Below are 72,089 nucleotides of genomic sequence, written 5' to 3'. Positions count from 1 at the left end.
CATAGGTACATACAAAGAATTTTAGAAGATGTAGGTATTGTGAGGCAAGCCACTGATAGAATTGAGGACAGTAACATAACCATCGCCTATCACTTCAACATGCTAGGGATTGTGCCTCCAGATCAGTACCAAGGTGGAGTGCAGGAGCACTACGAGCAGGGGTATCACCAGTACCAACAGCAATGAGACGCGTCGCAGCGAGAGCCACATTATGACCTGCCGCAAGATGACCTGGATTAGAGACCGGAGGGGACGAATAAAAACACAGATGTGTGGTTTGAGTTTTCTTTTTTTTATTTATTTTAGCATGTGTGTAGGGTGTGCATAGTATTTTCTTTTTTACTTTTTTGTTTTATTTTCTCTTTATTTTGAGTTTGTGTGTTTCATCATGCCATGCTTAATAAAATATGCATCACCTGAACAGAATAATATGTGATTAATTGTGATGGTTTAAGTTCTTGTCATGTTGAAAGATGATGATCGTTGCCTCTTTGTTAAATTTTTGTGCTTGGTTATTGCACCATTGAACTAATGCCCTCTCTAACACAAACTGAAATTGACATAAATACCAGCTTATCTTTTTGTGGAGGTTATGATAATTTGGACCCATATATTTGTTTAATGCTCGCTCTTTCAAATGGATCAAAGGCTCTACCCATATATTTTTTATTTTTTGTTACAACTCATGCTGACCTTGTCAATAATACTTTTTGCAATTGCTCTACCCATCCAAAGCTAAATATTTATGAGCTATAGATTACAAAATTTATTTTTGGATGAATTAATTTAGGATCTAATTCTCTGGTATGAGACTTAGAAACTAGTCATTCCTTTTTGTGTAACCTCTTGTTGCTAGCCTTTCTATCCATGCATTTTGAATTTCTACACTGGAAATTTCGCAAACTTCGCTGGGCACCAAACTTAAATCCAAATATCATTTTTGTGACTACCTCCTTGACCACAACCCAATTTGAGTATGGAAAATATTTTGACGGAAGATTGTTCAGTGCCTTTTCATGAAAATCAAGACGTGGAGGCAACCGCCAGCGCGTGGAATAAAAAGTGGAGGAAACAGAGGCCAGAAGGGGCAAGGCTAATCGGCCTGACCACCCTCAGGTCAATCGGCCTGGGGTGTTTCCCCTTTTGTTACCTCTAAAATTTGATGTGGACGTCCCTCCGGTGGAGTAAGATAATTTTTTCTAGAAGATTGAAGATCTTGGTCGTTACATCAGCAGTTTATCTTTCTTCCTTTTCATGCTCGAGGATGAGCATCGTCTACGCATGGGGGGAGAGTCATCGCATTATCTCTGACTACTGCTGAGTAAGTAATATGCTGCAAAGAGTTCTGAGGAGTAAAAATAATATATTTATATATATTCTTTTGTGGAAAAAGAAAGAAAGAAAGAAAAAGGAAAAAGAAAAAAAATGATGATGAGAAAAAAATAAAATACTCCTCAGTTCTTTGAGCTTCATAAAGATCCCAAGTGCTTTCAAGATTAAAGGATTACTCCATACTCATTATTCCAACCATGTGCAGTCTGATTACGAGGACTTCATTTGTGCCTCACGACCACTCTTTGTCCTTGCACATGTCCACTATCTAAATATGTGTGTTTATTCTCTCCCTCTCCATAAATAACTATTTTCCATGACCTTTTCAATAAGTCTCAGTAAGATCCACCAGAAGTCTTTCTTGTTTTGATAATATCCTAATTATAATATTTTGCTAGGACTAACCTTCCCAAAGATCCAGATAAAGCCTTACACATATTTTATGAGTGATGACAGGTTGGAGAAGTTCTAGCATAGGTTTGAGAGACTTGATGAGTTGAGAGAATAAGAGCAATTGCAATGAAGTCTAAATTGTTGATCTTGGTTTAGTTTCTTTTTCAAAAAAGTTTTTATTGAAAATCTTCTGAGGTTTGTTTCAAATTTAGAGCAAAAGGATTAATTTATTGTGGGATGTGCTTAAATGATATCTATCCTCCATATTAGAGAAGGTTGGTTGCAACTTTAATATTAATTGAAAAATTCTATATGAGCATTATGTTTTCTTGTGTGTGATCAAGTGCAAGATTGAACACCAAAAGGCAACGATGATTTCTATTGAATATTTACTCGAGGACGAGCAAGGTTTAAGCATGGGGGGATTGTTGATGCTTATTAGTGTTTATCTTCAATAATGACATGAATTTAATACCTAAACTATTAATTACACCTAATAAACCGATCATTTTCACATATGCAACATATTTTGGAGAATGTTCTATTTGTAGGGAATTGGATCTAAAAGTATTTTTTTGGATAAAGTACTGAACGAGCATCAAAGCGGATGAAGACGGAGGCCAATGGGCCCAGGAAGAGCCAAGGCCGATCGGCCTGGGGTCTTCTGGAGCCTTCCGACACCCATCTATGGAAAGCAATCCTCCAAGATGACTTAAGGGCTAAGTTTGTGAAGATATGGCAAGGATCACTTTGGGATCAAAGAGGAATCAAACAAGATCAAGCGGAGATTTGGAAAGTCATTGAAGATCAATCTCATCCCAAAGCAACCGACGTGCCAGGCCCAGATGCAAGTGAAAATAGGACTTCAAAGCACTAGGGGAGACTTGGAGATGAAACAGGACGTGAGGGGCTAAAAGGAAGGCCTAGGCCGATTGGCCTGAATCCTCCCATGTCGATCGGCCTAGGGGTTTGCTTTGCCTCCTCACCTTCCAATTTTTGCCACGCGCTCTTTGGACTATAAATACCCCAAAAAATCCACCGAGCCTCATATCCAAGATGACGTACTCGATGTCAAGCAGCAGAGAAGCAGAAGGATCTTGAGGGACACCTCTCCATAGAGCCGAGGGCTGTGCAATTGTCAAGGGCTAGCATAAGCGAACCTCTTCCAGCGTGATCATCCTGCGAGGAAGATCATGCTGCAGTTTTGGAGCTAGAAGTCATCAAGTCAAGGTAGGATCCCAATGGTGATCTTGTGATGTGCAATCATTCATGATGAAGTAATAGATGTGTTCATGTTCTTAGCGATCTAAGTATCTCCTTTGATGGTTTTATACTTCATCGAGTTTGCTTGCTTTTCAATCTATGAATCGATGATAGATTGCCTAGGGTGTTCTTGTGGTCGTGGTGACTAGTTTTGCATGCCTGATCCCCTGATGAGTATGACATGTTCTTATGATCATGCCCTAAACCTGCTTGCGCTGATAGAGGTGATTGTGATAGGATCTTTCTTGTGTGAGGTGGGGGTTTCGGGATCCGAACCATAGGTGTAAATTTAAAGATGCTTTTTACTAAGATCATATATGTGTTATTTTGCTATCCATGCTCAGAATTACAACATATGCATAGTCTAGGTTGCTCTAGATTGGTTACCTTTACTCTATCTATTATCTGTCTGTACATGCTTAGTAGATTGGATCTAAATCTCTCATAAACACCAAGTTCATACCAACAATGCTAGTTGAAATAGATCTTGTGCTATAAGTTCTATGGATTGATAAACCTAGGGAAAATACTCTAAGGGAAGAGCTACAACTAATACGTACGCTTGTGGTTCACAAATTGGCATGCTAACAGCTGTCAACAATGTTCACATAAATATGTAAGGGAACACGATGCACTAATTCAGTGGATGGTTTCTGATTGGGTCCGTTCGGTTAGGAAGATGATCGATCCTTGGGCTAAGGATACCCAATGGCAAGATGTCAGGAAACAAAGGGCACCGCACGGATTGTGAGGCGATGAAGGTGGGCACGGAGGGGCGATTAAAGAATCGAAGGGAAGATAATCTATGTTGGCCAGGTGCCCCACGTATGGAGGGCTCAAAATTGATCTTTGGCAGGGTGAAAAGACAAGAGCGCTCTTAAAACATGACCTTTTTCATCCTCATAGTCATAGTACGCTTAGTCTGGAGTAGAGGCCAATACGTTCGCCCAAATAGATGATATTCCTTTTGTTGTAGAGGTAGCTGATGTGAACCCGTGGGGTTGATTCCCGTTCTTTCAATGAGAGAAGGTGGATATGAACCACCGATTGCGGTCCCAAAGAACCAGACCGGGAGGTTACGATGATTGATGTGGATTGGAGAACACCATTTATCGACTATATCGAAGAGCACAAAATACCCTCGGACAAAACGCAAGCAGAATAGGTCTTACGGTGAAGCAAAAGCTACATACTCGTTGGAGACAAGCTATACAAAAGAGGCGCATCTTCAGGAGTACTCATGAAATGCATCACAAAAGAGGATGGCAAGGACATATTGGAGGTGTTGACGCTAGATTTTGACACGTTTAGATCGGCGTCAAGAGAAGGAAGAATTGGCCGATGCGGTGGATCTAAAGGCTACAATTGGGAATCGGCCAATTGGTGTTACAGTTGGGAATCGGCTGATTGGCGCTACAGTTGGGAATCGGCCAATTGGCAGACGGAGTTGGTGGAGGTCGGCCGATTTGAAGGCGGGAGCGATTGGGCCAATATGGGCTTAAGTGAGCCAGGGAAAGAAGATAGAGAGAATTTGGCCCGTGGGAGTATAATAACCAACTCCGATACGAGTTGTGTTTGTAAATATTCATTTTCGTTTAAAATTAGAGATAGATCCTAGTCGGTTAGGAAATTAGTTGTAACAGGCTATAAATAGCCATCTTTAGAGATTTGTAAAACAACACATCAATCAATACAAACAATCTACTTTTTCATCGTACTTTACTTTCAAGTCGACAACTTCGCCAATACATCTTTTTCTTTCACGAGTTCATACGGGTTGGCAGGGCTGCATCAACACGATCTCCAGCCAATTCTGTGAGTTCCGTTTATCGAGTAATATCTAAGCTTTAACTTCGGGCGCATCGCTATTGTTTCGTTTAGATTTATTCACAAGTTATCGATATTAACTAGGATTATAAGTTTTATCTATTATTCTAGTTTTATCACCAGTTATCCAGCTTGAGATTTGAACTGTCAGCTTTATCATCGCTATTCCTGTTTATCATTATACATCCGATTAGATCTATTTCAAGTGTTGCTTCGTAGCATTGTCTAGTCTGCTCCGGTAGATTCCCTACAATCACTGCGTGATTGTCGTCTGTTCTATAGCCGGTCGTCTTCATAGCAAATCGGCCGATTCGCTGATACGCTTTTCGAGATAGATCAAAATTTTAGCCGATCGAGATCCCTGGAATTTAATACGTTTCTTTCCTTGTCAATCAACAGGTCAGATTGACTGGCACGCCACGCGAACCGTACTAGGGCGATCACCTGAACAGGAGTTAAGAAGATTCTCCTAGGTCGTGTGTCCGACGCTGAAGGTCATCGGCCGATTTTTAGCGCCAACACACTTTGGCACGCCCGGTGGGACTATTTCAACGATCAACATGTCAAAAGCCGCCGAAATCTCCGAAGACAATGTCATCGAGATTACAGAAGCAGATCTCAAGGATGACCAGAAAGAAGAATTGGCAAGACACATGGAAGAATACAAGAAGACATGCTTGCAATCTTTCAGTCGTACCAGAAAGCGGGGAGACCCTCAAGAAAGCTCCTCTTCCAACTCCCTGCCAGATTACCGTTGCTGAGGACTTCCGCAAGATGTCCGATATGATTCAACAGTCCATTTATCAGGCCTTCATCGACCAATCCTCAATGATGACCAACACGGTATACAATGCCGTCATCTGTTCCCTGTTCAGCGGAGTAGCTCAAGGATATCAGGGGCCAACGTACGCCCTGCCTATTATAACTTCAGTTAGTAGCTTACCAGGCATATCTCACTCGGCTCCTCAGCCGATACCGACACAACATGGAGGATACAACACCTCAATGCCACGAGGATACAATGATGCGCCATGCTTTCAAACGGAAGTGCCGTCTCAGTCTGCTCAGCTTTCCTCTGTGCAATCTCTACCCTCGAACTCAGTGCCTTGGGGAGCACCAGCAGCGGCAGCTGTTCTGGACCAATCAGCCGGTTATGGAGGCTCTCCGATCCAAGCACCATTCCAATCGGCTATCCGGCCGACAACCCCACAGTATCAGCCAGCCACGTCGGAAATTGGCAGGGGGGAAGATGCTGTAGAAGCACTCAGAAGTGCGGCGCCGATGATGCTGTACGATGGGATGGCAGATTCGCTGCGCCACCAACTATCAACCGCTCAGCCGGCCACGTGGCCGCAAAATCCATCGCACGCTTTGATCCATCACCTAGCCATCCCACCGTCGATCCATCAACATGTGCGGATCCCTCAACCAGTCGTTCATCAGCAGCAAGTGGATTGGACAGCAAGGATAGCAGAGGTGATTCAAGATTAATTCAGGTTGAAGTCGAAGGTACAGACATATACGTACAAAACGCCGTACCCACCTGCCTACGACTTATTGTCATTTCCCATCGATATAAGGTTCCCGACTTCACCAAGTTTTTGGGGCTGGATGGCACCTCAACTGTGGAGCATGTAAACAGATTCATCATCTAGTGCGGGGAGGCCGCCACACAAGATGCTCTGCGGGTACGACTGTTCTCGTCATCTCTGTCCGGGTTGGCTTTCTAGTGGTTCACTACGCTACCGCCCAATTCCATTGTTACTTGGGCCGATCTGGAGAAACAATTCCACAAGTACTTCTATGCGGGAGTCCACGAGATGAAGCTCTCAGATTTGACTAGCCTCAGGCAGAGGAGCGACGAGCCAGTGACCAATTATGTGCAGATGTTCAGAGAGGTCAGAAACAAATGCTACACCCTAGTCCTGATCGACACGCAGCTGGCTGATATCGCCTTCCAAGGTCTCCTGCCACACATCAAAGAGAGGTACACTTCCCAGGAGTTTGAAAGCCTGAGTTAGATCGTTCACCGATTGGCCTATCAAGAAGTACGCCCTTTTGATCAGCGGAGAAATTTTCAGAAAAAGGTGGCATACTTGGAGGGATCTGAATCCGAGGAGGAAGCGGAAATCGTCCTAGTAGAATGGGTCAAAGGGAAGAAGCCGATATCATGTCCTTTCGGGAAGAAAGAGCCAGAAGCGTTCGGTTTTGACACGTTAAAGGCTGACAAAATTTTTGACTTACTTCTCCAAGAGGGGCAGATCAAGCACTCACCCTACCACACCATTCCATCGGCCGAGCAGCTCAAAAAGATGAAATACTGCAAGTGGCACAATGCCACATCTCACGACACAAATGAATGCAAAATCATCCGTCAGCAGATACAGTCAGCCATTGAGCAAGGTAGACTCAAATTTGAAGTCCTGGCAAAGCCAGTAAAGCCGATGAAGATTGATCAGCATCCTTTCCCTACTAACATGGTTGATATGGGAAGAAACACGCTTCAAACCAAGGTGCTGACTTCGGAATCAGCTAAGAGAAGCGGCGCCGTGGACCCTAGAAATCAGGCCACGGTTGAAGATGTCAAAGGGAAAAGACAGGTTGAAGATGAGGGTGAAGGATCGGAGAGACCGCGTAGACCTATCACCTCCCAATTCTTGCTCAACAAATATCAGCGGTAGCAAGAAAGTTCGAGACACCACGAAGAGATGATGCGCCGACATAAAGATCATTAGCGATGCCCGTTCTTCATCCACTACTGGGAAAATAACCTCAGGTTACCATCGGCCGATAATTGCCCTGAGTGCAGTGGTCCATATCATGACAATCGCCCGTTCAAGAGGTCATGCTCCAGAGACAGAGGATCAGAGCTGATCAGCAGAAACTGGCATGAGCAAGAGGATGGGCGCCTTTCAGTGCATGATCGGCTGGGGGGCAGAGTTGACTGGTATGATCGGACAAGGGGCAGACTTGAACAGTATGATTGGCCAAGGGGCAGGATTGACCAACACAAGCGACTGGGGGGCAGAGCCAGCGCACACGATCGGCTAGAAGAGATGGCCGACGCTAAGGTGTCAGATGAAAATCCCCTAGGGCGAGAACCAGACTGGGAGCATGCCAAACCACCAGCCAAATTGGTGAACCCCAGGTGGTGCCCTGATAGGTTGACCAAATCCCAAAAATGAAGGATCCAACGTCTACGCCAGTGGGAACAACAAGAAGAAGAGCAGAGGCTGATGGTGGATAAAAAAGATGACAGGTCTCGAGTCTGGCGTCCCAAAAGAAACAACAATGAGGAAGGTGACAATCAGGAATCAGCAGCTGACATCAGCATGGTGTTCATCTTACCAATGGAGTTCATGGCTCCCGCCGATCGGGACGACACGATAAAGATGGAGGAGCTGATGGCACAATTTGCTTTGGAGCCAATGACAACCACTTTTGAAAAACCAGAAGACGAAAAATGACAACATCTCAAGGCTCTGTTCCTCAAAGGACACATCAATGGAAGACCTGTCACTAGGCTACTGGTAGATGGAGGCGCTGTAGTCAACATCATGCCGTATGCCATGTTCTGGAAACTAGGCAAAAGCGACGAAGATCTGACCAAGACGGACATGATGCTCAAAGACTTCGAGGGCAATGTATCTCCCGCTCACGGAGCGCTCTGCGTCAACCTTACCATTGGCAGTAAGACCCTTCCCACTACTTTCTTTATTATTAATGGCAAAGGGTCCTACAATATGTTGCTCGGTCGCAATTGGATACACGCGAATTGTTGTGTCCCGTCTACAATGCACCAATACCTCGTACAGTGGGTTGGCGCAACATCGAGATAGTCACCGCCGATTCCGCCTACAGTGTCGCTGCGGCCGACGTGTACTAGTGGAGCTACGAACACGTCAAGTGCATATTCGGTAGAACCTGGGACACTGATTTCCTGAAAGTGTCCGATTTTGGCCTACAGCCGATCCGAGCAGTCGGCTCTGAAGATTCAGATTAGATGGATCAGTTTGTTCGAGAAGACGGGAAGCTTGGGCATGGGTTTACATCGGCTGATTCATTGGAGATGGTGGATTTAGGGGATGGTAGCAAGCCAAGGCCGACATATATTACTGCTAACTTGGATCCCGAGTACAAATGTAAATTGATGAATTTACTGAAAGAATTTAAAGATTGTTTTGCTTGGGAATATAATGAGATGCCTGGTCTAGACCGGTCCATTGTCGAACACTGGTTGCCTATAAAACCAGGATATCGGCCGTATCAGCAGCCCGCACGACGATGCAACCCTAAAATTCTACCTGATATAAAGGCCAAAATTACAAGATTGATTGAAGCAAGATTTATTCGGCAGTGCCATTATGCCGAGTGGATTTCTAATATCGTACCCGTATACAAGAAAAATGGAAAGTTGCGCGTGTGCATTAACTTCAAGAACCTTAATCAGGCTACGCCGATGGACGGGTATCCAATGCTGACAGCCGATGTTTTGATAGATGCCGCTGCAGGACATAAAGTCATCAGTTTCATGGACGGTAATGCTGGGTATAATCAAACATTGATGGCTGAAGAAAATATTTCAAAAACGGCTTTCCGGTGTCCAGGCCACCTCGGTTTATTCGAGTGGGTAGTAATGACCTTTGGATTAAAAAACGTCGGCGCTACATATCAACGGGCTATGAATTATATTTTTCACAAGCTTATTGGTGCATTGGTGGAGATCTACATCGATGATGTCGTAGTCAAGTCCAAAGGACATCAGGAACATCTAGCTGATTTGCGAGAAGTGTTGGAGTGCACGAGGAAGCATGGTTTGAAAATGAACCCGAACAAGAGTGCATTCGGCATGTCGGCCGGACAATTCCTAGGATTCATGGTCCATGAGCGCGGAATAGAAGTCAACCAAAAGATCATAGCTGCCATAAACAAGGTTGTAGCCCCACAGAATTCAGCCTGGGCAAAAATTAACCGAAACGAACCGAACCGATTTAATCGAAATAGTCGGTTAAATCGGTTTTCGGTGTTCGGTTCAGTTAAAAAACTGGCGCTATTCGGTGTCAGTGATTGGGTCGGTTTTGGGTTTCCGTTAACCGAACTAGAGCTTTAACCGATGGACTGGCGGTACGCGGCTAGGCGCCCAAGCCACTCCATCCGGCCCATAAACTGTCGGCCCATGAGTCCACAACAATATAGTGAGTTAGCGACCCCGACCCTAGCGTCCGACTCCCCGACTCCCGTCCACTTCAGTGCTTCACCCGTCACTCTAGAGCCGCCACCGGCTGCCGCCTCGTGACTCCCGTCCGCCGCCTGCCCGCGTCTAGCGTCCCCATCCGTGGACGGCAGATCCGCCTGGCGCCCATCATCCGCTAGTCACCAAAGCCACTGCCGACCGTCGTCCGCACGTTGCCGCGTCCCCATCCGCCTCCTGCCTCTAGGCTCCAGCAACCAGGGCACCAGGCTTCGCGGGGAACCGGAAGGGGCAAGTAATTAGCGCTCGGACTAGTAGTACAATGGTGCCACCAACCGAGCACTCCTCCAATGTAAGTTCGAGATCCCTTCCCCCCTCGATTTGTTGTCCGTTTCGGTGATTATTTGAGCCCATATGATTTGTTGTTGTTGAATCCATTTGCTTTGCTTGATTTGTAGATGGAGGATTCGGATGTTGAAGTTGTGAGATCTGAAGCTGAAGGTGAAAAGAAGAATGAGGAGTAGAACAAGAATGAGGAGCAGGAGAACGACCAGAAGAAGGAAGTCAAGAAGAGGAAGGCTATGGCACCAAGATCAGATGTGTGGGACAACTACCACAAGATCCTTGTTGGAGGCGTACTGAAGAAGGCAAAGTGCAAGTATTGCAGCCGTGAGGTCAACTGTCACTCCAAAAGAAATGGTACAACTTCTCTAAAATATCATCTACGAATATGCAAGAGAAATCCTAATAAAAATCCTGATGACCAAGGCACTTTGCAATTGCAACCATCACATGGGTGTAGTAGTGTAGGCACTGTTTCTACCTGGAAGTTTGATCCTAATGAAATTCGAAACAACTTTGCTGAAATGCTAATTGAAGATGAGTTGCCTTTTGTTTTTGCTGAACGATCTGGCTTTAGGAAGTTTATGACCAAAGCATGCCCCCGTTTTACTGTGCCATCTAGAAGAACAGCCACTAGAGATTGTGTTAGTATCTATGATGTGTAGAAAGATAAGCTGAAAGAATTTTTTAAGCAATCCTGTGAAAGAGTTTGCCTCACAACTAACACATGGACTGCAAACACTCAGCAAAACTACATGTGTGTCACAGCCCATTTTATTGATAGTGATTGGAACCTACACAAGAAGATTATTGGATTTTTCTTGGTAAAGGACCATAGAGGGGATGACATTGGGAAATCCTTAGAGGGTTGCTTGGCTGAATGGGGCATAGATAAAGTTTTTACCATAACTGTTGATAATGCTAGCTCAAATAATGGTGCTATCAAGTATATGAGGAGGGTCTTGAATGAGTCAAACTGCAGCATTGCTAATGGAGAGTATCTTCATATGAGATGTGTTGCACACATTATCAACTTGATAGTAACTAAAGGGCTAAAAGAGATTGATGTTTCAATTTCTCGTGTTCGTGCTGCTGTTAAGTTTGTCAAGAGTTCTCCCTCTAGGCTAGCTAAATTTAAGAAGTGTGCTGAATTAGCAAAGGTGGACAGCAAAGCTTTTTTATCTTTGGATGTTTGCACAAGATGGAACTCCACTTACCTTATGTTAGCTAATGCAATACCATATGAGAAAGCATTTGAAAGATATAAGGATGATGATGCCTACTACCAACTTGATCTAGAAGGACAGAATATGCCAGGTGTTCCTATAAAATCAGATTGGGAAAAGGCTAAGAAGATGGCTGAGTTTCTTGAACACTTCTATGAGCTCACCCTCCGTGTCTCAGCCACTCAACATGTTACTTCTCACACTTATTTTCATGAGATTGCTGATGTTTTGATTTTGTTGCGTGAGTGGTGTCAAAGTTGTGATAGCATACGCAAGGACATGGGTAAAAGAATGCTAACAAAGTACTACAAGTACTGGGGAGACAAGAAGGAGGACATGCTAAACTTGGTCATTTTTTTCTGTGTTGCTATTGATCCAAGGTACAAACTATCTGATTACACAAAAATGGCTACCTTGGAAATGTTTGGTCATGAAATAGGACAAGAATTGTAGGCTGTAGTAAACAAATCTTTCCATGCTTTGTTTGAAGAGTACAAAAACTTGTATGCTCCAAGTGACAAGTCACAGCATACTACTGATTCTGAACAAGGTCAAGAAAAGAGCAAGAGATTGATGAGGTCTGTCATTGCTCAGAAGATGAGGCTTGATGGTGGTGGAAATGGCACCGCAAAGTCTGAACTTGAGAAATACTTTGCTGAAGAGAATGAGGAGGATAAGAAAGACTTTGAAATTCTTGAATGGTGGAAGGACAATGCTCACAGGTTCCCAATATTGTCTCACATGGCTCGTGATTTGTTGGCCATTCCTATTTCAACAGTGGCATCCGAGTCGGCTTTCAGCACAGGTGGACGTGTTCTTGATGACTTTAGAAGCTCTCTCACACCAATTATGGTCGAGCGCTTGATTTGTACAAAAGATTGGCTTCGTCGATCCACTAGTCTTAGTGTTGAAGAAGATCCCAAAGAATTGGCTAAAATAGAAGAAGGTAATCAATTTAAATTCTAGCTATTTGTTTCATGTTCCTCATTATTTATTCATGTATTCACACTACCTTTTTTGACTATTTGAAGCCCTTACTCATGTTGAAGAGGACATTGGTGGCTTGAGCCTGACGATTTCACCCAAGTCTACTACTGACGCCAAGTCAACCAAGCCCTCTCCTGCATCGAACAAGGAATCAAGGACGCTACTGTCTGCTTATGTGTTATGGTGTTCACTGTTCAAGGACTCTTATTATGTGTTGTAATGCTATTTGACACTATGTTGGTTACTTGGTTTAGACTTTAGACTATCAGACTATGTGTTGTACTGTTCAACAATTGAAGTACTCCTATTATGTGTTGTAATGTTGTTTGCCTGTTTGAATTTCTGGTGATAGGCAGAGGGTCAGCCGGTCAGGAATACTTTATGGCGCTGTATTTCTGTTAACCGATTAACCGAACCAATTTCATCGAAAACAAATAAGGCCGGTTATTTGTTTTCTGGGAGCAAGTTCGGTGACCAAAGTTCAATAACTGAAATTATTGTTCACCGAATTAACCGAACTGAATTAACCGTATTAACCGAACGCCTAGGGCTACACAGAATAAAACTGAGCTGCAGTCCCTAATCGGCAAGGTCAACTTTATCAGAAGATTCATATCCAACTTGTCTGGGCGTATTGAGGCTTTCACTCCTTTGTTGAAATTGAAACCCAATCAAGAATTCGTGTGGGGGGAAGAACAGCGAAAAGCGTTGGAAGACATTAAGCAATATCTGGTTTCACCACCTATATTAGTCCCACCACATGCTGACAAGCCTTTCAGACTATACTTGTTGGCCGATGAACGGGCTATCGGATCGGCGCTGGTACAGGAGTTCGAAGGAAAAGAACGAGTAATATATTATGTCAGCAGAAGACTCCTGAACGCCGAAACAAGATATTCCCCGGTACAGCGGCTGTGCCTGTGTCTGTATTTCTCATGTACCAAACTCAGGCACTATCTGTTATCGGCAGAGTGCATAGTCATGTGCAAGGATGATGTAGTAAAATACATGCTATCGCTGCCAATTTTGAAAGGAAGGATTGGGAAATGGATCCTAGCTCGGTCAGAGTTTGACCTAAGGTACGAATCGGCCAAAGCTGTCAAGTGACCAGTCATGGCCGATTTCGTGGCCCAGCATTGAGGACCGGAAATCACTGTCATTGAACCAGTTCCATGGACTCTATACTTTGCTGGTTCTTCGTGTGGGGCTGGGTCAGGAATTGGCATCGTCCTTATATCACCTCAGGGGGCAAGTTACGATTTCTCTCTGCCGATAGAAGTATCCGCGACCAATAATCAAGCGGAATACCGAGCTGTCCTAAAGGGCATCCAATTGTTGAGAGAGATCAAAGCCGATGCTATGGAATTTTTTGGGGATTCCATGCTCATCGTAGATCAATTGACGGGGAGATCTGAATGCAAAGATGACGTTTTGAGAATTTACTACGAAGATTGCCTCCAACTTTTAAAAGAATTCAAGTCCACGGTTATTGAGCATATTCCCAAAAACTACAATGAGGAGGCCAATAGGCTTGCCCAACACGTGTCCGGGTATTGGCCGATTCAAGGAGCCATGACTCTCGAACTTGTGGCCGACTATTGGCGAAAGGAGATCACCGATTACTTGAAGTATCCCTCCAAGAAAGTCGATCGGCGAGTGCGTTTTCAAGCCACGAAATATGTGCTTCTCAAAGATGATTTGTTTTACCGAACGATTGATGGAGTTCTGCTCAAATGGCTGGGAACGGAAGAAGCAAAGGTCCTGATGGGAGAAATTCATGAGGGCGTATGCGGACCTCACCAATCGGCTCACAAAATGAAGTGGATGATTAGAAATAATGGGTATTATTGGCTGACGATACTCGAAGATTGCTTTAAATATTATAAAGGGTGTCAAGACTGTCAGAAGTTTGGCAACGTGCAGCGTGCACCAGCCTCGACTATGAACCCAATAATCAAGCCATGGCCATTCAAAGGTTGGGAAATAGACCTTATTGGACAGATTTATCCTCCATCAAGCAAAGGACATAAGTTTATATTAGTAGCCACTGACTATTTTACTAAATGGGTGGAGGCAGTCCCATTGAAGGCCGTGACATCGGCCGCTATGGTCGATTTCGTAAGGGACCACATTGTTTATCGGTTCGGTATCCCTCAAACCATCACAATTGATCAAGGGATGATGTTCACTTCAGGAGAGTTCGAGGAGTTCACCGCCGATATGGGAATTAAGTTGTTGAATGCTTCTCCGTATTATGCTCAAGCTAACGGTCAAGCCGAATCGTCCAATAAGGGGATAATCAAGTTGATCAAGAGGAACATAGAAGAAAAACCTAAGAAGTGGCACCTATGTTTGACTGAGTCTTTATGGGCTTACAGGATGGCCTGCCACGGGGCCACTAAAATATCTCCTTATCAATTCGTATATGGTCATGAGGCAGTATTGCCTTGGGAATTAAGGACGGGGTCAAGACGCACATTGCTTCAGAATCAGTTGATGGCCGATGACTATTCCCTCCTCATGAAGGGAGAGCTCGATGATTTGGCAGGTCAGCGATTAAGGGCCCTGATCAGCATTGAAGAAAACAAGAAAAGGGTGGCCAGGTGGTACGATAAGAAGGTCAAGGTCAAACAATACTCCCAAGGAGATTTGGTATGGAAGTTGGTGCTGCCGATAGGGTCTAAGGATCCCAAATTCGGTAAATGGTTGCCCACTTGTGAAGGGCCGTATAAAATCGGCCGATGCGCTCTGGGAAATGCATATATACTAGAAATGATCGAAGGAGAGGAATTCACAAGGGCCTTGAACGGAAGATATCTGAAGAGATACTATCCTAGTATATGGGTGGATGCATAACTGATCATAGGGTGCATCAAGATGACATGGCAAACTCCTATTGGCTCTTGTTGGTGTAGCCGATGTAAAGATAACATCGCCTTAAGGACGAAACATTCGACTAATCTGCCGATTTATTTTTCAGTACAAATGACAGGGTACATGGCCGACACGGTACAAGTCGACCTTAGAACAAAAAGTACCAACACATTTATTGACCATGCTTTTTCTTAATCTCCCTCTCAATCCGACCTAATTCTATCAAGAGACGGATGCTCTTTTCCTCCACGTCCTCCATGGCGGCTTCAACCTCAACTTGATGAGGAAGGGGATGGCTCCTGTCAAGAGGTGGTTGGGATGTTCCCGTCGCGGCATCCTCGAGAGCGACCGGGTGAGGGAGCAAATGACTCCTTTCAGTTGGCGGCCACCTGGAGCAGTTGGCGTCCATATGGTTCAGGATCTTCTGAACGTCAGTGGGGATATGATCTTTGAGTTCTTTGTGATGAGCCCTAATCAGATCTCTATCCTCCTGTGATAGCGGTTCATCAGAATGCATGACCTCGATCGCTCGTTCCAATTCAGGACTAAGGTGCCTCGGCTGAAAAAGGGTAGCAGGTAGCTGCCTGGCGTCAGATCGATTGAAATATCAGACGGAAGAACAAAAAAGATCTCATACCTGATTGACGGAAAAGGAAGAAGAGGAAGAAGACATCTCGGCGAGTAGTCTGAGGGTATGGAGATCAAACTACTAGAGTAAAAGAGGACGAGCAATGTGAATATCTTTGGAAATGATACGGGGCCTCATACTTATAAAAGAAATAGGGTGAGAGGTTGGTAAGACGCGTCCCATTGGAGTAAAAGGGTTAATAAATGAAAGGCTGCACAAAGGACAGTTCAGGTTTGAATCCACACGTCAACAGCCAAAGGACATTAATGTTTTTACAGAGCATTCAGTGCTTTTACAATTTACCCGAGAAGGGCATTAATAGCCGCAATCGCTCGCTACCTAACCCGATCGGCCGAGTCTAGAGTTCGCTGGTCGTCATCGGCCGATCCAGGGACTTCTGGCATATGCCGATGGAGCTTGATTGCTTCATGGGCCAGACTCTGCCTCTCTTGCTTCAACTCGACGATGACAGAGGGGAGGTCTTGGAGTCTTTTCTCTTCAACGGCTATGGCTTTAGTCACCTGCTCCATCTCCTTGGCAAGCTCTGCCCTTCGACGTTTGAGGCGGTCTATGGCACCAACGATATCTGGGCGGGAGCTTTCAAGGAAGCTGATTTGTTGATGCACCTCTTGAGTTCGATGCTTCTAGGAGTCTTCCTCCTCGCGGGCTTTTGCTAGTTTGGCATGATCGGCCATGTGGTGCAAGGCCCTCAACACTAGAATCCGCATTGATTCGATGTATGCAGTAGGTGCCAGAGCCTCTTCCGCCTCTTCTGGAACTCGGCCTCTGATTTCACTGAGAAGTTGCCAAATCGGCGAGGTGTCTTCCACCAGTCGGCCGATGTCGTCTTGGAGGAGGGTCCGTATGCTCTCAAGCTTGGCACGGACGTCATCAGGGATCGAGCTCAGTGTGATTTGGCATGAGGCAACCTCTTCATTGTTAGAAAGTGCAACTGCGACGGAAAAAAGACTGTTGTTGGGAGTATCCTACTCCTGCGAAAGAATAAAAAAACAATAAAAAAATTACAGATTAGCCGACGATAATGGGAAATCGGCCGATTTGGGTAACAGGTTTCTTACCTCTTTGAAGCGGATTTCTTCTGCTTGCGCCAGCGGGAGTGCTACCCTCATCTCGGGAACTGGCGTGATTGGTTCATCAGAGGAAGAAGATTCAATGATTATCGACACCCTGCTTGGGCCAGCCTCCTGGAAAGGTACGGGAAGCGAATCTTTATAAGTATAATGCAAATGATTAAGTCTGATGATATATAATGACTGCCATACCTCCGTGAGTCGCCCGGCCGATGGTTGTTGGAAAGGTACAATCGATGTGCCCAGAGTGGCCTGCATTAGCTTTTGGTTACGTATCAAAAATTGAGTTAAAAGACTCTCTACCTTGATGGGAGGAATTGCTTGCGTTCCGGTTTCCACCTGGAATGTAGCCGATTGCTACGGAGATTGCACTGGGGCGATTTGCGCAGCCTGACAGAAATAAGAAGTTAATATTGATAGAATACTTAGAGGGATATGAGGTATACGAAGTTACCTGAACGGCTTCTACCAGCAGTGATGCAGCAGCCGCTCCAGCTTCTGTAGCAGCTTGGGGATCGACTTCCTCAATAGTCGGCAGAATCGGCGCAGCTAAAGATTCAGCCGATGCTGCCGCCGATTGATCGGCCGGTTCTATACGAGCGTGCACTCGGCGACTCGTCTTCTTTGAAGAGACTTTCTTCGGCGTTTGTTTCGATCGGCCGGTGGTGATGTCTTTGATGGTTGGGGCATGATAGCCGATGAGTGGGAATGATGTGTATGGGTGGCGATTCTCTATCGGCCTGCCACTCCAGCTGCGCGTTGGAGGAAGTCGACTTTTAGACTGCAAAAGAAAAATAAGAATTAGTGGAAAATTTGTAACATAAAAGGAAATGATATTGAAATCGGCTGAGAACAGAGCATGTACCGCTGCGTTTGGGTCGATGTTGTCAGGGTCCATATCATTGCAATATGTTGCAGGGGATGCACAAAAGAGGTGTTGCTTCCATTGTTTCCACCATAGTTTGAATTGTTGGATAGCAAAAGGAGCCACTATCCAATTATTTAGATCAATGGTACTGGAGTCTAGCACTAGATTACACAGCCGATTGTAATCGAGACCCTTGGTGAGCTCGTCCTGGAATTTTGCACGGCCGGCAAAGTAAACTTGAATCAGCAGCTGGCCGAGGTCGAACTTCCATGCTGCAACTGATGGGTTGTAAAACTCATAAGTTGGGGAATCCTTCCCGGAGAAGAAGTTCACTGGTAAGATCCCTGGCTTGATCAAGGCATCCGTAAGATCGTTGTCAAAGGTGTTGGACATCGAGTCATAATAGAAGGGAAGCTCAAAAAGTGGCTCTGTTCTCTGGTACGGGTACCAACTGGTAGTTTCTTTGCTAAAGCCGTTGTAAAAACATCTGAAATACTCAGCTGTCTGGGTGGTGGTGAACTGGCAACCAGGGAAAGCTGATGCCGCTTCGCCGAAAGAGGTGCACCGACATCGTACGGTGGGATTTTCCTCTGACTCAATGTTGGGGAATGTCTTGGTCTCTATCTGCTACTGGGAGACCTTGCTCATGTACAAGTTGAGCTAGAGGGTGATGAACCACCAGGGGCCACCGGGGTTACCAATCAGCTCTCCCTTTAACAGTTTGACGCCAATCTGGTGCATCATGTGATAGGCCGATCCTAACAGGTGTTTCCCTAGAGGGACGCTGGATCCTCTTGACAGGGCTTCAGCCAGAGCTTGTGTGTTGGAAGAAGGGCCGACTGCTCTACCACCGAAAAGGTGTTTCTCTAGCCACATCATCAAGAAGGTTGTGTATTCTCTCTCTAAGATTGTCCCGGTCCTCATGTTTTTATTGATATACCCCTTCCACCCACCGATTCCTTTCGTTTCCAGTTGATGGGTCGGCTTGACCAGATAATTAAAGGGTGTATCGGGGGAGGAAATATCGAGGTCGGTCAGCATCAAAACATCGGCCAAAGTTGGGGTCATGGGTCCGTACCCAAAGAGAAACGCATTGAGCGCGTCAGACCAGAAGTAAGAAGCTGCTATTACCAAGGGTTCGTTCTTCTCCATCTGGGATAAGGATAGGTTGATGCACTGGTCGATTTTTAATTCATCCCATAGAACTCTCTTGGAGTTGGCCATTCTTTGGTACCACTCTTTCCAACCAGGAGTTTCATTCGGCTAAGATCAAAAAGTGCCCGACCACTGGTCCAAATCCATAGGTGATTGCTTAAACGGGATTCTATGGGTTTCTAAATTAATTAGATCGGTTGGGTCTGGGTTCCCCATAGGGCCTAAGTAGATGAGGCCAGGAGCTTCGGAAAGGCGGATGGTGATTTGGTGTCTGACCGCCTAAAAAAGGTAAAAAGGGAAGAACTAAGAATAGATCTAAAAGATGCATGGGCGGTAAAAAGTAAAAGGAGAAGTTTCGGATGTTTACCTCTGGAATGAAGCTCATCGTTGCCGTTGGGGCTGCTGATGGAACTGCCGCCACTGATGGAGCTACTGGTGGAGCCTCAGTTGCTGGTGGATTTGCCGATGGCGCCACCATTGAGGGGATGAAGCGGAATGCAGATGAAAGAAGGATCATCGAAGAATGCGATTGGAAGCTAAAAGGGTGCTGGGATAAGATGGAAGGTGATTCGCTAAGAAGGAGGTTACTGAGCTTGTGGAGAAGAAGCGGCAGGGCACACCAGTATTTAAAGATGGTCCGAGAGAAGGGGTAAAGAAGGAATTTTTACCGCGTCGTCTACACGAATTTCGGGGAAGCGGTTGTCTCAGGTGCCCAGTTCGAAAAGATTGCAATCATCAGGTAGAAGACCGCGAAACAGAAGGAGATTTTTGGAGGAGAGGTTAAAAAAAAGAATTTTGAAGTAAAAGCATGTTTTACTCCGAAACTGGGGGGCACGTGTTGACGCCAGATTTTGACATGTTTAGATCAGCATCAAGAGAAGGAAGAATTGGCCGATGCAGCGGATCTAAAGGCTACGATTTGGAATCGGCTGATTGGTGCTACAGTTGGGAATCGGCCGATTGGCGCTACAGTGTTTCGAGCGATTGGCAAATGGAGTTGGTGGAGGTCAGCCGATTGGAAGGCTGGAGCGATTGGGACAATATGGGCTTAAAGTGAGCTAGAGAAAGAAGATAGAGAGAATTTGGCCCGTGGGAGTATAATAACCAACTCCGATACGAGTTGTGTTTGTAAATATTTATTTTCGTTTAAAATTAGAGATAGATCCTAGTCAGTTAGGAAATCAGTTGTAACAGGCTATAAATAGCCATCTTTAGAGATTTGTAAAACAACACATCAATCAATACAAACAATCTACTTTTTTATCGTACTTTACTTTCAAGTCGACGACTTCACCAATACATCTTTTTCTTTCACGAGTTCGTACAGGTTGGCAGGACTGCATCAACACGATCTCCGACCAATTATGTAAGTTCTGTTTATCGATTAATATCTAAGCTTTAACTTCGAGCGCATCGCTGTTGTTTTGTTTAGATTTATTCACAAGTTATCGATATTAACTAGAATTATAAGTTTTATCTATTGTTCTAGTTTTATCACCAGTTATCCAGCTTGAGATTTGAACTGTCGGCTTTATCATCGCTATTCTTGTTTATCATTATACAGCCGATTAGATCTATTTCAAGTGTTGCTTTGTAGCGTTGTCTAGTCTGCTCCGGTAGATTCCCTACAATCGCTATGTGATTGTCGACTGTTCTATAGCCGGTCGTCTTCATAGCAAATTGGTCGATTCGCTGATACGCTTTTTGAGACAGATCGGAATTTTAGCCGATCGAGATCCCTGGAATTTAATACATCTCTTTCCTTGTCAATCAACAGGTCAGATTGACTGGTACGCCGCGCAAACCGTACCAGGGCGATCACCCGAACAGGAGTTAAGCAGATTCTCCCGGGTCGTGCGTCCGACGCTGAAGGTCATCGGCTGATTTTTAGCGCCAACAGGAGGAAATACACAAAGGGATCTGTGGCAACCACGCATCTTCGCGCACAATAGTTGGCAAGGCCTTCAAAGCAGCATTTTAGTGGCCTACTACACTAGCCGTTGCAGAGGCACAAGTCCGTCAATGCCAAGATTGTCAATTCTTTGCAAAGCGATAATATGTCCCTACCTACAAGTACCTCCAACATGACCCTTCGCATGCTTGGGGCTCGGCATGATTGTACCAGTCCCAACTGCACCCGGAGGATTCAACCGAGTACTCGTAGCTATCAACAAATTCACCAAGTGGATTGAAGTGAAGCCTGTCACCTGCCCCAAAGCAGATGGAGTACTCGACTTCCTCGACGAAATCGTCCACCGCTATGGATTCCCAAATCGGATCATCATGGATTTAGGCTCCAATTTCAACAACCATGAATTCTGGGAGTATTGTGAAAACAACAGAATCGACATTCGTTATGTCTCTATCGCTCTCCAAGACCCAATGGACAAGTTGAGCATGCCAACAGGATCTTACTTGACGCTCTGAAGAAAAGGTTGCACGACATTGGCAACACTAAGAGAGGCAGGTGGCTCAAAGAACTACCCAACGTACTCTGGGGGCTACGTACTCAACCGTGCAAGCCTATGGGGCAGTCACCCTACTTTTTGGTCTATTGATCAAAAGCCACACTCCCTGCTGACGTCATGTGGAAATCTCCCATAGTCGAACAATACAATGAAGGTGTGGCAGAAGAAACAAGGCGTCTAGACATAGATAGTTCACAAGAAGCCCGCGGTGCGGCACTTATCCAGTCAGCAAATTACCTTGAAGGACTCCGCCGTTACCATGATCGCAACATCAAAGAACATTCCTTCAATGTCGGTGACATGGTCCTCAAGCGCATCCAAGACACCACAAGGCTGCACAAACTCAATTCATCATGGGAAGAGCCTTACATCGTATCCAAGGTCACAGGCCCAGGATCCTACAGGCTACAATATCTCTCCGGCAAAGATGTCGAGAACTCGTGGAACATCGAGCATCTCTGTCGTTTCTACCCCTAATCAGTAGACTATGGGACATTGTACACAGGCCACTGGCCTCAACCTTATTATACTAATGCAATTATTTTTCGATGGTAGTCAACTACCTGTCCTCACCTTCAAAAGCGGGTCACAAAGGTATGTCAGCTGCAACCAAGAGCTATTCAGCTCTCTGGGCCTTAGCACCCCAATTCGACTTGTAGTCACAAGTCTACTTGAGTTTTTTAACTCACCCAGCGGCTCGCAAAAAGCGGGTCAGCAGCAACCATGAGCTAGTAGGCTCTTTGGATCATAACGCCCCAACTTGGCTTGTACTCACAAGTCTAAGTGAATTATTAAACTCATCCAATGGTCTATAAATACGGACTAGCAGGGCAAGAAGCTCTCCGGTGACTTGAATTCTAGGGATAATGCTCCGAGTTCTAACGCCCATTTAGATATTCTTCCTGCTACATCCCGATTGTGGAGAATTTCTCCAAGAGGGAAATTTGTTATGACAGAGATCTTGTGCTCCTGGAAGTAGTGTCGTAGCTTCCACGAGGTGAGCAATATTGCGTATAGCAATTTCTAGACTGGCAGGTATTTGGCCTTGGAATCTGACAACACCTCACTGATGAAGTAAACGGGCCTCTACACTTTGTATACATGGCCTAGTTCTGGTCTTTTAACCACGATCACCATGTTGACGACGTTGGTAGTCACGGCGATGTAAAGCAGCAAGTCTTTGTTGGGGTCTGACACCTTGAGGACCGGTGGCTTTGATAGGAAGTCCTTTAATTATTGTAGGGCTTAGTTTGCCTTCTTGGTCCACTGAAACTTGTCTTGCTGCTTGAGTAGTTTGAAGAAGGGTAGGCCCTGTTCTCCAAGCCTTGAGATGAATCTGTTGAGACCCGCCATGCATCCAATCAGCTTCTGAATGTCCTTTATGCCTGATGGGGCAGGCATATCGGTGTTGGCGAAGATCTTCTCGGGGTTAGCTTCAATGCCTTGGTGACTAGTAATGAACCCAAGTAGATTCCTGAAAGGCACGCTGAAGACGCACTTTGTTGGGTTGAGTTTCCACCAGAATTCTCACAGACTTGCGAAAGTTTCTTCTAGATCCGCAATTAGGTCGTCGGGATTTCTACTCTTTACGACCACATCGCCCATGTACGCCTCCATGTTGTGGTGTATTTGCTTCTTGAAGCACTCTTGGATGGCCCGTTGATATGTCGCGACAACATTCTTCAGGCTGAAAGACATTGTTGTGTAGTAAAAAGCTCTGTATGGGGTGATGAACACGGTCTTGATCTGGTCTTCCTCTTTGAGAGCTATTTGGTGAGACCCTAAGTAGCAATCGAGAAAACAGAGGAGGGCGCAACTAGCTGTGGAGTCGATGACTTGATCGATCCTAGGGAGCCCGAAGGGACCCTTTGGACAGTGCTTGTTTAGGTCTGTGTAGTCGACACACATCCTCCACTCGTTGTTTTTCTTTCGCACTAGGATGGGATTGGCGAGCCTGTGGCAGAACACCCTCGGATTAGCCTAATTAAGGCACGGTTAAGTCGCTTAACATGCGACACCCGACCTTAATCGTGCTGACTCGAGATGCCGTCGGATTTTGTCGGGAGGAAATATTAATGGTCTCCTAATACCGCTTAAAGCAACAGTCATGAAGGCCCAGGCCCATCCAACGTAGCGAAATCGCCGTCAGGCCCAACATGAGCGGGACTCTGCCTCGCCCGACCGCGGTCCTAGGGACGGGAGCATCTGACCCCTCGCCGTGAGGTTCCGCCTCGTCCGACCACGGTCTTGGGGTCGGGAGCGCCCGACCCCTCGCCGCAAGGTTCCGCCTCGCCCGACCCTGGGCGCGGGGGTCGGACTCACTGGGGTCCACGAGACGGATATTCCCCTCGGGCGCGGACTGCAGGATTAGGGTAATGATCTCGTGGGTCCCCCTGTTGATCTTGCCATAAATGCACCGCAGGTCTGTCAGGAAGAAGGATGACCGCGCTCCTCACGCAACCCGCTGCAAGTACCCATGCACGGCCGCACTGTACAAGCTACAGTATCTGTGGCCTCCTTCCATTCGCCGCAGGGCACTCATGGCCTGCACCTCCCGGAGCAGAGGGAAGCCTCGCCCATTCTCGTGCCTCGCGCACCCGGCAGCAGGGATGTGACGTCCGCTCTCCGTGAGCTGTCAGCAGGATGGTGGAATCCGCCACCTCCCCTAACGGACACAGGAGTCGCGACGAAACGCCCTCATCATGACCCGGCGGCTATAGCCACCGAGGAGGCCATCGATAGGGCGCGACGACAGTTGGCGCGCCGCCACACCCCCTCCAGCATACGCGTCGGCAGACGTCGAAGGTCGGCGAGGATGCCGGGAGCCTAGGAACTTGGCTCCTCCCTTCGTGTTGTATTTTTTACCCAGCTATGTTTAACTCTTTACTGTCTTCCACACCCGTCTCACCTGTAACCCCGGCGGTCTCCTTACAATATAAAAGGAGCATCGGGGGCCAGAGACAGGGGGCTCAGACTTTTTTCCTCAAGCCAACAGCACATTCTTACATTCCCTTAGAGCACAAGCACACAAGAGACATGGGATCACTTCCCTCTCTCGCCCACCTGTAACCCCTACTACAGAACCCCGCGTGGGCAACACGAGCATCCTCGATACTGGACGTAGGGCCTCTTTTGCCCGAACCAGTCTAACCCCGTGTCTCCCACGCCACCATCCAAAGCCTTACGCGCATAAAAGAAATTTACTAGTCTAAGTCTTGATCCGCAAATCTTGACAACGATAGATTTCATCCGATTTAACCACTTTGACAGGACCGAGTTAGCAAACTCACACGAAGGTGAGCGGTTCCAGAGAATACAACAAGTCCACTGAGTTTAGACAATTGACCATTTAGTTCAACAACAAACAACATCAGAGTTTTACAAGGTTCCAAGGAAAAACAACAGAAGGTAAATAAACGGAAGCTAAACACAGGGGTCGGACATCCTTGGTGAGGCCAGCCAAGATGTCAGTGATCCCTCTCCTCACCGTCCGAGGAGGGATCCCACTCGACCGTCCAACCCGGAGGGAGTTGGGGCGGCCAAGTGCCAATAGGAGCGGACTCGGGAGCAGCGACTTCACCTGAAAAAGAAAAGCCACAACAAGGCTGAGCTACTAAGCTCAACAAGACTTAACCAACCGGGAGTAAACTACTCCACCACTTCTAGACATGCAAGGCTCTTTGACTGAGGGGTTTGTTTGCCAAAAGCACTATGTAGATCCGTATTTTCAAAGTTTTAGCTTCGATTCTAAGTTCATTATCCAGTCTAAGTTAGCAACTTACTCTAAGAAAACATAGAACCAACCAAAGGGTATATAACATCATCAAGACCATGTCATGATCAGATTTCATTATTACTCAGTGTAGCATAGCGATCAAGTAGTCTCAAACTGTGAGAGGCCGACGAATCAATTTGAGTTCTTTAACCATGCATGGTGAACCTAACCTCACGACATCCGCGCACCACCGAGGGTCGCTTCCTGTGTCGGCCTTCCCCATCAATTCCCTAACCCGTGTCGGGCCTATTTCCTTTGGTGCAATGTTCCACAGACCCGGCCTCTGCCATTCTGTGACCACACTTGCCACCAGGTGCGGCCGCAGGGGAACTCCGTTCCAAGGACAATGGGGCGACCGCTCACATCTAGGTTCAATCCGGTACTAGGCTTCCTCATCCCATACTGAGTATGAGGTTAGTACTTTCAAACACTTGATCATGAACACCACTACTGTCGGGCCTTAACAAGTTCCATAGACAGACGGGGCGATCAGCCGACCACCAAAAGTTAACCCGAACCCTGCCCCGTCCATCGTCCTTATAGTTGTAACAGAAGAGAACAACCAACTCCTATACTCGCGAGTGACAGAAAATCACTCGACTTTTACCGAGTCCTATTTTAAGCATTGCCACTACTCGAACCCAACAGACTAGTATTTGGATCAAGGGAACTAAGTCACGCATCTATGGTTGCAAACAACTCCTATACGTAAATGCACAAACATGATGAAGAAGGCATGCGCAAGTTTGGGAAAACTGGGTTCATGCTCCGGGGTTTGCCTTCAAGCGAGGAGGAGGGGAATGGGTCTTCTGCTGGGGCGGCTTCGGCTTCTGGAAGCGGGAGCTCGCCTACAGCTTCGTCTTCAGGCGCCGGGTACAGCTCGTAGATGCCATCGGCGAGATGCAACTCTACACGAATGCAATTGCAGGGGGTTAGCACTTGGATGGTTATTTCAACAGCAACACTTGCGAGTTTTAGCTTCGGACACTGGTAGCAAAGCTACAGAAAAGGTGGGGAGGTGCACTTGGGTTGTGGAGGGCAAGATAAAAGGGTCGGATGGGAAGAAACTTGTGATCTGATCCTTAGACTAGAGGAATAGATATGCCGAGAGTCCTCAAACTTAACGCAGAGAAGTCCCCGATTTTTACACATATACCCTCGGGTCAAGGAAAAGGATACAGCCGAGCCCTCGGGCGAGGCGGAGAAAGGGTCGGCGAAACAGACAGGGTCGGGCGAGACGGAGAAAGGGGTCGAACGAACAGAAGGGGTCGGACGAGGCGGAAAAGGGTCAGACCAACAGAAGGGGTCAGACGAGGCGGAAAAGGGTCGGACGAACAGAAGGGGTCGGACGAGGCGGAAAAGGGTCGGACGAACAGAAGGGGTCGGATGAGGCGGAAAAGGGTCAGACGAACAGAAGGGGTCGGACGAGGTGGAAAAGGGTCGGACAAACAGAAGGGGTCGGACGAGGCGGAAAAGGGTCGGCAGCTTACCTTCGGTTCACAGGTGAAGCTTGGGGTCGGGAAGGAGCAGACTTCGGCAGAAGGATGGAAGCACTAGGACTTGGGCAGGCGACGATGTCCGGTGGTGCTCCGGCGGCGGCGGTGCTTCTTGTGGACCACAAGCAAGCTCTTGCGCAGCGCGGAGGAGCAAGCGGCTAGGTGGATTGGAAAGGGCGAGCGTGGAGCGGAGAGGAGAGTTCCTCAGGGACTTAGGCGGCAACGCTTGACCACGAAGCAGAGGAACGGTGGTAAGGTAGCGATGGCGAAGGGGACTCCGGTGGGACTCTGGCGTTCCCTTTTATAGCTGCGTGGAAGAGAGAGAGTTGGAGCAGCGTGAAGACCGGGAAGAAGCGATGGAGTGCACTGCCACGGCGGCGATTGAGCAGCGGGGCGGCGGAGCAGAACTTCGGGGATAACACCATCGGCCATTGGGCACCAGAGACAGGGTGACGCAGGCGCGGTTTTGCCGGTGGTTGAGATTTGGCGGAGGCGGGCGTCGTCGTGCAGCGGATCTGATGGATGTGACCGGGGAAACGACGCTAGAAATGAGGGCGCACAGGTGAGAAGACAGACGGGTTGCGGCTGCGCGGGCGAGCGTGAAGCAGCGGTCTGTCGGGACGCAGCTCTGACAAGGCGGGAAAGGAACTGTCAGGGCCGGGGTCGGGATTGGCGACGAAGGAATCATCGCGTAGCGCAGTCTGGGGCGGCGCGACTGTGGAGGGGCGACGGAAAAGCCGGGAGGCATCGGGCTCTGCAGCCGGGGGTCCGGCGAGGTGATGATGGGCGCAAGCCGCAAGGCACTGCAGAAAGGGTTGAACAGGGCTTCTGCTGCGATTGGGGAAGGGGGCGCGGGAATCCATCCGGTCGCGGCCGGCGACGGGGCGGAGCGGCGGGGGTCGGAGGAATTGAGCCATGCGGTAGAGAAACTCTGGAGCGGACATGCTACTCGAGTGCGTCTATCTCGGGAGATCTGGGAAAAAGATTTTATGGGTCCACCGGTCAGTCTCGGTTGGTCCACTGCTCAGATTGAAGGGAGGCACTGCTGGGAGACTTCGAAAGATCCGGCGGTAGGGGTTGGGGGTCGGCAGGGGTCGGAGCTGGGAACCGGCAAAGAGGGGTCGGTTCTTAGGGGTCAGGACCGGACTGGAGGTTGAGCACTTAAACTCGGGAAAGTTGAGATAGGGGGATTAGGGACTCAGATTAAGATTAACTCGAGAGATTTGGGGTCGGTCATCACAGAGCCACTCTGGATGATAGACTTCTTTTATGAAGCCCGCCGCAAGTAGTTTGGCCAGCTCTTTATTGATGGCTTCCCTTCTGTCGGTGATTTATACCTAGTAACCTACCGAGGGGTATTCCGAGGTAGTAGATTGGTTGATGGGGGATCACCGAACCTGAAACTCGAAGGTAAAAGCAAGGACACAAGACACAGATTTATACAAGTTTGGGCCACCATAGTAGCGTAATTCCCTACGTCCTGTTTAGGGTGTTGTATATTGCATCATGCGCTTGGGTGTTGTTTGGTGTTGAGGATTTAGTCCTCTATTGTGGTTTTATGAGGCCTTCGCCTACTGATCTAGGGACCCCTGCCCTCCTTTATATACTCTAGGGGCCGGGACTACTAGTCGGTTACAAGGAGGAGTCCTAGTAGGATTACATGGTATGAGTCCTAGTAGGATTACAGAGGAATCCTAGTAGAAGTCCATCTTCTTCCTTCCTTGTGGGTACTAGGGATCTATCCCCGACAAGCCCCCGAGCGCTTCATAGTTGAGTGTTGCAGCCTTTGAGTACTTTTTAGATCCTCGCCGAGTAGTTTTGGTGCTCTTCGAGTACTTTATCTGGCTGAATCTTCAAAGTTCCTCCAAAGCTGCCATGAGGCTATGGTGTGCTCAAGCCCTTGATCATTTTGATTTTGTAATCTTCATCTTTGTAATGTGATATGGAGGACGGCGAAAGTCACACTCCATATGGAGTAGCCTCGAAGCTTTAAGTTGAATCAAAGAATCAGGCTGAGGGTCAATAAAATCTTGAATCTTCTTCTTTCATCTCGAAAAAATCAACTGTTGGGTGTAGCTTATCAGCCCCCAAGCCTTGGAATGATTAAATAATCAATTCAAGGGTCTAGCGAGCTTTAGTCTTCACGCCAATCATCATCTGAGTAGTTTTGTGGTATCCAGCCGCTGAGCATATGCGCTAGGTGAGCTGTATGAGCCATGTCGAATAGTTATTTGATGCTTAGCACGTGAGCTTGGAAGCAAGCTTAGCCATTGGAAATATTCCGAGTAGTAATTGGTGCTTAGCCCCCAGGCCTGGGAGCTAGCGGAGCCACTGGAGGTACGCTGAGCGTCCTGGAAAGTCATCGCTGAAGCTTGACCTGCAGAAAGAGATGCATACATTATGTAGCATATTTGTAGAATTTTGAAGATCCTACGCAATTTATTCGGTAATGAATGCAAATGTTGTGTGTCATGCTTTTGTTTCGGCCATATTTCTCCCGAGTAGTTAGCCTTTACGTTTTAGTTCTCAGTCCCTATTTAGCCATTGCCACTACGTGTGAGATCTTTATCTCGTGTACACGTACTGGCACTGCTGCTACGCGTCTGAGATCTTTGTCTCGTGTACGTTTCCTAGTGTTTAGGCATGACAGAAGATCCAAAGCTTTCACGGATTGAGGCGTGTTCTGCTTGAGGATATTAGTGATCGCTAAGAGGAGACAACAAAAATAACTAGTCGACATTGTGACAAAAAGAGAGCGCAATTGCACGTAAAGCAATCATTGAGACTTTTCTAACTTTTTGCGAGGAGAGCACGTGTTGCCGCACATAGGACTTGTGCCTCACTAGGGTGTAGTCGCAGTGAGCCTCCATCACTCAATGCATTTACTTTGTGGCATAGCCTCCTAATTCGGTGTACCAAGCCTATGGTGGAGCTTCCAAAATTCAATGCACCAAAACCGTGGCGATAGCCTCCGTAATTCGGTGTACCAAGCCTATGCCTGTCGGTTAACATGCCCTTAGGAATAATTGGCAAAGTGTAGCTCCAAAGGGTAATTCCCGTCGAGAGGTGTACACAAAAAAGTACTCGACGCGTTGCCCTATATGTGGAAAGCAAGCCAAAAAAATTGTATAAAATAGTTAAAAAAGTGACTTAGCTTGATTTGTGGACGATTGTCGACGAAGCCATGGCGATTCTTGATGAAGTCAAATAGTCGGAGTCGATTCCGACTAGTTGTTGATCACGTGAAACCCGCCCTCGACTAGTCGAAGTAGTTCATCCTCGACTAGTTTTCTAGTCAAGATGAGTAATCAAACTAGACCGTTAGTCGAGACGAGTAGTCGAATTAGTCGTCGGTGACTTGATTATTTTGCCTCATCTGTGAGTGACTTGATCGACGAGCCGTATGTAGCAGCCTGTGGTGGAAACCGACTCGGTCGTCGATTAGAATGCGGAGCGCAACAATTCTACCTCGATGTAGATTTGTTTGCTCGGAACTCCGACTCGGTGATTTGCTTCTTGTCGAGTAGATTGATCATGATGATGAGGTCCTTCAAGCTCACCCGATGATCTCGGATCACCCCTACCTGGCATGCCACATGTCGGTGTTTTATACCCGACAACCTACCGAGGGGTATCTCGAGGTAGTAGATTGGTTGGTTGGGGATCGCTGGACTTGAAACTTGAAGGTAAAAGCAAGGATGCAAGACACGGATTTATACAGGTTTGGGCTGCCAGAGTAGCGTAATACCCTACATCCTGTTTGGGTTATTTTATATTGCGCCCTGCGCTTGGTTGTTGTTTGGTGTGGAGGATTTGGTCCTCTGTTGTGGTTCTATGAGGTCTTCGCCTACCGATCTAGGGACCACTGCCCTCCTTTATATACTCTAGGGGGCGAGATTACTAGTCGGTTACAAGGAAAAGTCCTAGTAGGGTTACATGGTATAAGTCCTAGTAGGATTACTAAGGAATCCTAGTAGGAGTCCGTCTTCTTCCTTCCTTGCGGGTACTGGGGATCTATCCCCGATACCTTCTATCTTGGGTGAATCATCGTAGGTGTTGCCTTTTTGGTGTAGCTTTTGAATTTAGGTTGAGTGAGTGCTCAATCAACTCCCTGGGCGCTCCCAGCATGTCCGCTGGTTTCCACGCGAAGATGTCTCAGTTGGCCCGGAGGAACTTGACGAGTGCACTTTCCTATTTAGGATCTAACCCTGTGCAAATTAGGGCTTTGACGTCTACTTAACTTGCCGGCTTGACCTTCGTTGGCCCCAAATTCTTTTCTAGAATCTCGAGCTTTGATGGGGACAACTTCTTGGATGCGGTGAAGACTTGCATCATCGAGTTTGGTACTTGAGTAGTTGCTACTAGCTCCACAGCTTCTGTGTCGCAGTCGTACGACCTCTTCAAGTCTCCGCGTAGGGAGAGTACTCCCTTGGGACTCGGTATCTTGAGTACTAAGTACACGTAGTGCAGGATGGCCACGAATTTGGTTAATGCTGGTCTTCCGAGGATGGCGTGGTATGATGTTTCGAAGTCCACCACCTCAAACCGGATGTATTATGTCTGGTAGTGTTCTTTGGTCCCAAAGGTAACTAGAAAAACCACTTGTCTAAGGGGTATAGTCGCGTTGCCTGGGACGATCCCGTAGAACACGGAGTTTGTCGGGGTGAGCATATTAGTGACGTCGAGGCCCATTTTCTTCAGTGTCTTGGCAAACAGGATGTTGAGATTGTTACCGCCTTTGATGAGTACTTTAGTGAGTCTGGAGCCAGCGACAACCGTGTCTAGGACGATGGAATACCGTCCTAGGTCTGAGAAACTAGTCCATTGGTCCTTCCTGGAGAAGGTAATTGACACCTCGAGCCATTTGAGAAATGTTGGCGTTGCAAGTTCAATGGACATTATCTCTCGAAGGGTGAGCTTCTAGGACTGCTTAGTAGCAGTTCTCAGAGTTCCGCCAAAGATGACATTGACAGTGTTGGATGGATTCTGAAAGAATCTATTGCAGAGTGTTTATGGTATGGATGCCATGGGCACTGTTTCCTCAGGAGCTCGTTGAACGAGGGCCTATCTTGGTTTTTGCCGACACCTTTCTTGGATGACTGCAAGATTGCCACGACAGTGTTGTCTGACTTGCACTTGTTGTTGTGACTTCCTGAGTAGTTATTTTAGTTGTCATTGTTGTGCAATCGTTATGGTTCTTATTGTTGCATTGGCTATTGTTCTGATTATTGTTGTGCTGGCCCTTATTACGATTGGACTCGAACCTTTCGATCTCCCTGTCTTCTTCATCTGCCCATGTCTATACCATGATCTTGAGAGATTTGACATCAGCAGGGCGTCTTCTGCCGAAGTCCTGGAACATGTGGCGGTCGTGGAGGTCATTTTGGAAGCAATCAATGATGTCGCGCTCCGTGATATCCATGATTGTGACCTTCTTGTCGAAAAAGCGATGTAAGTAGCTCCGTAGGGTCTCGCCTTCTTGTTACTTGACCTGAGACAAGTTGATCCTGTTGCCAGGACGCTGCATTGGCCCTGCGTAGTTGTTGGTGAATGCCACCTTGAGGTCTTTCCATCAGTTGATGGAGTTCTTGTCCAACGATGCGAGCCATGTGAGTGGGGGTGTTTCCATGCAGATAGGGAAGTAGACGACTTTGGTGTCGTCATTTCCCCTAGCTGCTTGTACTAATAGCAAGTAGTACTGCAGCCATTGGACCGGGTCCTCCTTGCCATCACACTTGGTGATACCCAGGGGTTTGAACTTTTCGGATAGAGTTGTCCTCCTCACATGTCTTGATAAGACGGGGAACCCGTTAGTATCATCTACTAGGTGTTCAACTTCTTACTCGGGCTCGCGGCACCGTCCATCGAGGATGGTATGGGCATCGCGGCTTGCGTTGATCTTGTTATGGAGGTCTTCTGCTGGGCATTCGGGTTCTGGGTTAGCCCATAGTGGCCATGGCCTCTTGAGGGTCCTGCCCGACTAACTTCAGCTCTAGCTTGGCTTGGTCTGGCGCCTCCAAGTTGACTTGGTCTGGACGAAGGGCCTCTATGGCTGCTGCCATGTTGACTTCACTGGGATACGGTGCATTGGATTGACTGTATTGGATTTTGCTGATGGAGTTGTTCGTATATGCGTTCTGCCAGTTCAGCCAACTGTCTAGTGTACTTGTTCTACGGTATCGCGCGGGTGATGAGATCAATAGACGCGATGGTGGCGAGGGGATTACGATGGTGACGCATTTGAGCTGCTTCAAAGGCATTATCCAGGTTCATGATTGGTAGGTCCGCTGCAAGGTGCCAGCGGCGCTCTACACTTGCAGTGTTCCTTGCTTGTCATTGAGTTCTTTGAGCTTCAGTCTCTTCTCGAACAACGTTGGTGGTGAGCTCAACTTGCGAGACGTCATCTGGGTGATGCTCCAATCATGGGTTTCTATCTCGTTGCCCTTCTTCTTCGTCCTCTTGTCTAGTAATGACGGTGAAGAGTTCTCGCTCTGGAGAATGGCTTCCCGAGCTTGAAGTGATGACCTCCGTGGAGCCCCCTTGCTCGTAGATGGGCGACAGAGGAGCTCCCTCCTAGTATGGGACAGTGTCGAGGTAGGCGATGAGGCGCGAATCGTTATCTTCGGCAAGAGCGGGTGGTTTCATGTTGGGCCAGTACACGAATCTGCCTTGGGGAGTTGATGTGATTACCAGGCCCTGCTGCGGACCTGATAAAGGAGTCTCCTCGTTCGGATCCGAGTAGTAGTCGAGGTCCTCGATCGTATCCATATCGGATTGTGATCTGGATAGGGTCGCCTGATAAAAAGTGGTCGTGTTGCGGAGTCCGAACGGGAATCAACTCTGGCAGCAGTGCGACTTGCATGATGGCTTATGCGTTGGCTCGGGGCTGACGCAATGCGGCGGCGGAAATTTCCAGTGCCGTCTGCGATGCAAACCTAGGAGCCGAAGATGAACGTCGCGCCTACTTCAAATGCGACGATTGGTTTGATGATGACTTGTGCCATCGAATTCGCCAGTGGATTCTCGACGAGAGCCCCTACCTGACGCGCCAGCTGAAGGTGTTTGGATCTGGCAATCTACTGAGGGGGTGCTCGAGGTAGTGTTTGGTTAGTGGGGCTTGTCGAGATCAGGAACTCGAAGGTAAACGCAGACGCACGATTTAGACAGGTTCGGACCACAGATTGTGTAACACCATACGTTCTGTGTGTTGGTTGGATTGAATTGGAGGGGGTTCCTGCCTCGCCTTATATTGCCGGGAGTAGGGTTATAGGTCGGTTGGTTACAAGAATACTAGTCGGATACGACTAGAGATGTTTTACTCTTATTACGACAAGTACTTTCCTAATCCTCGACTAGTTCCTGCCTTTCCATGTAGACTACGCCGTCCTGCACCATGATTTTCATGTCAAATGCGTCTCGGTGTCTAGCTCCATATTTAGGACTATCCAAACCTTCTGATGAGCTCATAGATGTAAATCGATATATTATTTGAAAATAGAGATAATATAATTAAAAAGAAAAAAAAAGACTATAGGCTGATAAACGATAAGTGACATGAACATTAAGCTATAGGTTGCAACACCAAGAAACAGATGTGATCATCACCCGGGGCACGGGCGACGAGAGCTATAACCTAGGTACGATGTTGGTTCTATACAACCCTAAATTTATTTGATAACTTCATTATAATCATGTGAATTATTTGTTTAACTTATGTGTCTTGTCATCAAAGTAAGCAACTACCAAAGTAATTTAAGCTATATGTTCTTCTGGTTGTAGAATATTTCTACAAATAAGTTGTTTGCATAGCATAGAAGCGCCATATTTTGAAATAAGATCAAATGAAACATCTTAAGGTGTGTATTGCACAAAATTGTGGTTGACTAGAATATGGTGATCGATGCTAAACTAGCCCTCTCTCTCGGTGGTGACTTTTTTGCAGTCACTATTGGCACCTCTTTTAGAGCTGGTTCCTCCAATTCAAGAGGATTGAGGTTTTACTTTGAAAAAAATTAGTTGTGAACCTCTCCAAAATCGACTTGAAACTTTTCAGAACAGAGGAAAAGGATGAGTTAAGTTCTCAAATTGAGCTAAAGTTTTCAAACGTAGCTGATTTTTTTTTGTTGAACTGAGATGAAATTAACATAAATTTAAAATGAACCGGGACATATCATTAGCCAAGTTGTATTCCCTAAGCTGGTTTCTAGCGAATTAAAGTTTCTCCAAAATTATCCCGTACACGAAAATTTTGATGCATATGGATGGCAGTAGACACCTTTATATGATGTCTTTTCCCCTAGCCTATATTTATTGCTATCCTTATTCTAGCTGACATCAATTGCTATCCTTTATTGCGCGACATTTCTTTATTTGCTAGTATTCTTTTTATCGCACTGGCCTTTTCCCCCGATAAAGCCGGTGGGACGGATTCTCTTAAAATACGGAGCGGTGTGTCGCAGCGCCGTGCGGACTTGTTCCAACGATGCAAGAAAGAGATTAATCGAAAGGCAATTGATAAAGCAGAGGACGGAAACACCTACGAAAGCGGAGCAGCCGACGCGAACCCGCCAGCCTAGCAGCTGCCGCGTCTCCGGTCTCCCGGTCTCGGCGGCGGCACAGGCCGCCTCCATACGACCACGCCTCACTCTCCACTGGAGCAGTCTGCCACCCACCCCGCTCCACCTCGCCTCGCCTCCTCCTCTCTGGTCAGAGACGCGCAGAGATAGAGGGGCGGCACACGCAAGAGGCCTGCCCAAGTAGCCTGACTGCTTCTTGCTGCCTCCTGTGCTCCGTTTCCCGTTTCCTTTTCTGCTCCCGGGCTCCCTCGTCGCTCTCTTCTCGAGTTCTCGCACGCCTCTCTTCTTCTTCGGTTTGGGTCCAACAAGTGGAGAAAGGGCAGGATGAAATCCGGGGAGCGGCCGAAGCTGGTGCGGGGCCTCCGGCAGGACTCGCGGCGGTTCCGGCTGCTGGTCATCGTCGTCGGCTTCTTCCTCGTCTCGCTCACCTTCGTCGTCATCTCCAAGCCCGACGCCATCCTCTTCAACCGTAAGTAGAGAATTCGGAGACACAGAATTCAGCTCACCTCCCTGAGCGCGACGGGCCACCTTCAATTTCGTTAACTAACTGAACGCCGGCTGTCCTGTCGGCTTCTCTTCCGCAGTGAACGGCAAGCTGCCGGTGGACCAGGCGCCGACGTCCATCCTGATCAAGCAGAAGGTCAACTCGCCGCCAGCCACCTCACGGAAGACCTCCACCGACGCTCTCCGTGAGCCCTCCCCTTCGCTTCGCACTCCGCTGTCGAAATTCTCGGCACTCTGAATTTTCTTGAAAATTACTGAACTCGATCGGGGGTGTTTCTTTCAGCAGGTGGAGATCCTAGAGTTGTCGACGACGAAGCCGATGTGAGACCAAAAGGTTATTTTCTTCTTTATTTATTGATTAATTTCTGCCTGAAAGGTGTTCTTTCTTGCCCAATTTTGCCCTTTCACCTTATCCTCTTGGTCGATTAACGTGTGCTCCGGCTACTGCTTTCAATCCCTCGGTTGCAGGAACCAAAGGCGAGGAAGAGGAGAGCCGGGTGCTGAGCGAGCCCGACCCGACCAGCGGGATGACGGAGCATACCCCCAACAAGGACGGGAGCGGCCGGAAATCCGACGAGGAGACGTTAGGTGAGGCGTCGCAGTTGAGCGGCACATCATCCCTTTGTCCGGACACCCAGAATTCGCAACCGATTCGATTCCTCCTGTTTCTTTCGTTTCGTTATAATCGGTGGGTGTTCGCAGTCGCAGACCCATGATTTGACACTCGGTGCTGAGATGGGTAATTGAGCTTTCTTCCTTGTTCGGATCTCTCATTCAATTTTTGCGCTGGATTGTTCACATCCAGGCGGCGGAGGTGACGGCGAGGGGAAAAGGAAGGAGGGGGAGGAGCGTGGGCACGCGGCGGAGAAGCACAAAGTCACGCTCCCAACCGTTTCCAATTACACCATTCATGACACCGAGGACACCGAAAATGGCAAGCAAGACGACGGTGTGTACCCCACTCTTGTCTTTATTTACGCTTCCCGCGTTGTTCTCTATTAAAAAGCTCGATTTGGTTTGGTTTGGTTTGCCATAACAGAATAGGGAACTACCTTAGTAATTTACTTTTTAGATAGATAATAATAGAAAAGTTCCGGCTTCAAACTCAAACATACACTTTCAAAGATGCATACATGATATAGAACCTCACGTCTAATTTGGGATAGTAATCAATTGGGCGCTGTTTAGAGAAAGTAGATACAAAATGACACACCTACTCCTATCTTAACAAATGCTGCTACCGTTTGTTTAACCTCTTCACATTATAAATTAAAATTAGAGAGTGGAAACATTACGTGTACAAATAGAATAGCATTTGAACCGGTGAATGTCAAGAGAAATGCAGGGGGTAGGCTTTCCAATGTCCGATTATGTCACCTTAATCTGATAACGTTTTCGTCTAAGGCCGTTGTAGGGTTCATGTTGCATGTCGGGATTCTTCTCTCCATTTTCTTATGATTAACTGTTGAAGCTCATATTATTGATGCCTACTCACTAATTTCGATCAAACTGTCTCTGCCTAATTTCGGACGATCAGCTATTTCTGTTAAACATAGTTTCTGTCTACTATTTTTATTAAACATACTGCGTTGTTGACGTAGTACCTTCCGCTTTGCAGGTAGTTCCGATCTGCAGGGGAGCAAGCCCCTGTGTGACTTCTCAAACTTTAGAGCAAATGTGTGCGAGATGCGTGGTGATGTTAGAGTTCACCCAAATGCTACCTCCATTATGTTCATGGAGCCCGCCGGTTCACGGAGAGACGAGCTGTGGAAAATCAAGCCATACCCTCGGAAAGGGGACGAGTTCTGCCTCAGCCATATCACAGAGCTGACAGTGAAATCAAGCAAAGTGGCCCCGGAGTGCACCAGGTACCACGATGTGCCTGCTGTGATCTTTTCACTGACAGGGTACACCGGAAATCTGTTCCATGACTTCACCGACGTGATGGTCCCCCTTTTCACGACCGCAAGCGAGTTCAATGGTGAAGTTCAGTTCCTCATAACAGACATGGCGCTTTGGTGGACAATCAAGTATCAGACTGTGCTCCAGAAGCTGTCCAAGTACCCTGTGATTGATTTCAGCAAGGATGACCAGGTGCATTGCTTCAAGCATGTCATCGTCGGCCTGCATGCTTACATGGAGTTCACGATTGACTCGTCCAAGGCCCCGCACAACTATTCTATGGTTGATTTCAACAGATTCATGCGCGGAGCTTACTCGCTAGGCAGGGACACCGTTACCGTGCTTGGAGAGTACCCTAAGGTCAAGCCAAGATTGCTCATCATCAAGAGGCACCGTACAAGGATGTTCCTCAACCTCGACGAGATCATTGCAATGGCAGAGGACCTCGGCTTTGAAGTGGTGATCGATGAGGCCAATGTGAGCTCTGACATCTCCAAGTTCGCCAGGCTGGTTAACACGGTCGACGTGATGATGGGAGTCCATGGGGCTGGGCTCACAAACTGTGTGTTCCTGCCACAGAATGCCACGCTGATTCAGATCGTGCCATGGGGAGGGCTGGAATGGGTATCCCGCACCGATTTCGGCAATCCAGCGGAGCTCATGGGCCTGCACTACAAACAATACAGTATCGGCGTTGATGAGAGTAGCCTCACGGAGCAATACCCAAGGGACCATGAGATCTTCAAGAACCCTATTGCGTTCCATAAGCATGGGTTCGACTTCATCAGGCAGACTTTCATGGACAAGCAGAACGTGAAGCTGGATTGCAAGAGGTTCAGGCCTATTCTCTTGGAGGCACTGGACAATCTCAACCCGTAAAGATTGTGATCGGTTGGTTGGTGGCTATGGTAATAGAGATTCTTACACAGTCCATTTTTTCTTCGACCATTCGTTGCCGTTTAATTAATAAAATTTCTTGGTTGTTCTGTCCCTACCTGAGAATGTCCCCATTGTGGAAATTGTAGGATAGAAGCTGTGTGTACACTGTATAAATTGCTGTAGGTGCAAAGATGAAACGGAATTCATTCAAATCACATATAGCCTCCTCGAAAAATAATACAGTATCAAATTTTCTGATTCGATTCTTCCTAGTTGCTACCTGCCATAGTGCCATGTGCTACCTATCTTCTATCATGCTGCAATAATACAGTATTTTGGGATGGAGTACGTTGACTCGCTGTTGGTTTAGACTAACTTACTCGCTGAAGTGGTTATAAAGCGATGTGCTGAGGTGTCTCTAGATTCATCCAATTATTGGTTAACTGCCCTGGCTCCCACATGGCCTGCTTGCAAGTACACGAGGTCTAGGATCACAATAAGACTATTAGGAAACATGTGATTGTGCTTTTAGCATGTGATGGTACTAGGGACAAGCTAATTCAACTACCAGAGCTTGACCTTACCTGAGTGTAGCTGGGCTTGCAAATAGCGACTTTGTTTTCCATACGGCCTAATGTGGGATCCAAGGCGAGCCAGCAGCTAACTCTTGCCACATCGAGTGCAGTGTTTCCACATGAACCATGCTAAAAAAAAGGAAATATATCCAATGTCCTCTCTCTGTCCGAAAGAGGTGGTCACCAACAAAATAAATATAATCCACTATAGATGGCCAGATGGGGGCTCCTATTTAACTTTTGTAGTTAAGCTAGCAAACTTTGAAGACCACTGACACCGAGCAAAATCCAACTAAAAATTAGATCAACCTCGGACGAGCTAGGCGTTTTTAAATTAATAAGAAGAAACTAGGTACTCATATTCGCTTGAGGGGACTCAAACCTCTTTTTAGATTAAGGAAAAGCATCCGGCCTCGATCATCCACAAGTGGATGTCTATGACCAAAACAGACCTCAACTTACATGACTTATAGCCCATAAACTGCAAAGCTTCAAACATTGTTTAGACTCTAACTGGAGCAAAAACTCCTACCATTCAGACAAAGTAACCCTCCTGTTACAATTCCGACACAAACTGGAGATAAACTTCTCGTTCAACCTGACAATAACCAGATTCAGTCTAAGCCTTCTTGACACCAACTGGAGATTGATGAGGACACCAACTACAACACGGATACATCTACACCAGCAGCACCTTCTCCAGCGCCACCAGATGATCCTCCACCCCAGGCACCACCTTCTGGGCCAATTACCCGGGCCCGTGCGAGAGAATTGACCTTCGTCATGCTACTAAAGAATGAAGGCCCAGAAGAATAGAAGCTGGCCCAACAGGAGGCCCATGTGTGGGCGCCTAGGGTTGGGCGCCCCTCCTGGTCGCACGCCTCCTTTTGGCTGCTAGGGGCTGCGCCCCCTCCTCTCCTCTATTTAGATAGAGTCTATATTTATTTCCAGACTTGAGTTTTATTTTACATCTAGCTTTAGCTACTCTCGAACACGCGCAAATACGCGCTGTCCTTGTGTGATTCAGAACTCCACCTTCGAGTGATATTTAGATTGCTCGCCTCTCTTTCTTGTTCGTTCTTCGATTGCGGACAGGAATCGATCTTCGTGATCAGGCTGATCTTGCGCCAGCAAGATTGGTAACCACAGGAAGTTGGTTCAGCGATTGCATTGGCGCTTCGAGTTTGCTCGTCGTAGTCGGATCATGAGGGTCTACTTCCACCAAGTCGAATTTATCTTCACTCATTGAAAGATCGGGCACTCCGACTCTATCAAGTGGTATCAGTTTTCCAGGTTGCTCGGTGAGTTTATCGAGTATTTTTCCCTTCCTACAGTCCACAAAAACCAAACAAAAGTTTATTTTCAGGTTACATCCTTGTCCCAGCAACCCTTTTGAGCCTTGCACCTTCTTTCAATAATTTGCATTGTTGAATTTGTGTGCTTTCCGCATCAATTGTTGCTGGTTACTTTGTGTTTTTCTCACCTTTTTTCCCCTTCCGTTGTCTTGAACCCTAGCACGCTGCCGCCCTCCCCCGAATCTTGAGGCAGCCGCGCCGTACCCCCCTGATCGCCTTCTCCTCCCTACCTTGTGTGTTTGGCAAGTCAAAAAAAAAGGAAAGACATCAATCAAAAAAAAGAAAGAGGACAGTCCGCACGGGAGAGGGAAGCTGATCCGATCACGCGGGTAAAAGTGTGTGTGGTGCTTTGCTGTTTCAGAGTCATTTTATTCCTATTATTAGTTTTGGGGCACCTTAAAAAAAATCAAAAAAAAGAGGTGCGCCCTCTCCACCTTTGCAGCTTCTTTGCCTCTGTTCTTTTCGGTTTCACTTGTTACCAGCAACTTTTGTTACGTGTTTGGCACTATAATTCAACTTTGCATTATTGTTTGATTGTGCTAATCCTTCAATTGAGTGCAGCCTTCCCAAAACTCCACATAGTTCTACGATGAGCAGATTTTGTTTCTCCAGGCAATCGCTCCTCCAATCTGACACAAGTTCCACCAGTTGGTTGCAGTTCGCCCCTGCGTGCGTGGTAAGAATGGATAAGAATTTGATAACAGCACTAGTGTGAGCGCCTTGTGAGCCGTTACACCCCTGTTTTGTCGTCGGTTTTGTTATTGTATTTGCGCTAACCATGGCAGATGATGTCGACGTGGGGGATAACCAGCTGCAGGGCATACGGGCACAAGTTGAAGGGCTTGTCGCGGACATTCAGACAATTCATGAATGGCTGGACTCGACGACCTCCTCGACGACCGAGCGGTGCGATCAGCTAGACCTCGCACAGACGGCCGCTAAGGCCACACTCGACACATTTGTGGCACGACTCGATGCATTGCACACAACAGTCACAGAGTTGCAGCAGGGTTATGGTGGTGACTCAGAACAGGAAGATGGCGACCGCCGAGGCCGTGCCCGCCGCGTGCCACGCTGTCCCGGTAATGATTCCTTTTCCAAGATTAAATTTAAAATTCCACCTTTTAATGGCAAATATGATCCTGCTGCATATCTTGATTGGGAATTAGAAGTTGAACAGAAATTTTTATGCCATGATATTCCTGCTAATTCTCAAGTTAAAGCTGCTATTAGTGAATTTACTGATTTTGCTTTAATTTGGTGGCGTGAATATAAATACAAACATCCCAATACAATTCCAACCACTTGGGATCAATTAAAAGCTGCTATGCGCCATAGATTTGTGCCTTCTTATTATGCCTGAGATTTGCTTAATAAAATGTAGCATTTTCAGCAAGGTTCCAAATCTGTTGAGGAATATTACCAGGAATTACAAATAGGCATGATTCGTTGTGGGTTATTGGAGGAAAACGACGCTGCTATGGCACATTTTCGTGGTGGTTTGAACCGCGAAATTCAGGATATACTTGATTATAAGGAATACACAGATATGACAACATTATTTGAATATGCTTGCAAAGCTGAACGTGAAGTGCAGGGACGCTGCTCGAAGACATATTCTAACTCTTTTGCAGGAAGAAGCTTGACATCCAACTCCGCACCCGCTCTCCCTACGCCACCCACGCCCACCACTACACCACGCGAGAGAACGGCCAAACCTGCAAGCGCTGCCCCTTCCACAGGCGTAGCTCCTTCCACAGGCCGTACACGCGATATTCAGTGTCATCGTTGCAAAGGATTTGGCCACGTGTTTCGGGACTGTCCGAATAAGCGCACTTTGCTTATTCATGACGATGGTGAGTACTCTTCCGCTAGTGATTCTGAAGATATTCAACATGCGATGCTTGCCACTGACCATGCAGCTATGGAGGTACATGTCAACCCGGCCGACGCCGATAGGTATGCAAGTCTTGTTGCGCAGCGTGTTCTTAGTACACAGGTCGCCCCGCCTGAGAAAAATCAGCGACACACTCTGTTCCATACAAAGGGTGTTGTGCAGGAACGGTCGATTCGCATCATCATCGACAGCGGCAGCTGCAACAATCTGGCGAGTACCATGCTGGTCGAAAAGTTGTCGTTACCCACTCGTAAGCATCCGCACCCATATCACATTCAATGGCTTAATGATGGTGGGAAACTTAGAGTAACTCGGTCGGTGCGTGTTCCTTTCTCCATGGGTGCTTATTCTGATTTTGTTATTCCCATGGAAGCATGCTCTTTGTTATTGGGTCGACCCTGGCAATATGATACTGATAGCTTGCATCACGGTCGTTCGAATCATTATTCTTTCATGTTTAAGGGTCAAAAAATAATTATACATCCAATGACACCTGACCAAATTGTTAAAGATGATCTTGCTCGAGCTGCTAAGGCTGCTAAACAACCTACACAATCAACCTCTGTTAATTCTGAGATCAAGTTGAAAACACCTGTTTTACTTGCTACACGTGCTGATTTCGCTGATTTACACGATGCTCATTTGCCCTGCTATGCACTTGAGTGCTATAGTATGCTCGTTTCACTTGATGATGCACCATCTTTGGATATTCCCCCTGCGGTTGCTAACCTTTTGCAGGATTACGCTGATGTCTTTCCCAAAGACTTGCCACTGGGTCTTCCACCACTTCGTGGCATTGAGCACCAGATCAACCTCATCCCCGGCGCACAGCTTCCAAACCGTGCACCGTACCGTACAAATTCGGATGAGACAAAGGAGATTCAGCGCCAGGTGCAGGCGTTGCTTGATAAGGGTTACATTCGTGAGTCTCTTAGCCCTTGCTCAGTTCCTGTGTTACTTGTTCCAAAGAAAGATGGATCATGGCGTATGTGTGTCGATTGTCGTGCTATTAATAACATCACCATTCGTTATCGATATCCTATACCACACCTTGATGATATGCTAGATGAGCTTAGTGGTGCCATTATTTTCACTAAGATTGATTTGCGTAGTGGTTACCATCAGATTCGAATGAAATTGGGTGATGAATGAAAAACAGCTTTTAAAATGAAATTTGGGTTATATGAATGGTTGGTTATGCCGTTTGGATTGACTAATGCTCCCAGCACATTTATGCGTTTGATGCATGAAGTTCTGAGGCCCTTCATAGGATTGTTTGTCGTTGTTTATTTTGATGATATCCTCCCGTACAGCAAGTCCATGGAAGAGCATTTAGGACATCTGCGTGCTGTTTTTGACGCGTTGCGTGCTGCCCACTTATTTGCTAACATGGAAAAATGCACTTTTTGCACACAATGTGTATCGTTTCTTGGTTATGTTGTTAGTCCACAAGGCATTGAGGTGGATAGCAGCAAGATTGATGCCATTCGGGAGTGGCCTACACCGACGATGGTCACACAGATTCGAAGCTTTCTTGGACTTGCAGGATTCTACCGCCGGTTCGTCCGTGATTTTAGTTCCATTGCAGCGCCTCTCCATGAGCTTACAAAGAAAGGTGTTTCGTTTGATTGGAGTGACTCGCAGGAGGTCGCGTTCAACACTTTGCAAGATAAGTTAACGCATGCTCCCCTCTTGCAATTGCCTGATTTTAATAAAGTGTTTGAGCTTGAATGTGATGCTAGCGATATTGGGCTAGGTGTTGTTTTGTTACAAGAAGGAAAACCGGTTGCTTATTTTAGTGAAAAATTAAGCGGTGCTAGCCTGCGCTATTCTACTTATGATAAGGAGCTTTATGCTCTAGTGCGCACTTTGCAAACATGGCAGCACTATCTTTGGCATCGCGAGTTCATAATTCACTCTGATCATGAGGCTTTGAAACATATTCGTACCCAAACAAATCTTAACCGTCGTCATGCTAAATGGGTAGAATTCATCGAGTCTTTCCCTTACATTATTAAACACAAGAACGGGAAGGAAAATGTCATTGCTGATGCTTTGTCTCGTAGCTATACCATGCTGTCACAGTTAGATTTTAAAATCTTTGGCTTGCAAACTGTGAAGGATCAATATGTCAACGATGCTGATTTTAAAGATGCCTTAGTTCATTGTATGGATGGCAAACCTTGGGGCAAATTTCACATGCAGGATGGGTTCCTGTTTCGCGATAACAAGCTGTGTGTTCCAGCAAGCTCGGTTCGTCTTTTGTTGTTATAGGAAGCACATGGAGGTGGTCTCATGGGCCACTTTGGTGTTTACAAGACGCATGAGGTGCTGGCCGCCCACTTCTTTTGGCCCCGGATGCGCCGTGATGTTGAGCGCCTTGTTGCACGCTGCACTACTTGTCAGAAAGCTAAGTCACGATTGGGCAACCATGGTTTGTATATGCCATTGCCTGTTCCTACTTCCCCTTGGCTTGATATTTCTATGGACTTTGTTTTGGGATCGCCTAGAACTAAGAAGGGGAGGGACAACATTTTTGTGGTTGTTGATAGATTCTCCAAAATGGCTCATTTCATTCCCTGTCATAAAACTGATGATGCTAGCAATATTTCTGAATTGTTCTTTACAGAGATTATTCGTTTGCATGGTATTCTGAATACAATAGTCTCTGATTGTGATGCTAAGTTTCTCAGCCATTTTTGGAGATCTCTGTGGAATAAATTAGGAACTAAATTATTGTTCAGCACAACTTGTCACCCTCAGACCGATGGACAAACTGAGGTGGTTAATCGCACTTTGTCAACCATGCTTAGGGCTGTTTTGGACAAAAATTTGAAACGTTGGGAGGATTGCTTGCCTCATGTTGAGTTTGCTTATAATCATGCAACGCATTCTTCTACAAAGATGTCCCCTTTTCATATTGTTTATGGTTACATTCCTCGGGCGCCTATTGATCTATTTCTGCTTGCTGCTGGGGACGCCCCACATATACATGCTGTTGCACATGTTGAACAAATGGTTAACCTGCATGAACAAACTCAACAAAACATTGCTGCTGCTAATGTTAAAAATCAGGTTGCTGGTAATAAAGGCCGAAAAATTGTTACTTTTGAACCTGGTGATATGGTTTAGTTGCATTTGAGAAAGGATCGTTTTCCTAACTTGCGCCATTCTAAATTGATGCCTCGTGCTGCTGGTCCTTTTAAAGTGCTAACCAAGATTAATGATAATGCTTACATCCTTGACCTGCCTGCGGAGTTTGGTGTTTCCACTAGTTTTAATGTTGCAGATTTGAAACCGTATGCGGGTGAAGATGAAGAGTTGCCGTCGAGGACGACTTCAGTTCAAGAAGGGGAGGATGATGAGGACACCAACTACAACACGGATACATCTACACCAGCAGCACCTTCTCCAGCGCCACCAGATGATCCTCCACCCCAGGCGCCACCTTCTGGGCCAATTACTAGGCCCGTGCGAGAGAATTGACCTTCATCATGCTACTAAAGAATGAAGGCCTAGAAGAATAGAAGCTGGCCCAATAGGAGGCCCATGTGTGGGCGCCTAGGGTTGGGCGCCCCTCCTGGTCGCACGCCTCCTTTTGGCTGCTAGGGGCTGCGCCCCCTCCTCTCCTCTATTTAGATAGAGTCTATGTTTATTTCCAGACTTGAGTTTTGTTTTACATCTAGTTTTAGCTACTCTCGAACACGTGCAAATACGCGCTGTCCTTGTGTGATTCAGAACTCCACCTTTGAGTGATATTTAGATTGCTCGCCTCGTTTTCTTGTTCGTTCTTCGATTGCGGACACGAATCGATCTTCGTGATCAGGCTGATCTTGCGCTGGCAAGGTTGGTAACCACAGGGAGTTGGTTCAGCGATTGCATTGGCGCTTCGGGTTCGCTCGTCGTAGTCGGATCGTGAGGGTCTACTTCCACCAAGTCGAATTTATCTTCACTCACCGAAAGATCAGGCACTCCGACTCTATCAGAGATGGACTTCTTGCTCAACCTGATAGTCTGAGTCTTCCTGAAACTCCTACCAGGCTTGCTGATCATTAGCTTAGACCACCATCAACATCTTCGTCAAGCATAACAGAAATCCACCTGAGGTATGTCTGTTATGCAGAAAATCTTCTTCTAAAATTCCAACCATATTGTTAATGAATTCCAAGACAGTAGCTTCCAGCCTGCAACAGTTATTCTTCAGAGCAATTTTCTCCTCTTTAGATAGCATCGACCATGCCCTTATCCAGAAAGTCTCCTTGAAAATTACCTGCAAAAATGAATTAGGATGGTTCCTTTAAAAACCACATCATTTCTACTCAACCAAATTGTCCAGCAAAGAGCCGAAGCCCCTACAAGTATCTGTTTTCTATACTTTCAAGGATACCCTCTAATCCAAGAACCCAGCATGTTAGGCACACTAGTAGACGGTTAAATTCCAAAAGATAAATACACTGTATTCCATAAGCATCTAGCCATATGACAATCAAAAAATAAAAGTTGCACTATCTCCTTAGAATTGCAAAAGAAGCACTTCTCCTAGCTATATTATACAAAGATGGAAATCTTTCCATCAAAGGTGCATTTCCCACCCACTTATCCTCCCAGAATCTAGTTTGTTTCCCATTGTGAATTTCAAACCTTCCCATTGATAGGAATTGATCTTTAATCTCCATGAGACCAACCCAGAAATGTGAATCTCCTATTTTTTTGACACTTGTGTTAAAAACTTGTTGGTTAAATATTTCCTTCTTAGCAACCTTTGCCACACTACTTCCTCATTTAGAAGTTTAAATAGCCACTTTCTTAACAAGCATTTATTTTGGACTTCCAAGTTAGAAATGCCAGCCCTTCCACATTTTTTTGGTGCACACAATATGCTCCATTTGGCTAATCTATATTTCTTCTTATGCTCATCACATTGCCAAAAAAGTCTAGATCTGTAGTAGTCCAATCTCTTGAGAACACTTTTAGGTATTCTGAAAAGGACATCATAAATATTGGTAAGCTAGAGAGAACCAAATTTATCAGCACTAACCTGCCACCTACTGACAGGAGTTTACTCTTCCAACTTGCCAATTTTTTCTGAAATCTCTCTTCAACCATGCTCCAGTTCTTATTTGAGATTCTATGTTGGTTCATTGGGATTCCAAGATATTTAAAAGGTAGGGATCCTTCCTTACATCCAAAGATCTGTACATATTCCCTCACCTTGTCTTTTGCCTCTCCAAAGCAGTATAGTTCACTCTTATGGAAGTTAATTTTAAGGCTTGAGAGCTTTTCAAAGGTGCATAGTACCAACTTCAAGTTCTTAGACTCCTCTATATTATTTTCCATAAAGAGAATTGATGAGGACACCACGAGTACATCTACACCAGCAGCACCTCAGGCGCCTCCAGTTGCTCCTCCACCTCAGGCGCCTACAGTTGATCATCCAGCTAGGCCAATCACTCGGGCCCGTGCGAGAGAATTAAACTTCATCATGGTGTTAAGGAACGAAGGCCCATCGGAATAAGAAGATGGCCCAACAGGGCAGCCCAGGTGGGGCGCCTAGGGTTGGGCGCGCGTGATCCCTCCGGACTCCAGGGGCTGCGCCCCCTTTATTTAGTCGGAGTCCTTTTTGTTTACGACTTGAGTTTTGTTTTACATCTCGCTTTAGCTACTCTCGAACACGCGCAAATACGCGCTGTCCTTGTGTGATTCAGAACTCCACCTTCGAGTGATATTTAGATTGCTCGCCTCTCTTTCTTGTTCGTTCTTCGATTGCGGACAGGAATCGATCTTCGTGATCAGGCTGATCTTGCGCCAGCAAGATTGGTAACCACAGGAAGTTGGTTCAGCGATTGCATTGGCGCTTCGAGTTCGCTCGTCGTAGTCGGATCGTGAGGGTCTACTTCCACCAAGTCGAATTTATCTCCACTCACCGAAAGATCGGGCACTCCGACTCTATCAAGTGGTATCAGCTTTCCAGGTTGATCGGTGAGTTTTACCGAGTGTTTTTCCCTTCCTACAGTCCACAAAAACCAAAACAAATTTTTTTCAGGTTAGATCCTTTGTCCCAGCAACCGTTTAGCCTCGCACATTCTTTCAATAAGTGTCTTTGTTGAATTTGTGTGCCTACTCGTTCAATTGTTGCTGGTTACTTGTGTCTAATCTCTTGTTTCTCGTTTTTCCTCTAACCCTAGTTTTCGCCGCCGCCGCCGTTCCGCTGCTCGCCAACCCTACCACGCCGCGCCCACAGCTCCCCCTCGCGACATCCGTGCCGCGCCATCCCACCCCTCCGATCGCCCCTTCCCCTGTCCAACAAAAAAAAAGAAAGATAGAAAGCAATCAAAAAAAAGGAAAGTGCAAAAAAAAGAAGGAAAGAAGCAAAAAAAAAAGAATCCAACAGGGAGAAGGAAGGTGATCCGGTTTTGTTTTGCGCGCGCCGTGAATCCCCCTGGGTCACGACTCTCTGGGGCAACTCCCCCCCTCCCCCACGCATTCCGTGCTAGCTTTTCATATCCGTATCTCTCTTTCTTGGTACTTTTTTTCTGAGGTCCGCCTTACTCTAGAGAGAGAGAGAAAAGTGTGTGCTACAATTTGCTATTTGAGATCCTCTGTGTTCATATTATCAGTTTTGGGGCACCCTCTGTGAAAAAAAAAACAGAAAAAAAAGAGGTGCGCCCTCTCCACCTTTGCCTCTGTTCTTTCGATTTCCCTTGTTACCAGCAACTCTTGTTACGTGTTTGGCACTATATTTCAACTTTGCATTATTGTTTGATTGTGCTAATCCTTCATTTGAGTGCAGCCTTCCCAGAACTCCACATAGTTCTACGACGAGCATATTTTGTTTCTCCAGGCAATCGCTCCTCCAATCTTTCGCGAGTTCCACCGGTTGGTTGCAGTTCGCCCCTGTGTGCGTGGTAAGAACGGATAAGAATTTGATAATAGCACTAGTGTGAGCGCCTTGTGAGCCGTTACACCCCTGTTTTGTCGTCGCTTTTGTTCTTGTATTTGCGCTAACCATGGCAGATGATGTCGACGCGGGGGCTAACCAGCTGCAGGGCATACGGGCACAAGTTGAAGGGCTTGTCACCGACATTCAGACGATTCATGAACGGCTGGACTCGACGATCTCCTCGACGACCGAGCGGTGTGATCAGCTCAACCTTGCACAGACGGCCGCTAAGGCCACACTCGACTCAGTTGTGGCAAGACTCGATGCATTGCACACAACAGTCGCAGAGTTGCAGCAGGGTTATGGTGGTGACTCGGACCAGGACGATGGCGACCGCCGAGGCCGTGCCTGCCGCGTGCCACGTCGTCCCGGTGGTAATGATTCCTTTTCCAAGATTAAATTTAAAATTCCACCTTTTAATGGCAAATATGATCCTGCTGCATATCTTGATTGGGAATTAGAAGTTGAACAGAAATTTTCATGCCATGATATTCTTGCTAATTCTCAAGTTAAAGCTGCTATTAGTGAATTTACTGATTTTGCTTTAATTTGGTGGCATGAATATAAACACAAACATCCCAATACCATTCCAACCACTTGGGAGCAATTAAAAACTGCTATGCGCCACATATTTGTGCCTTCTTATTATGCCCGAGATTTGCTTAATAAAATGCAACGTTTTCAGCAAGGTTCCAAATCTGTTGAGGAATATTTCCAGGAATTACAAATAGGCATGATTCGTTGTGGGTTATTGGAGGAAAATGACGCTGCTATGGCACGTTTTCGTGGTGGTTTGAACCGCGAAATTTAGGATATACTTAATTATAAGGACTACACAGATATGACAACATTATTTGAATATGCTTGCAAAGCTGAACGTGAAGTGCAGGGACGCCGCTCGAAGACATATTCTAACTCTTTTGCAGGAAGAAGCTCGACATCCAACTCCGCACCCGCTCTCGCTACGCCACCCACGCCCACCACTACACCGCGCGAGCAAACGGCCAAACCTGCAAGCGCTGCCCCTTCCACAGGTGCCGCCCCTCCCACAGGCCGTACACGGGATATTCAGTGTCATCGTTGCAAAGGATTTTGCCACGTGATTCGGGACTGTCCGAACAAGCGCACTTTGCTTCTTCGTGACGATGGTGAGTACTCTTCCGCTAGTGATTCTGAAGATACTCGACATGCGATGCTTGCCACTGACCATGCAGCTATGGAGGTACATGTCAACCCGAGCGACGCCGATAGGTATGAAAGTCTTGTTGTGCAGCGTGTTCTTAGTACACAGGTCGCCCCGTCTGAGAAGAATCAGCGACACACTCTTTTCCATACCAAGGGCGTTGTGCAGGAGCGGTCGATTCGCATCATCATTGACAGCGGCAGCTGCAACAATTTGGCGAGTACCACGCTGGTTGAAAAGTTGTCTTTACCCACTCGTAAGCATCCACATCCATATCACATTCAATGGCTTAATGATGGTGGGAAAATTAGAATTACTCGATCAGTCCGTGTTCCTTTCTCCATGGGTGCTTATTCTGATTTTGTTGATTGTGATGTTATTCCCATGGAAGCATGCTCTCTATTACTTGGGCGACCTTGGCAATATGATACTGATAGCTTGCATCATGGTCGTTCAAATCACTATTCTTTCATGTTTAAGGGTCAGAAAATAATTATACATCCAATGACACCTGAACAAATTCTTAAAGATGATCTTGCTAGAGCTGCTAAAACTGCTAAACAACTTGACGCATTGCCATCTGTTAATTTTGAAATCAAGTTGAATGCTCCTATTTTGCTTGCCACACGTGCTGATTTTGATGAGTTACGCGATGCTCCTTTGCCATGCTATGCCCTTATATGCTCTAGTGTGCTCGTTTCACTTGATGATGCACCATCTTTGGATATTCCCCCTGCGGTTGCTAACATTTTGCAGGAGTACGCTGATGTCTTTCCAAAAGATTTGCCACCGGGACTCCCACCACTTCGTGGCATTGAGCACCAGATCGACCTCATTCCCGGCGCACAGCTTCCGAACCGCGCACCGTACCGTACAAATCCGGATGAGACGAAGGAAATTCAGCGCCAGGTACAGGCGTTGCTTGACAAGGGTTATATTCGTGAGTATCTTAGCCCTTGCTCCGTTCCCGTGTTACCTTTTCCAAAGAAAGATGGCTCATGGCGTATGTGTGTAGACTGTCGTGCTATTAATAACATTACCATTCGCTACAGATACCCTATACCACGCCTTGATGATATGCTAGATGAGCTTAGTGGTGCCATTATTTTCACTAAGATTGATTTGCGTAGTGGCTACCATCAGATTCGCATGAAATTAGGTGATGAATGGAAAACGGCTTTTAAAACAAAATTTGGGTTATATGGATGGTTGGTTATGCCGTTTGGTTTAACAAATGCTCCCAGCACATTTATGCGTTTGATGAATGAAGTTCTGAGGCCCTTCATAGGATTGTTTGTAGTTGTCTATTTTGATGATATCCTCATTTACAGCAAGTCTATGGAAGAGCATTTAGAACATTTGCGTGCTGTTTTTGATGCATTACGTGCGGCCCATTTGTTTGCTAACCTCGAAAAATGCATGTTTTGCACACAACGTGTCTCGTTTCTTGGCTATGTTGTTACTCCGCAGGGCATTGAGGTGGATAGCAGCAAGATTGATGCCATTCGGGAGTGGCCTACACCGACGACGGTCACACAAATTCGAAGCTTTCTTGGCCTTGCAGGTTTCTACCGCCGGTTTGTTCGTGATTTTAGCTCCATTGCAGCGCCTCTACATGAGCTTACAAAGAAGGATGTTCCCTTTGCTTGGAGTGATTCGCAAGAGGTTGCGTTCAGCACCTTGAAAGATAAGTTAACCAATGCTCCTCTCTTGCAGTTGCCTGATTTTACTAAAGTGTTTGAGCTTGAATGCGATGCTAGTGGTATTGGACTAGGTGCTGTTTTGTTACAAGAAGGAAAACCGGTTGCTTACTTTAGCGAGAAATTAAGTGGTGCTAGCTTGAATTATTCTACTTATGATAAGGAGCTTTATGCTTTAGTGCGCACTTTGCATACTTGGCAGCACTACCTTTGGCATCGCGAGTTTATAATTCATTCTGATCATGAGGCTTTAAAACATATTCGTACCCAAACAAACCTGAACTGTCGTCATGCTAAATGGGTAGAATTCATTGAGTCTTTCCCTTACATTATTAAACACAAGAGCGGAAAGGAAAATGTCACAGTGAGATTTTAAAATCTTTGGCTTGCAAACTGTGAAGGATCAATATGTGGATGATGCTGATTTTAAAGATGCTTTCGCCCACTGTATTCATGGCAAACCATGGGGCAAATTTCACATACAGGACGGGTTCCTGTTTCGCGCTAACAAGCTGTGTGTTCCAGCTAGCTCGGTTCGTCGTTTGTTGTTACAGGAAGCGCATGGAGGCGGTCTCATGGGGCACTTTGGCGTCTACAAGACGCATGAAGTGCTGGCTGCCCACTTCTTTTGGCCCCGGATGCGTGCTGATGTTGAGCGCCTTGTTGCACGCTGCACTACTTGCCAGAAAGCTAAGTCACGATTGAACAACCATGGTTTGTACATGCCTTTGCCTGTTCCTACTTCCCCTTGGCTTGATATTTCTATGGACTTTGTTTTGGGATTGCCTAGAACTAAGAAGGGGAGGGACAGTATTTTTGTGGTTGTTGATCGTTTCTCCAAAATGGCTCATTTTATACCTTGTCATAAGACTGATGATGCTAGCAATGTTGCTGAATTGTTCTTTCGCGAGATTATTCGTTTGCATGGTATTCCAAATACAATAGTCTCTGATCGTGATGCTAAGTTTCTCAGTCATTTTTGGAGATCACTGTGGAATAAAATGGGAACTAAATTGCTGTTTAGCACCACTTGTCACCCTCAGACTGATGGACAAACTGAGGTGGTTAATCGCACCTTGTCCACTATGCTTAGGGCTGTTTTAGATACACACTTGAAACGTTGGGAAGATTGCTTGCCTCATGTTGAGTTTGCTTATAATCATGCAACGCATTCTTCTACAAAGATGTGTCCTTTTCAGGTTGTTTATGGCTATATTCCTCGGGCGCCTATTGATTTGTTTGCACTTGATGCCGAGGATGCCCCACACATAGATGCCGCTGCACATGTTGATCAAATGATTAGCTTGCATGAGCAAACTCAACAAAACATTGCTTCTGCTAATGCTAAATATCAGGTTGCGGGTAGTAAAGGGAGAAAACATGTTACTTTTGCACCGGGTGATCTGGTTTGGTTGCATTTGAGAAAGGATCGTTTTCCTACTTTACGTCGTTCTAAGTTGATGCCACGTGCTGCTGGTCCTTTTAAAGTGCTAACCAAGATTAATGATAATGCTTATATCCTTGACCTGCCTGCGGAGTTTGGTGTTTCCACGAGTTTTAATGTTGCAGATTTGAAACCGTATGTGGGCGAAGATGAGGAGTTGCCGTCGAGGATGACTTCAGTTCAAGAAGGGGAGGATGATGAGGACACCACGAATACATCTACACCAGCAGCACCTCAGGCGCCTCTAGTTGCTCCTCCACCTCAGGCGCCTATAGTTGATCATCCAGTTGGGCCAATCACTCAGGCCCGTGCGAGAGAATTAAACTTCATCATGGTGTTAAGGAACGAAGGCCCATCGGAATAAGAAGATGGCCCAACAGGGCAGCCCAGGTGGGGCGCCTAGGGTTGAGCGCGCGTGATCCCTCCGGACTCCAGGGGCTGCGCCCCCTTTATTTAGTCGGAGTCCTTTTTGTTTACGACTTGAGTTTTGTTTTACATCTAGCTTTAGCTACTCTCGAACACGCGCAAATACGCGCTATCGTTGTGTGATTCAGAACTCCACCTTCGAGTGATATTTAGATTGCTCGCCTCTCTTTCTTGTTCGTTCTTCGATTGCGGACAGGAATCGATCTTCGTGATCAGGCTGATCTTGCACCAGCAAGGTTGGTAACCATAGGAAGTTGGTTCAGCGATTGCATTGGCGCTTCGAGTTCGCTCGTCGTAGTCGGATCGTGAGGGTCTACTTCCACCAAGTCGAATTTATCTCCACTCACCGAAAGATCGGGCACTCCGACTCTATCAAGAATTGTATAATCCGCGTATTGGATAATAGATAATCCTCCATCAACTAGATGGGGCACTAGGCCCTTTATTTGCTCCTTCTCTCTAGCCCTTGAAATTAGAACTCCTAACATATCAGCCACCACATTAAACAGAACTGGGGATAGAGGGTCCCCCTATCTCAATCCCTTTTTTGTTTGAAAGAAGTGTCCTATATCATCATCACTTTAACACCTACACTTCCTCCACTAACTATGGTTTCAATCCAACTACACCATTTAGATGAGAAACCTTTCATTCTTAGAGCCTGTTGTAGGAATGACCAGTCAACCTTATCATAAGCTTTCTCAAAATCTAGTTTGAGAATAATCCCATTCTATTTTTTCCTATGCAATTCATGCATAGTTTCATGTAAGATGACCACTCCCTCCATTATATATCTCCTAGGCAAAAAGGCCATCTGTGATGGTCTAATAACTTTATTAGCCACCAAGGTGAATTTGTTAGCAATCACCTTTGTAAAGATTTTGAAGCTAACATTTAGCATACAAATTGGTGCATATTACTGGATCATTTTAACTTCCTTGAGTTTTGAAATTAAAGTTATAATTTCAAATTTTAAATTGTGTAGAGGGAGCTTGCCTTTGTGGAACTCTTCAAACATGGCCATTAGGTCATTTTTAAAAAGGCTCCAAAAAATTTGGTAAAAATCTACTAGGAATCCATCAGGTCCCGGAGCTTTATTGTGTTTCATTTGGAAAGTGGCATTTCTCACCTCTTTTTCTGGAAATTTGTCTGTCAAAATCTCATTTTCCTTCCTTGACACTTGAGGAATATCCTCTGTCAAGAATTCATTCATAGAACAATTGTTTGTCAATTGGGATCCAAACAAGATTTTGTAATATTTTCTTATATATTTTTTAAGATTCCCGTTCCCTTGAAATAATCCCCTCTTCCTGCTCAAGTCGGAAAATTCTAGTTTTCCGATGCTTGCCATTGGCTATCATATGGAAATATTTTGTGTTATTGTTTCCCTTTAACATCCTAGTACTTTTTGCTCTTTGAGACCATTTGATTTCTTCTTCTCTCAGAAGTTGTACTAGCCTATCTTGAATACATTGCTTTAAATCACATTCTTGCTAACTTAGCAGTTGTGATTCCGCCTTTTTATCTAACTCATTAGCTCTTCTAAGGAGCTCTTTTTTTCTTTTTTATATGCCCCATTCATGTTTTTTGCCCACCCTCTCAGGAACTGTCTTTGTCTCCTAATCTTGTTCTGCCATTTTCGTAGAGGGGTGGATCCTTTTCTTTCTTTGTTCCAGACCTCACACACTAGACCATAAAAATCCTCCCTCAAGAGCCACCCCAATTCAAATTTAAATAGCAGCTGCCTCTTCTTCCCATTATCCTATCTAGTGTTTAGAAGTAACGGTGTATGATCTTAAATCTCCCTACTTAAGGCTTGAACCGTGGCTAAGGGAAAATGTTGTTCCCATTCGGTACTGACCAACACTCTATCCAATCTCTCATATGTTGCAGTTTTTAAAGAATTAGCCCAAGTATATTTCCTCCCCGACATCTCAATCTCCCTTAGGTTTAAACTATCTATTATAGCATTAAAGAGAAAAGGCCATTTGCCATCGTATCTTTCATTATTCTTCTCGCTTGGATTTCTGATGATATTAAATCCCCTCCCAACACTATTAGCAAGTTTTCTTTGCTACAAGATTGGACCAGTTCTGTGAGAAAAGCCTCCTTATACTCGGCCTGTGCTGCTCCATAAACAACAACCAACACAAAATGGAAGTTATCTTTCCTGGTCCTTAGTCTAAATTTAACAAATAAATCTCCTTCATCAATGCTCCCAATATCAAGTTTCTCTAGGTCTATTCCTAGAAGAATACCCCCAGATCTCCCATGGGGCTCTGTCTAATGCCATATGAAGTTTCTACCCCCTCAAAAATTATTTAGCGTGGTTTGGGTAAAATCCCTTCTTCCTGTTTCTAAAAGAGCAATAAAATCTAAGTTCTGCTCTTTAACAGTATCAGCTAGAAATCTTATTTTAGCCAAGTCACTAAGACCTCTGCTATTCCAGAAGATTCCTCTCATTTGGAAACAATTTTGACATTATATTTAGGAAGTTTTATTTTACAAGCCTTTCTTCTTTGTGACTTAGCACAAGACTTGTATTTTCCTGATTCAGTATTACACTGTAAGTGAATACTATCATCATCAAAAACTTCCTCTAGAAGCTCCCCACAAAGATATTGAATAGCCTTGCTTTCTATTTCTTCTAAATCCCCTCTTCTTCATCACTTTCTAAATATTTCTCACTCTGCTTATCTTCCTCCTCTACTTGATTAATAGGCATATTATCTAAGATTAGGATCTCTCTGGCCATTTCATCTTCTTTCTTCTCCCTACACCCCAGATTAACCCCTAATTGTTTAATATTACAAACAACCATAGATACAGGAATAGAAAGGCAACAGTTAGTAGGAATTGCAAGCAGCTACCTTCTGAACTTCATTTCCTCCACCTCCCTCCTCCCAATTGTTAACTGTTCTCATATCCTCATTTTCCTCTTCCATAATCTTGTTTGCCAAGTCATCCAGTGTCTTATCCACAGCTTTATCCATTATCTCCTCAGCCTTTCTTTGAGAAACATCCTAAACTCCTCCTCACTCATGTTTCACACCTTCTTCTTTAGTGAGTCCATGTTATTCAGCTCTTGATCTATCTACTGACTTCCTCTATTTTTGCTTCCCTGCCCTCCAAGTTTTTCTTTCTTCTTTTTGGTTCCCTATTTGTCTCAGGATCATCCTACATGGGATCCTCTTCACTTGCTTCACCATCCCCTTCTCTTTCTACATCCCCCTTCCAATCAAAACAACCTTATCTCCATTCTCGTAAGTTCCTAGCTTTTCCACTTCGAAATCTAGTTCAAATTAATGAGCCCCAATTACCACATCCATATGTGGGGGGATGAGTAAAGGGTTGAGAACTGCCACATTTATCCTCCCAAAATCATTTTCACTTGTCATTTCCATATCCACTGTCTGGGTAGAGCCTAACATTGACCCTACAGCCCACAGATTCATGAATTCTCTTAGAGATTTCCTCATTCCAAAAACTCTCACCCACACCTTAGGGAGTAAAAGCCCTTTCTCCTTCTCATGCCAAGTTTCAAACTGAAGCCTAATCCCCGTTTGCATTCCTCCCTCCTTCACATCTACCCTCCTCCCCCCAAAAAAAGCAATAGCTCTCTGTAGTTACCTTGAAGGAAACTTGGTAATGAAAGTGTTATCTTCATGGTCCCCTAATTCCCACTTCCATTTTCTAGGGTATAGTCTCTGAAGTTGGTTGACAACCTGCTCTTTGGATAGCTGTCCTCCTCCAACTCTTATCAATGCCATCTTGGATTCCTTCTTTGCCCTAGGCAAAGGTGGGTGTAGTATATGGTAAAACCCCAACCCATGGACTGCATACCCCACTACATGTGCCACTGGTCTTGGCTACTTGAGCACTGGGCATCTGTGATTGACATGATCATTGCTATCACAAATGACACAGTAAACCACATTTTTACACCTTGTTGCCACATGACCCTTCTTTGTGCACCTTGAGCATTTGATCCCCATCTTTGCATCATTCTCTTTCTTTTCTTCCTCTCCCTCTACTTCAGTCATCGTGATATCCATCTCTTCTCTATCTCCTGCCCTTGTTTTCTGTTCATTGGCATTTGTTGTCAGTTTTTCCTTTGTATGGGCTTCCTATTCAAATTTTACTCCCATCTTTCCCACTTCCATCTTCCTTTTGCCATGTGCAGGCCACTGCCATACCCTTATAACGACTCCCCGTCTAGTGGGCGTTCATGAACCATACGGCCGCCATGTCCTCCCCTGGTCCCTGTTGCTCCTCTTGCAATGTAACCTCTTCTCATCTTGTCACCTCCTTTTGCCAGCCCTCCTTTCTCCCTCTTCCTTTCACTAGATGGAAATTTGTTCTGGGAATAGGGCACACTCTGGGTGGTGGTGTCTTTATTTACACCGCCTTCCAGCCTTCCCATTCTCCCACAATTCAAAGAGTCACCTTGTGTTATGGGACTACCATAAATTGCCTGACCTTTGGGTTTCCCTCCGTTTTTAAGGAGCTGGCCTAGGCTATCAATGCACTGGAAAATTGAATGAGCTCCCACATGGACAAAACCAGTATGTCCAACCCAGGTTATTGGTCCTTGAGGATTAGGCATCTGTCCATTTTGAAATTCAAATTTCCTTGCTTCCTTTGCTTTTGAGCTACCTTCATCAGAACCTTCACCGGTTGCCATAGCTTTCAATTCATCATCCAAGAATGACTCCAAACACATGTTTTCTTTTGGTAAAACAGATGCCTGGAGGTCTTTCACCCACATGTCCCCTAATGATAGTTTTAGTGAATGATCTCTCCTTGGAAATGGTCCTTTCCATGGTTTGATCTTCTTCTCGGTAGTCCTTGTTTTACCACTATCCTTCCCTTTAGCTCTATGTATGTTGTGGTTTTGTAACCTATCTCCATTTTCCCACTGCTTGGGAGTGTTTCTCTATCTAGTAGTGATATACCACACCCCACTGTGGTTAATGGAGGTTTCTTATCTCCATTGTCAATAGAAATGTCACCCTCAAGCTCATCATCCGAGCTTTCCTCATCTGCTAGTGGCCATAAGCGGGAGCCATTCCCTATCTTCCTTAGCCCAAGCAGCGGGTCTGGTGACCTTCTGTAACTCTATTCTTTCAAAGTGCAAAATCTCCTGCTTCCCATTCTTCTTCTGTTAGACTCAAACTCTGGCATCTCTTCGTCCTCCTCGACCTCTACATCGAGGATCTTATTAGCTTCACTAGATGTGAGGTTCTTGGCACCAGCGTTAATCACCGTCGACAAGGTATAGCGATGATGTCCTGGTTTCCTTCACGGCCTCCTCCCCCCCCCATGCCCTCTCACCCGTGGAACAGACACACAGGCCAAACATCAAACATCTTGCACACACGCCATCGTGGGGAGAAGATGAAGCACAAGATAACGGAGAGGAATGGTGGGTTACCTAGTCATGATGACCCGCAGCACATGTGCGCTCTTGTTCCCGCAGTTGCTCATCGGAGAGCGCATCCTCAAAGTCCTCCTCATCATCCCCTTCCTCTTCCACTGTACTCTGTGTCCCCCCTCCCCCTGGCATCAGCATTTTCCCTGTCCTTCAGCTTCGTCGTCTTCCCCTCAGCTGCAGAAGTCTTCAGATCCTTAGTGCTCGATGGGGGCAGGGTGTGCACCATCTCCCCAGCAGCCTTGGTGGCATGCTCGACGAGGACCGTCAGCGTGGGGTGTTTTGCCTTTTCGGGTTCGAGCTCCCACATGGGAAGTAAGTGAAGATTGATGAAATGAACCTACGCTCAAGTTGTTATTCGCTTGAGGGGACTCAAACCTATGTGGTTATAGTGCACGACCACCTCACACTCTAAACCAGTTGAGTTAGGCTCACTTCCACCCAAGTAGAAATTCTGTTGCACGCCCGCTGTGAAGACGAGCTACTATTATGGCAAACGTTTCCACTGTTTCCTTGTGGGAAATTTCTAAACGTGCTGATTTTTTTATTCAACATTCGATCAAAAAAATCTTCTGAAGAAGCCATGTTAAGATTGAGGGAGGTTGTTAGAAGAAGTTGTTATCACATTCTTGAACGTGTTTGTGTCAACCACATCTGCATATGTGCATATCTGTTGTATCTGACTCAAACTTGTAGCATCTAGAGATAGCTAAGATAGAGCTGTTTAGAAATCAGATACCTTTTCATACAAGATGTAATCTATTACCATTGTGCATATATAACACAAAACATGAGATGCAAGTTTGCTAACCACATTTACCATTTATTCTTTCAATTATGACACCTTGAAAAATAACAACTCAAGACATGTGAAAAGAGGAAACATCAATACGTAGTATAATATATCTTATCTTGGAAAGCCACAAGGAAATATGTTGTCATGTACATGCACTTATAGGTACCTAACTGAAATGCCACACGCAGATAGCGTAGTTATACTGAGGGTGTGTTTGATTGAGCTGTGGCTTTTGAAAAAGAAGCTGTGAGCTATGGGCTGTGGAAAAACTGTTGTAGGTTGTGGGCTGTGAGAAAGCTGAATGCCGTTTGGTGAAACAGTTGTGGCTTTTTGGAAATACTTACGAGTGGACCCCACATGTCATTCACAGTCCACCCCACTCAACCCTCTCCCTCTCTCATTAACAAGCAAACCCCACTCGTCAGCATCTTTTCCTCCTGGCGGAACACACATCGATCTCGCGCGCGCGGTGGCGGTGGATCTCACGCTTCCGCACCTGCCTGCGGTGTATCTCTGCTAGCACCCAAACAACTCCATGAAACCAAGCAAATCCTCTACGAGAAGGGGAAGGGGTGCCAGTGTCGACGCCCAAGACGCCACCGCCGTCGCTACTGCACAGCCCGCTACCACCCGCCGCCGCACTCAGGAGCCGTCGGGCGGAGAGGAGTGGGCCCATCGAAGAAGACACAGGGAGAGAGGGGGGTCGCCTGGAGGAGAAGAGGGGCCCGAGGGCCGGTCGGCCAGGAGCTGCGAGGAGGGGTGGCCGGCTAGGAGCCGCTGGGGAGGTGGAGCGCCATGGGTGGGAAGAGGTCACGGGTGGGAGAGGGGGTCGCAGGTGAGAGAGAAAGGGAAAAAGAAATGAATCAGTACAACATAACTGATGGTAGGTCGGCAATGTCAAGGATAGATCCCCAGTAGGTGCAAGAAAGGAAGAAGACGGACTCCTACTAGGATTCCTCTGTAATTCTACTAGGACTCCTACCATGTAACCGACTAGTACTCCCGACCCCTGGAGTATATAAAGGAGGGTAGGGGTACCTAGATTGGCAGCTCAGACCAACAGAGGTGAAGACCTCATAGAACCACAATAGAGAACCAAATCCTCAATACAAAAACAACACCCAAGCGCAAGACACAATATACAACACCCCAAATAGGACGTAGGGTATTATGCTACTCTAGTGGCCCGAACATGTATAAATCTGTGTCTTGTGTCCTTGCTTTTACCTTTGAGTTCCAGGTCCGACGATCCCCCACCAACCAATCTACTACCTCGAGATACCCCTCGGTAGGTTGCCGGGTATAAAACATCAACATCTGGCGCACTAGGTAGGGGTGATCGTCGAGATCATCAGGCGAGTTTGAAGGACCTCATCATCAAGATTAATATACTGGAGAAGAAGCATGTCGCTGTGTTGGAGTTCTGAGCAGACAAATCTACGCCAAGATGGAATCGACACGCTCCACGTTGCAGTCGAAGGCTGAGTCGGTTTCCACCGTAGGCTGCTGCATGCAGCTCGTTGATCAAGGCATAGGCAAATCCGATTCGAGTTGGGAGATCAGGTAGACCGAAGGACCCACGCCATAACTCCTAAGATGACAAAGATCTGTTACAGTCACGCACGGATTGAGGCAAATAATCAGCTCTGACTGCTCTTCTTGAAAAGCAATTTTGAGGGATTTGTGCTACACGCACATGAAAGGCTACCACAAGACCTCAAAATCATAGCCTAACATACATAGATGATGTACAACACTGCTACCCCGATGTCCGGTCGCATCAAGTCGCCAACGAATACTTCGACTACTCGTCTCGACTAGAAAACTAGTCGGGGGCAGGTTTCACGTGATCAACAACTAGTCAGAATCAATTCCGACTAGTTAGCTTCATCGACAATTGACACATTGTTCATGAATCAAGCTAAGTCACTTTTTTAATTATTTTATATAATTTTTTCGGCTTGTTTTCCACATGCAGGGCAATGCGCTAAGTACTTATTTGTGTACGCCTCTTGACAGTAATTACCCTCTAGAGCTACACTTCACTGACTATTCTTAGGGCATGTTGACCAACAGCCATGGCTTGGTGCACCAAATTACGGAAGCTATCGCCACAGGTTTGATGCACTGAGTTCCGAAAGCTCCACCACAGGCTTGGTACACCGAATTAGGAGGATCTGCCATGAAGTTTAGTGCACTGAGTGCTGGAGGCTCGCAGCGGCTACACCCAAAGGAGGCACAAATCCTATGCGTGGCAACACGTGCTCTCCTCACCAAAAAGGCAGAAAAGTCTAAATGACTACTTTACGCGCAATCGCCTAGACTTTTTTGTCGTAATGCTTGAGGGATATGGGTACCCCATGGGTCCCCACCAACCAGGATACTGGCCGGACCTAATAAGTGGGCCTACCCAACCAAGGTGTAGGGGCCAAGGATGTGAAGTTACTTGGAGTACACGTCAAGGCAACTAGATTGTCCAAATTTGCCCAGATATCGTGGGACGCGTTCTGTAGTCCGACTCAGAATACCTTCCATATAATACAGAGTAGATTAGATTAAAACCAACTTGTAACTCTTGGTCGTCAGCCTATAGAAGGCAGCCAAGCCCCCCCCCCCCCCCGAGGGTATCCTAGCATCGATCTTAACATTGAGCGATACAATCCACCAGCATACAGGACGTAGAGTATTACTCTCTGGAGGCCCAAACCTATCTAAATTCTTGTGTTCCCTTTATGTTCTCGCGATCACCTTTGAGTTCTTGATTTCACAACCACCCTCACCTACATATCTACCACCTGGGTAAACCCCTGGTGGACTACCGGGCTACTAAATCCAACGGTTGGCATGCCAAATAAGGGTGGTTGCGAGATCCTCTTTGTGACCTCGATGGCATCGTGTCCCAGTGTTGTTTTCCCCGAGAGCATAAAGGATTTCCTCACCAACCCAGTCTAGATCCAATTTAGGACCAAGCTGGCGGATTCTGTTCCGACCACTTTTTCCGCTGACTTGGTGACTTCCACCAACTCGGTGTCCAGCTCCAACTTGGCTTCCATCAGATCCGTTCTAGTGGGACAGATTCTCCACCCAATGATCGTCATGCCACTCGCCCAGAAAGTTAGCAAACTTTCCCTCTCTAAGAGGGTTCCAGATCTAGTCGTCAGCGCCCACCCACCCATACCCTCCAACCTGATCGCGGGGCTAGATCGCATTAGCAGCACTAACACTGAGTGCATAGAGCTGTCCCAGGTGGTGCTGCATGAAACCAAGTCGACGCAGGGTCCATCCCGCATCCCCTTCGGTCTACGGAACTCGACCTCCGAGTACTCCGCCAAGCTTGATCAACTTTTCCATGTCCAATCTGGAGACCCACCCAAACCTGCCCAGTTTTTGGACTGTGGTGAATTCCAATTACCTCACATCATCCTAACTCCAAACTCCTATGGAAGCGACGATGAGAGTAACTCTTCCACACCAGATCATGAAGATTTCATCGTCTCCGCTGACGAGACACCTCGGGATGGTGAAACAGAGTCTCAAGAAGAAGGTCGTAATGCCAGGAACCGAAACCGCGCGGAACGACGGCAACAGGAGCAAGTCGACGTCCAGCAACCCGTCTCTAATGCAGATGCAGTGGGTGACCAGCGCCATCAGTCGTGCCACGACCGTGACAACGCTGATCAAGGTGGTTCTCAGGAAAGACGTAGGCGCCCTATGCGGACTCGCAATTTACTAGCCGACCTCGAACAGGCTAATCACAATGTCTTTGCCACACCCCGGGCCAACCTGTGGGCTACTTTTGCCGAGCCGAAACATTTTCCAGACTCAGACCAAGTCCGATGACTACAGGCGCGACTCCAAGTCGCCAACGCTCAGCTCAAAGAGCAGCTCAACAGCCGACTTGAACACTCTTGGTCTACATCTTCGCGACACTCTCGAAGCCGGTCTGGGCATAGCAGATCTGACCATGGCCGACATGACTGTGCTGGTGGTCAGCTGGATCCAATACATGAAGAGGAGGTGGAGCAAAACGCTGTCCAACCCACCAACCCCACTAGCCAACAAAAATGCCAATCCACTGTCCAACAACAACGCCAACCCACCGGCCAACAACAACAAAGGACGAGGACAACTTCATAGCTGACCTCGAGGAGACCTTCAACAGCCCCCGGGCTTACCGCTGGAGACTTAACCCCGGCAAGTGTGTCTTTGGTGTCCCATCTGGCAAGCTCCTGGGCTTTATGGTCAGCTAATGAGGCATCAAGGCCAACCCCGTTAAGGTGGATGCAATAAGAAACATGATAAAACCGTCTAACAAAAAGGACGTCATGAAACTCACTAGCATGATGGTGGCCTTTAGCTGCTTCATCAGCAAACTTGGAGAAAAAGGTCTACCCTTCTTCAAGCTTCTCAAAAAGGCAGACAAATTCGTTTGGGACGATGAGGCCAGCGAGGCACTCGAAGAGCTCAAGGCTTTCCTCACCACTCCTCTGGTCATGACATCCCCGGCCGACCAAGAAACGTTGTACCTCTACATCTCTGCCAAAATGCACGTAGTCAGCACTGTGCTAGTTGTGGAGCATCAAGAGCTCAACCACGCTTACATGGTGCAGCGACCAGTTTATTATGTTAGCAAAGTCCTCAGCGACTCCAAGACTCACTATACTCAGGTGCAAAAAACTACTCTACGCAGTATTGATATCATCAAGGAAGCTGAGCCACTACTTCTAGGTGCACAAGATTTGTGTGGTGTCCTCGTTCCCCATTGGTAAAATCCTGCACAACAGAGACGTCAACGATTGTGTTGTTAAGGGGTCTATGGAGCTTGGCGAATTTAACCTTGAACTCTACCCACGCAATGCAATCAAGTCACAAATCCTAGCCGACTTTGTGGCTGAATGGACGAAAATTCATAAGCCACCCTCTTTGGAGAGGTTAGAACATTGGACAATGTACTTTGATCGCGCCCTTAACCTCGAAGGAGCCAACGCGGGGGTCCTCTTCATATCCCCCAAAGATGAACAGCTCAAATATGTGCTCTAAATCCACTACAAGGCCACCAACAATAGAGCCGAGTATGAAGCTCTCATCCACGGCCTCTGCATCGCTGTCTTCCGTGAAATCAAGCGTATTCTTGCCTATGGCGACTCCAAGGTTGTCATTGAGCAAGTTAACAAGAATTAGGACTGCACTAATGACTCTGTGGATGCTTACTGTGCAGAAATCTGCAAGCTTGAAGCCTACTTTGATGGCCTTGAGTTCCATCATGTCCCCGGGGACCATAACGTCGCTGCCGACGTCCTGTTCCAACTCTACTCCAAGCAAGCGCAAGTTTTGGCCGGTGTATTTGTTCAAGATCTCCATAAACCTTCCATCAAAATCCTAGACCTGGACCAGGTTAACGAAGCTGGCGCTCAGGCTCCGACCGACCCAAAATCAAAGGACGTCATGATGATTGAGGTAGAAGAAGATTGACACGCCCCGTTCATAGCCTTGATCACCGACCAGATGGCGCCCGAGGACAAAATAGAGCATGAAAAAATAGCTTGGAGCAGTGCAAACTATGTCATCATCGGGAAAGAACTCTACAGAAAAGCTGCATCCACGGGGATACTAATGAAATATGTTCTACACAGTGAGGGTCTTGAATTAATGCATGAAATTCACTTAGGAACATGTGGCAACCATACCGCCTTCGGCACTTTGGTCGGCAAGGCCTTCCACTTTGGATTTTATTGGCCTACAGCAGTAGCCGATGCAAAGGAGCTCGTCCAGCGATGCAAAGGGTGTCAATTTTTCTCCAAGCAGCAACATCTTATAGCTCAGGCCCTGCGTACCATCCCACCATCTTGGTCCTTTGCATGCTAGGGTTGGACATGGTCGGGCCCTTCAAAACCGCTCTGGGTGGCTATACTCACATCTTTGTGGCATTTGACAAATTTACAAAGTGGATTGAGGTCAAAGTCGTAACCAGCATTGAATCGGCTAAAGCAGCTCAATTTGTGGAAGAAACTTTGCATCGCTTTGGAGTGCCTAATAGGATCATAACCAACCTTGGCGTGTAGTTCACAAGCTCCGAGTTCTGGGATTTCTACCAAGACAACCTCATTGATGTGTATTACTCCTTAGTAGCGCACCTGCGCTGTAACAGCCAAGTGAAGCATGCAAATGGGATGATCCTCTAGTCCCTGAAAGTGCATCTAGGCCCCTAAGTGGGTTTTGGTGAATTGAATGACAAAACGATTAAAGGACTAACTTGTTCGCCTAAGATTGTGAGCAGGTTTTTTTATTCTTATACTCATGTTGTAATATTGACTTATGAGGTGAATGAGTATGGCTCTCAATGAAGATAGCAAGCAAGTGTGTGATCCCATGGCACAAATAAAAGAACAATAATAAAGCAAGAGTAGAATGAAGCTTGAGGATGTGTTTCATAATGATTGATCTATAATTTCCCAAGACATGTGATAGCTTGTTTGATCAAAAGAAAAGGGGTCATTAAGAAAAGTACAAAAATATTCATAGAAGGACAATTGCAAGACTTCATGAGGACATGTTAAAAGACATGAGCATATGATCTACACATTGGTTTTATTAGTGGAAGCTTGCAATTCATGAGAGATTCTTTACAATCTAGAACAAGCATTTGAAGAGAATTTCAAATGAGATTTCATTGTTGATGTCAAAGAAAAGCTAAACTCAAAGTGGCAAGAATGGGTGAAGAAATCAAACGAGGTGCTAGAGGTGAGGGACTAAGCAACCTTTGGACAAGCGACGGCTTGGGCCATGTGCGTTTTGTTAGGGTGAAGCGGCTAGTATCAGGGGGTTTCAAGATATCATTTCTAGGCCTTACTGAGGGAAGCAATGCAATGCATCTAATCCATTATGGTTGGTAAAATGGAGTGGCTTAAGAATTCAAGTATACTTTATCATGGACAAAAGGGGATCTTAAGTCACTAGCTCAAGATGGATATGCCCAAGTTGAAGACTATGTTGTAAGCCCTCAAGTAACTAAAGATCAAAGTATGGTAAGAATGAAGACTTATAAGCTCAAGTGGATGATATGGTGTTTATATTTACTCTTGAGTATAGGTATGCCGTATTATCAAAAGGGATGCAACATTAGCTAATTGACAACACCAAAAGTGCTCTTAGTTGACCTATGAGAGTTTTGCCATGAGAGATACCCTGAGTGAGCTAAACAAGTTTCAATTCATCTAACTAGGGTTAGCCTATCCTTTGGGTCAAACAAGGGTAAGTCTTGGAAGATTTGGGGTTGTCCCAGCCAGACCGGTCAGACCGGTCTTCGAGGCAACGACTAGTTTTCAATATAGACCGGTCAGCTAGACCAGTCTGATCAGAGTGCCAACGGCTAGTTTTTGAGCCTTGGGGTATAAATACCCGACGACCTCCTTTCTTGGAGGTTGCTAATCCTGAGGCAAAAACAGTGTTCCTAGTTCATCCTAAGCCAGGCCAAAGCCAAGAAAATGTCTCCCCAACCCCACTTTGTGAGGTTGTGTGATTCTTGTGAGATCTTGTGAGTTGGGTGGTAGAGAGAAGTCAAGTGAGAGAAATTGTGAGCCAAGAAGAGCAATCCATAGCTTGAGCACTTGTGGTTCTTGTTGACAAAGTTTTAAAGCATTTGTTACTCTTGGAGGTTTGCCTCCTAGACGGCTAGGCATCGCCAGCTAGCTCTCAAGGTGTGGTGAGCAACGACAAGTTTGTGAGGGCTGTAATCTTGCCTCCGCAAGGGAAAAGATCAACTAGTGGAGATAAGGAAAGTGGTTGAAAGAGACCCGGCTTGTTGGAAGGGAGTTGAAAAAGACTCATATTCCAATAGGCTCCTCAACGGAGACGTAGGATTTATTGGGTTGAATCTGAACTTCGGATAAACAAAGCCTCATGTCTTCATTGTGGTTTGCGTCACTTGTTGATTTCTAGCATTTACTTGTGCTTCCGCTTCGATCTACTTGGGTGTGTCTTAATTGTGTGCAGAGACAATTTCATCCTGCTTAAGATCATCTACAAAAGACATTCTTCAAGTTTGGTGATTGCTAGAAGTTGAAGAGGGGGTAGAGCAGCAATTAGTGAGCCACTCTGCTCCTGACCGGTTTGACCGGTCTGGCAGACTGGTCTGACCGGCCAGCCCAGGCAGCAGGAGTTCAATTTGGTTGAATTTGGTTTAAATTGCCAATTCACCTATTCACCCCCCCCCCCTCTAGGCGACATCAAGATCCTTTCAATTGGTATCAGATCTTGGAGTCACATTCAAACTTAACCGCCGTGAAAAAAGATGTCGACAACAAGTGAGGTACCTTTTGAGCCACTCGATTGCGATGACTCAAACTACACTTCTTGGTCTGCTCATATACTCAATACTCTTAGGACTATGGGTCCATCATTTGAGCAAATTTTAGTTGCTAGTATTCTTTCTCCAAGATTTAATATTGATCATATTGGTTGGTTCAAAACCACTCAAAAGGAGTTAGAGTGCTCACAACTTAATGCTTGTGTTATTAACTTCTTGCGTAGCAATCTTTGTGAAGATCTTCAGGATATTTACCTTTGACATTGAAGAAGTTCGCAATGATGCACATCTCATTTGGAAGCTTCTCATTGCAACTTATGCTACGCCCGAATGTAATAACAAAGACCAAGTAAAGGAGAAAGCACTTGAGGAGTGCTCTACATCATGTGAAATCAGCATGCACTCTCAAGTGTCACTTCTCGTTGAAAAGGAAGGCCAAAAGGATCAAGACACGGTTCCTCTGCAAGAACCAGTCAGGCCGATTCTCCAAATCGGTCAGACCGGTTCAAGTGGAAAAACTGGTCCAGTGAACTCAAGCTAAGCTTCATCCTCTCCAAACTCCGTTACATCAAATGATGAAGCTGAATTGTGCCTAATGGCCAAGCAAAGGAAGAAGAAGGTCAAGAAAGGAAAAGGACAAAAGATTGAGGCATCAAGTTCTTTATCCAAAGAACTTGAACTTCTCAAATCCGATCATGCCTCCTTGGTCAGTAAGCATGATTCGTTGGCAAAAGATTATGCATGTATTACTAAATCTCTATCTTGTGTAGCATCCTTAGAAACGGCCAATGAAGAACTCAAAGCTCAACTTGGAAAGCTCACTAGTGAACATATGGCTTTGCAAGTCACTCACAAGGAACTTGAGTGTTTCCATGGGAGGATTTTGGAATCATATGCTATACTAGATATAACTCATGAGGTTGTTATAACATCGGTAAAATCTATTCAACCTCTCACACACACATACTCATGCTCACAAGTAGAAATCAATTCCTTTAGCACTAACCCTTGTTGTTCACAAGAAATCCAATCAAGCATTGAGCATGTATTTGTAGAATCTTGTGATGACCTCGTTGCCCAATCAAATGATGAACTAATGAAAGAGGTTGAAAGGCTCAAGAAGGAATCGAGTGAGTTGAAAAGGAAGACGCTCAACTCCATCTCAAAATCAGCAAGAGCAAGATTCAAGAGGAGAAAAAATTTGAGCACATCAAGTGTTTTAATTGCTCAAAAATAAGGCACTTTGCATCTAGATGCCCCAACAAGCTCACGAAGAAGGAAACTCACTCAAAGAGGGAAAGAAGTCACCCCAAGCAGAGAATATGCTATAAGTGCAAAGAGAAGGGACATATTGGTGTTGCATGCACTATTGCTATCAATGGGGATGAAACTGACCCAGACCGGTTCCCCAAACCAGTTAGACCGATCAAGGTCAAAGAAGCCCTTTCACACAGCAGTAAGAAGAAGGAATTCACACCCCTGGCCAACGTATCCGGAAGCAAGTACAGGCAAGAAAAGCAAAACAATACAGTGTCAAGGAAAGACAAAACTCACATTTGCTACACTTGCCAGCAAAAGGATCAAATGGGTAAGGATTGTTCTAATGGTAATATTCTCAACTCAAACCTTGTCCATTATAATTTTAGCAATCTTAGGAATGACAAAGTTGGTACTTGTGCTATAAGAGTGATTGACTCACCTCGAACTAGCATAAGAGCCATTTGGATTCCTAAGCATCTTCTGACTAACCTTCATGGACCCAAAAAGATTGGGGTACCAATAACCTTTATGGACCCAATAACATTTTTGACCCTTTACAAGGTCTGAAAGGCATTTCATATGTTATGGTAAAGTAAACTTTATTTCGAGACCGACTACACTTAGACCGACACTTACAACACTTTCGTCACAGTTGTAGTGTTTTCCGATTTAAGCACTTAGCTCGGTCTTGATGGTGATTGTATTCATACATATGTGACAAGCTTATTAGACTCTAGATTGGAAAGTTATCTTGTTTTGAAAGTTATCCTGTTTCTGAATGTTTTTCTATACCTCTTCCAAAATTACCATTTTACCCTTATCATTAGTTAATTTTTCTTATCTATTTATTCTTAGCTTTAACTTCCATAATTTATTTCAATGGCATATGATTAGCTATGGGTGTGAAACTTTTACAGAGATTTCTCACTACCACTCCTAAGTTACTGTAGAAATTTGGAGTCCATTAGATTATTAAAAATCAACAAAATTATTTTATTATCCTAAGGTAGCAAGCACTTAACTATTTTAATCTTGCGTTACATAGAGAGTTTGTTGTTGAAATTTTAACAGTGAGGTACAAAGGTGCAAGAGAGTCTTTGGTGAAGTTTTCAGGATTTTTGGTGAAGGACATCTATTTTCCATATTTTCCTATGATTTAACTTTGCATATAAAGAAAGGCATATTCCAACAGGTTTCATACAGTGACCATTATTTTTTCTAGCAAGTATGGTTCATAAGTGATCTAACTAGGTGATTTCATTTTTTTCTCTAATAGATTCCATTACTTATGCAAAAAGAAATATTTTTCACTAGATTTCAATGATATAACTAAAACAGTGTACAAAACATCTAAACTAGGGTCACAACTATTTTTCATCACACAGGCTCAAGGTTACAAGGCTAACGGAGGTAGTTTTGCCATTTTACCATTTTTCTACGATTTACTATGCATTTAAAGGCTTTAAGCAAGAAATAAATCATAGAACATTATTTCTAATAGTATCATGTGCAACGTTATTTTTCTGTGAAACTACATTATTCACTGAGTTCAACAAAATTGGTTTGGTGTTTTTCTGATTGTTCTACAATTATTTGTGCATTTTCAAAGTTCAGCTCATTTACTCCATTTAAACTAGATATAACCATGGTAGTTTTGCAGACAAACCCTTAGAGATTTTAAACATTCATAGAAAAGCCCTCAGTTTATTACATCTAGGTCCCTGCGCAAAACAAAAGCCCACAGAAAGGCCCCTATGGCGGCCAGTGCCGAGGCGGGTGGTGTTCTGGCGATCTAGGGCTTAAACGAGGGGGGCAAGGGGTGAGGGACGTGCGGGTGCTCACTGTGAGGGAGTCCGGTGAAGGTTAGGGTGTGGTGGTGGTTCGTCGGCGGCGAACGGGCGTGGGGACGAAGCTGCGGTGCGGATGCGGAGCTTCACGTGTTTCGGTGCCGGCAGCGTAGCTGGCTGGCAACATGCGGCGGGGAAAGCTACGAGTGGGCG

At 45.9% G+C, this 72,089-nt stretch overlaps 1 protein-coding gene across 2 annotated transcripts; it reads left to right on the top strand.

The window, feature by feature from the left end:
- The first annotated feature begins 35,404 nt into the window (after window positions 1–35,404).
- On the top strand, window positions 35,405–39,040 carry LOC101779994. Of its 2 annotated transcripts, none has more exons than XM_022825972.1 (6): window positions 35,405–35,961; window positions 36,077–36,181; window positions 36,283–36,330; window positions 36,465–36,584; window positions 36,802–36,945; window positions 37,615–39,040. In XM_022825972.1, the coding sequence occupies exons 1-6, from the start codon at window positions 35,817–35,819 to the stop codon at window positions 38,775–38,777; spliced, it is 1,725 nt and encodes a 574-aa protein (XP_022681707.1). In that variant the 5' UTR covers window positions 35,405–35,816; the 3' UTR covers window positions 38,778–39,040. The 2 variants fall into 2 exon arrangements, with proteins under 2 accessions (XP_022681707.1, XP_004965408.1); XM_004965351.4 differs by having other exon boundaries at window positions 35,407–35,961; window positions 36,280–36,330.
- Window positions 39,041–72,089: the final 33,049 nt, after the last annotated feature.

This window comes from Setaria italica, chromosome IV, assembly GCF_000263155.2.
Source record: "Setaria italica strain Yugu1 chromosome IV, Setaria_italica_v2.0, whole genome shotgun sequence".
Lineage (NCBI taxonomy): Eukaryota > Viridiplantae > Streptophyta > Magnoliopsida > Poales > Poaceae > Setaria > Setaria italica.
The sequence above is the reverse complement of the archived record's forward strand: the minus strand, read 5'-3'. Positions and strand labels throughout refer to the sequence as shown.

What these genes read in the sequence shown, in the direction of transcription:
- LOC101779994 (XM_004965351.4), top strand. Translation starts at nt 35,817, where the DNA reads ATGAAATCCGGGGAGCGGCCGAAGCTGGTGCGGGGCCTCCGGCAGGAC. An exon ending in GACCTCCACCGACGCTCTCC is followed by an intron (nt 36,182 to 36,279) that starts GTGAGCCCTCCC and finishes TGTTTCTTTCAG; the next exon opens with CAGGTGGAGATCCTAGAGTT. An exon ending in AAATGGCAAGCAAGACGACG is followed by an intron (nt 36,946 to 37,614) that starts GTGTGTACCCCA and finishes TCCGCTTTGCAG; the next exon opens with GTAGTTCCGATCTGCAGGGG.